Source organism: Arachis hypogaea, chromosome 12 (assembly GCF_003086295.3).
Source record: "Arachis hypogaea cultivar Tifrunner chromosome 12, arahy.Tifrunner.gnm2.J5K5, whole genome shotgun sequence".
Taxonomy (NCBI): domain Eukaryota; kingdom Viridiplantae; phylum Streptophyta; class Magnoliopsida; order Fabales; family Fabaceae; genus Arachis; species Arachis hypogaea.
This window is the reverse complement of record NC_092047.1, coordinates 115807417-115878710: the sequence shown is the minus strand read 5'-3', so window position 1 is coordinate 115878710 and position 71294 is coordinate 115807417. Positions and strand designations below refer to the sequence as shown.

At 32.6% G+C, this 71294-nt stretch overlaps 6 protein-coding genes and 1 long non-coding RNA gene across 33 annotated transcripts; 6 read left to right on the top strand and 1 right to left on the bottom strand.

Annotated features, from left to right (window-relative positions):
- Positions 1-4047: 4047 nt before the first annotated feature.
- On the top strand, positions 4048-11143 carry LOC112728539 (hydroxyisourate hydrolase). Its single transcript, XM_025778721.3, has 13 exons — positions 4048-4776; positions 4854-4917; positions 7355-7413; positions 7549-7624; positions 7747-7818; positions 7927-8014; positions 8356-8614; positions 8904-9019; positions 9408-9625; positions 9897-9925; positions 10029-10116; positions 10288-10378; positions 10707-11143. The coding sequence occupies exons 1-13, from the start codon at positions 4615-4617 to the stop codon at positions 10948-10950; spliced, it is 1566 nt and encodes a 521-aa protein (XP_025634506.1). The 5' UTR covers positions 4048-4614; the 3' UTR covers positions 10951-11143.
- A 2992-nt stretch (positions 11144-14135) lies between these two features.
- LOC112728538 (uncharacterized) lies at positions 14136-22081 on the top strand. Of its 12 annotated transcripts, none has more exons than XR_011869032.1 (12): positions 14136-14287; positions 16138-16189; positions 17598-17765; positions 17876-17920; positions 18204-18282; positions 18725-18807; positions 18889-18996; positions 19630-19756; positions 19867-20133; positions 20230-20331; positions 20845-21005; positions 21498-22081. XR_011869032.1 is itself a non-coding variant. In XM_072210224.1 (11 exons), the coding sequence occupies exons 6-11, from the start codon at positions 18776-18778 to the stop codon at positions 21885-21887; spliced, it is 1026 nt and encodes a 341-aa protein (XP_072066325.1). In that variant the 5' UTR covers positions 14136-14287; positions 16138-16189; positions 17598-17765; positions 17876-17920; positions 18204-18282; positions 18725-18775; the 3' UTR covers positions 21888-22081. The 12 variants fall into 12 exon arrangements, 9 of the variants coding, with proteins under 9 accessions (XP_072066325.1, XP_025634502.1, XP_072066327.1 ...); XR_011869031.1 differs by having other exon boundaries at positions 18610-18807; XR_011869030.1 differs by having other exon boundaries at positions 14178-14367; positions 18610-18807.
- A 17644-nt stretch (positions 22082-39725) lies between these two features.
- Positions 39726-44382, top strand: LOC140177211 (uncharacterized). Of its 4 annotated transcripts, none has more exons than XM_072210221.1 (6): positions 39726-40132; positions 40248-40376; positions 41418-41469; positions 42877-43044; positions 43480-43558; positions 44051-44382. In XM_072210221.1, exons 4-6 carry the CDS (start codon positions 43037-43039, stop codon positions 44198-44200), a joined length of 237 nt encoding a protein of 78 aa, XP_072066322.1. In that variant the 5' UTR covers positions 39726-40132; positions 40248-40376; positions 41418-41469; positions 42877-43036; the 3' UTR covers positions 44201-44382. The 4 variants fall into 4 exon arrangements, with proteins under 4 accessions (XP_072066322.1, XP_072066321.1, XP_072066324.1 ...); XM_072210222.1 differs by having other exon boundaries at positions 39746-40132; positions 40349-40376; XM_072210220.1 differs by lacking the exon at positions 40248-40376.
- Positions 44383-45685: 1303 nt separating this feature from the next.
- Positions 45686-46701, bottom strand: LOC140177210 (uncharacterized). The gene is made up of 2 exons (XR_011869029.1): positions 46187-46701; positions 45686-46100 (listed from the first exon to the last, which is right to left on the bottom strand). It is a non-coding gene; the product is annotated as an uncharacterized lncRNA (long non-coding RNA).
- On the top strand, positions 46663-54576 carry LOC112728536 (uncharacterized). Of its 6 annotated transcripts, none has more exons than XM_072210219.1 (13): positions 46663-47907; positions 48862-48996; positions 50384-50648; positions 50741-50813; positions 50895-50990; positions 51162-51212; positions 51832-51987; positions 52163-52708; positions 52798-52964; positions 53052-53097; positions 53471-53565; positions 53868-53919; positions 54022-54576. In XM_072210219.1, exons 10-13 carry the CDS (start codon positions 53077-53079, stop codon positions 54445-54447), a joined length of 594 nt encoding a protein of 197 aa, XP_072066320.1. In that variant the 5' UTR covers positions 46663-47907; positions 48862-48996; positions 50384-50648; positions 50741-50813; positions 50895-50990; positions 51162-51212; positions 51832-51987; positions 52163-52708; positions 52798-52964; positions 53052-53076; the 3' UTR covers positions 54448-54576. The 6 variants fall into 6 exon arrangements, with proteins under 6 accessions (XP_072066320.1, XP_072066317.1, XP_072066316.1 ...); XM_072210218.1 differs by having other exon boundaries at positions 47011-47693; positions 47768-47907; positions 50741-50990; positions 52163-52731; XM_072210217.1 differs by having other exon boundaries at positions 47042-47693; positions 47768-47907; positions 52163-52964.
- Positions 54577-57472: 2896 nt separating this feature from the next.
- On the top strand, positions 57473-63046 carry LOC112728535 (hydroxyisourate hydrolase). Of its 2 annotated transcripts, XM_025778708.3 has the most exons (13): positions 57473-57873; positions 57953-58016; positions 58564-58619; positions 58754-58829; positions 58925-58996; positions 59114-59201; positions 59444-59702; positions 60321-60436; positions 61166-61386; positions 61511-61539; positions 61631-61718; positions 62164-62254; positions 62602-63046. In XM_025778708.3, the coding sequence occupies exons 1-13, from the start codon at positions 57718-57720 to the stop codon at positions 62834-62836; spliced, it is 1551 nt and encodes a 516-aa protein (XP_025634493.1). In that variant the 5' UTR covers positions 57473-57717; the 3' UTR covers positions 62837-63046. The 2 variants fall into 2 exon arrangements, with proteins under 2 accessions (XP_025634493.1, XP_025634494.1); XM_025778709.3 differs by lacking the exon at positions 57953-58016 and having other exon boundaries at positions 57634-57873.
- A 591-nt stretch (positions 63047-63637) lies between these two features.
- Positions 63638-70755, top strand: LOC112728534 (putative disease resistance RPP13-like protein 1). Of its 7 annotated transcripts, none has more exons than XM_072210213.1 (6): positions 63673-64245; positions 65269-67304; positions 67520-67698; positions 67822-67915; positions 69934-70035; positions 70126-70755. In XM_072210213.1, the coding sequence occupies exons 1-2, from the start codon at positions 63945-63947 to the stop codon at positions 67281-67283; spliced, it is 2316 nt and encodes a 771-aa protein (XP_072066314.1). In that variant the 5' UTR covers positions 63673-63944; the 3' UTR covers positions 67284-67304; positions 67520-67698; positions 67822-67915; positions 69934-70035; positions 70126-70755. The 7 variants fall into 7 exon arrangements, with proteins under 7 accessions (XP_025634492.1, XP_072066314.1, XP_072066313.1 ...); XM_072210211.1 differs by having other exon boundaries at positions 63794-64245; positions 67819-67915; XM_025778707.3 differs by having other exon boundaries at positions 63638-67304; positions 67819-67915.
- Positions 70756-71294: the final 539 nt, after the last annotated feature.

Genomic DNA, 71294 nt, shown 5'->3' with positions numbered 1-71294 from the left:
AGATGAGAATTGTCTCAACTCTCAACCTTATAAAACTCTAATTTGATACTATAGACCAATAAAAAGATTGTATTCAGTACAATGTCATTTTCTTTCAACTATTTTCGTATACATAAAAAATAAATTTTTTATATAAAATATATATTAAAATAAATTAAACAACATGTATATTTTATTGAGGATATTAGTGTGCAAATAAATAATAATAAAAGGTAACTATGTTAGTATTTTTTTTTTGGTGACTAGGTAACTATGTTAGTATAAAATTATAAACAATACATCTGTTTATTTTCTAATATATATAAATATATAATAATTAATTGTTAAACGTGTATCACATTTTTTATTTGTTAAACATACGCATAAGTACAATTTTTTTTGTAGAGAAAAATGTGCACCGTAAATTGGAAAACTCATCATTTAATTTATTTCAACCATAGTTATATTATTATGAATTTCGCTATGTTACCAACGCTATTTTTGTTAACTTCTGCCAATTCTTGTTTATGACTGTATTTAATGGAAGTATTTTTGTGGATGTGTCTAATAAAAATATTTTTTTTATGATTGTGTCTAATAGAAATATCTTTATAGATATATTTTTTAGATGTGTCTCTTTATATATATTTTTAAAATATAATAATTAATTATTATTGACAATAAATTAACAGATAATATATTAGTACCCTATATTTTTTTATTGTTATATATATGATTGTTTTTTTCCCTTTGAAAACGAATATAATGTTGGACCTTAAAGATAGCAATCTTAATAAAATATAATTTACGTTGTTGTCAACACGTTTCCGTTTTGGAGCTTTTATATACTTTCCTTTATTTTTTTTTAGGATTTATTATTATTATTTGTTTGCATGGTCATGCACATGTTATTAAGAAAAAAAACATACAATTTTTTTTTCCACCAATACTCATTTAAATATAGTAAAATCAAATCCATATTTTGTTTACTCTAACTCTGCATTAAAAATTAAATTTATATTTATATTGAATAATACATGTGATAAAATGGATAAAATATTGATATTATAAATCTAATTGTACCTATATATATGTAACATATAAAATAAATCTCTCTACATATTTTGTTCAAATATAGAAAATTATGTTTAAATTAAATTTTAGATAATTAATAACTTATCATATATTTTTTATTCTCATGGAATTACATAACTTAGTAATTAAATACTTGTATAATTCTTGAGAATATTTGATGTGTGTTCCGAAAATTTATTTTTATACAAAATTTAGTTATGTATCAAATTAGTTAAATGTATGATAGTTCATTCTTACATTAAAAATATACGAAATAGATCAATTATATAATAAATAAATATGAGGGAGAGTAATTTATATCTTCTAATTTTCAAAAGATATAGAAGCAATTGCAATTTTTTCCCCTTTCTTCTCCTTGTTTTGTTTTTGAGAGGTACTTTGAAGTTTGTATGGTTGTATTTATTGGTAGGAAACAAAACAACAATGTCATAAACAACAACTTGTGTTTACAAAATTTTTGTAAGGATGTTGAATAATGGAACTTCGAATATTGATGAAGGTGGTCCATATTTATTTCATCTTGGTTGATTTTCTTGAAACTCTTCTTGCTTTGGACCATAAATTATATTCAGTAATGTGTGTATATGTGTGGTTGAATTATATTTTATAAAACGGTATAATGAAATATCATTTTATAAAATAAGTAATTTTATTAAAACAACATTTTTATTTTTAGGTAAAATATATATGATATTTTCTTAGATATTTATAAAGTGTTGAAAAAATAGTCGAATTAATTCATGGCTTAGCATAAAGGTATTTAATTATTTACAGATACATGTATTTTGATTATCCGTCCAAAACTGACTCGATTCGATTATATTGATTTTGAATTTGATGGGTAATCGGGTATAATCGGGTCAGATCGATCAAACTCGACCTTAACTAGTTCGAGTATTTGTTCTAGGATCGTGATATCCGAACAATTCGATTACTCGATTAGTTTAATATTAATTAAAAAATAAATAAAATAAAATAAAATTTATTTTTTAACCTTTAAATTATGATAATTATTTAAATCTGATCCGATAATGTATTATTTTTGTTATTATTATTACATATTTATAGTATTTAGATGTTTTTTTAAGTTTCTCCTAATTTTTTAAAGTTATTTTTTATTTTTTATTTTTTCAATTGGATACCACTTATCTGAACCTATCGTCCAACCCAAATTTAATCGGTTCATATTTACTCACTAAAAATTATAAATCCAAACCAATTAAAAATATTCTTATTTTTCTCCAAACTCAGACCAACCTAACTCATAAACACTCCTCTCTAGCAATTAAATATCTTGCACATTTTATTTGAACTTGAAATTTCATGTTTAACTCTTATCCTCTTTCATTTACTAAGCTTTATTTAAAAAAAAAAAGTGTTCTTAGAAAAATTTTTTCTAGACTAATTTCATTTTATGTATGCATTACCAATAATATCCACTGAATTAACATGCCCTTTAATAATTTAAAAGTAAATAAAATATTCAGATTCAGAAATACTCTCTCTGCATTAATACATTTACTCAATTTCTAAGAAAAATATCTATTAATTTTTAATATTTTGGTAATATATTTAATTTTTGAAAAGTATAAAAATCTTATTTAATTTCCTAATTAAAATAATATTAACAATAATATAACTGTTTACTTATTATAAAACTTTATATATCACTATTCCTCTAAGATCCATTTACTATATTATTTCTTAATCAGTGAACATGTATATTTTCCTTTTTAAATTTATGTTGAACAAATGACACATCATTGTCATGACAATGTGAACCAAATCGACCAATAAGGATTTATTAATTAATAACAACGTAACTCTACTTTCTCTTTTAAAAATATTATTTTAGCAGAAGAGGCGTGAGGATGTTGGAGAAATTAAAAATTCTAACAATTGCGTCAAACACATTATCCACGATTTTGAAAAGTAAGCAAACAAAACCTACTCTGTTGAAAAATAATCATAAAACTAAAACCAACAATTCTTTTTGTGTATATTATATATAACTATGTTAGATGGATTTGGATCCTCTAAAATTTGAATTTTATTTTAGAGAGTAAAATGTGATCTTTTATCCTTGAATAGTTTCTCTTTCATATTTATTTTTTGTTCCACCTATAAAATAAATGGTGAAAGATCACACTTTACTTTTTAAATTAAAATTCAAATTTTAGAGGATACAAATCCCTGCTAGATAACTAATATTCAACCAGCTAATTACCAATCAATTTATCATTAATTGATAATTTTGATTTTTTAAATTGTCATTAATGAATGATTATTTAAATTTTATTTTAAAAAAAATATAATTAATAATTATTAACTACAGTTATTTAAAGTTGATTGTTAAGAATTAAAAAAAAATGATAAATAGATCCTTGACATTTTCATCTGCAAACATTTAAGTTCGAGAATTTGAAAATACATTTAAGTCTTGATTTTTTCAAAATCTAGATATATTGATCCTTCATGTTCAATTGAGTTTGTCAAACTCAACGGAAAAATCAAACATAATTCTCGTTATACTGACCTGGTTGATAATACAGATGTACGCTTGAGAGAGATTTTAAAATTGAACAAATTAGACTCAATGATCCATATATTCTGATTTTGAAGAAGTCATAAACTTAAATGTATTTTTAAATCCCCAGAGACTTAAATGTCCGCAGACTAAAATGTCAATGATTAATTTGTCCTTTTCTCAAAAAATTATTTATCTAAATTTTTTCTATTATATATACACCACACAAAAACGTAAAAAAAAACCAACAACAATAATAATAATAATATTTTTATGAAGATCAAGATTTTGACTATTTTTTTTAAATGAATAAATATGATGTGTTTTCATTGGTGTGAATAAGTTGAGTATTTTTTTTTTAATGTGGAGATGAAAAATTAGAGGATCAGATTTTATAATGAAACTTAGATTTGTGATTAAAAAAAAATTCATAAACATCAGATTTGTAATTTTAAAAAAATAAAAAATTATAAATACAAATTTGAGGGTTAAATTTATAATTTTTTAAATTTGACTCTCTGATTTATAATTTTTTAAGTTTCACTCTCCAATGTTTTTTACTGTCTTCTACAATTTTGTGATACACCACTTGTCTCCATAATCCAATGTAACACACCTTTTTTTCCAATGCTAAAAAAAAAAAAAATCGCAAGATTTCATATCACATTTATCATAAAAGTAGTTGTTACTTGTTATACCAAATTTGGTATGCATAGCTGTATATTGTAATAATAAACTCCCCCCCCCCCCCCCAAAAAAAAAGACAAAACACTAGAGTCACCATGAACTTCATATATTATATACCCTTTTGATCTAGACACCAATAAAAAAAAAAATGATCTATCTTATGATAACATCAAGAGATAAATGTTGACTTTTTCATGCCCACTTTGGTACTTATATATGTATATGAATGCAGGGAATGAATGCCAATCTATGAGGCTCGGACACCAACTACATGATCAAAGAAAAAACTAGGAATCAAAGATTTGATAATTTAGTTGGTGAAGCTGATGGAGAACAATAAAGAGCCTTTGAGCCTTATTATTATTATTATTGGTTTTATGGTTCTTCTAAACTTGGTTTTGGAAGTTCATAGTGCTGAAAAGTTCACAATCACAAGACATGACTTCCCAAATGATTTTGTGTTTGGTTCTGGAACATCTGCTTACCAGGTTTGTGTGATCTATCCCCTTTCTTCTCTTCTAATAATTTCTTTTATTCTCAAATCTCGTTATATGAATATATATAGTGGGAAGGAGCTGCTGATGAAGATGGAAGAACTCCTAGTGTTTGGGATACTTATGCTCATGATGGTTTGTTTTCAATTTCTTCTGCAGTGTTAGATATATAATTATTCATGTATTTTAATTTAACCATTTAAATTTGAATAAAACTTTTTTTTTTCTGTTTATTGTGTTTTTACAAACTGTCCCCTAACGATAAAAAATGACAAATCAATCTCTAAATGCAAAATAGATAAAGAAGAATGCTAGAAGTCAATAACTTTTGTGATTTGTAGCCATCAAATAGCTATCAATGATGGTTTTAATGGTGTGAGATTGGTATGAGATTTCATTCAATGACTCACTTTTCTTTACTGATTACATGCTGGCCAGAATTTAACAAAGTTGCTGGCCCCTAAACTTTTTCATAAATAAATTACTCCTTCTATAAATCTTTCTTTCAAGAGTTAACGAAAATTGGTAATTATAATGGTAGTATTGTGAGTTGATCTACACTTACCTATTTATATAGGATTTTTAGCTTCTTCTTAATTAGTCATCAAAACTTTCTCAAATACATCTGGTTCTACATTAAAAAATAAGGACAAAAAATAGGTAATATTTGTTTTTGGAATAAGTAATTTTATAAGTTGTAATATTTGTTTTCAAATTCAAATTCAAATTCAATTAGAAGTACAAGCTAAGGATAAGGATATTTCTCTATGTAATAATATTATTAAGAACGGGGAGTAATACATTTTTGAAAATAGTCAAAACTTAAATCGTGGTTAAAATTACAGTTTATGTTATGAACACTTTTATACGAGGAGTGTTAGAGACCAACAAATTTTGTAATTTGTAGCTATCAATTAATTATTGTTAGTATTTTAAATGGTGTGAGATTTTATCTAATATGAAATTATTCAATTTTCTTTTGCTGATTAAGTGCTGACCAAATTTTAATAAAAGTGCTGTCCTTAAACTTTCTTCTCTTGTATATAATATGAACACTCTTGTTAATATGAACGCTCTTATTTCTCTGTATATAATATGAACACTCTTATATTAATAAAAATGTCCTTAGTTCCAAACTATATATGGGGAATAGAAAAAGTCACTTAAATCATGTGTTTATATTAGAACATGGATAACTTTGAACTAGTCTCAACTCTTTTAGAATGGTGCACTCTCTCAAGATGATGGTGTCCTAAATCTTATTTTCTTATTAAAATTTATAGAATATATTATATACAATAGATGCCATATATATAGAGTTGACATATCAATGTCATAGTAGTTGGAATTTAACAAATAATAACTATTTTAATTCAACTTGCATATGCTCACTCAAGTATGAGTAAAACTCTCTCTCTCTCTCTCTCTCTCTCTCTCTCTCTCTCTCTCTCTCTCTCTCTCTCTCTCTCTCTCTCTCTCTCTCTCTCAATACTTCACTTGAATAAGTTAAAGGAGGTAAAAGTATTTGAGTTACTTTCTACATTTATTTTTATGTTATTTTGGCTTTTGTTTTTAATAATATTTGTCGTTCTTTTTTTATATAAAAATTATTATTTAATTATCAATTATATTCTTAATCTACAAATATATTAAAAATTATTCTATTATTCTCCCTTTTTATTACTTAAATTTAATTTAATAATATTATCAATAAATTACCTTTTCCAATTTTTGTAATAATTGATACTTTTCAATATCAAATTATTCTAAAATAAAAAACTTGATAAAGTAAAAACATAAAAATATAATTACCCTTAAAATTAAGATATATAGTAATAAAATAAAATTATAAATTTAATAATAATAGGAAAGCTAAGAGCAGTGCCAGATTTGTACTGTGTCTGCATGTGAATGAAAACAAGTAATGTACTAGTACTAGGTTCAGTTGGTACCAAAACTATGGATAAATAACTTCTTTCCCTAAATAATATAGTACAATGGGCCCATCAACACCATCATCATGAAATTAATAGATACTGTTTCTGTTTAAGGTTCATACTTCATATTGTGGTTCCATTTTTTATGAAATAATTAAAATTTCATTATTGTTTTTCTTTTCAAAAACGAATTTAATTTTGTCAGTGTAAAACCATTTTATATTTGCATCCAATCACATAAACATTACATTAGTAAAAATAACTATCTTTTACATTAATCGCGTAAATGGTCATTCAAGAAAACCGTTGTGATTGTACCCAGAAAAATCAAACTCTTTAAAAAAATACAAAAGAAAAATACATAAAAGAAATAATTAAATTAACATAATGATCATGGTAGCTTTGGTCCTTCAACAAATAGTCTTGGATTTGAATTTTGAAAATAGAAAAAAAAAATCATTTTCCAAAGTTGTGTATTAATTAACAGTTCATAATTTACCTAATGGAATCCTTAACCTTTTTTTTAATAAAGAAAATATTTTTGAAGTGAAACTGAGAAAATAGTGATGAAAAAATTGGGAATTACAATTTCTGTTTTTAATTATGCACTCATGGTGTTATTTTTAAATTTTCAGGGTATGTGCATGGTGGACAAAATGGAGATGTAGCTTGTGATGGATACCACAAATATGAGGTCAATAGAAATGGCCCCTGGCTTCAATTTTCATTCTTTTTTCCTACAATGCATTTCTTGTAGTTCACCTGTTTGTTGAAAGTTCTGAATGGAGTTTTAACAATTCAATTGTTTCTTTGGAAATATGTAATGCAGGAAGATGTGAAGCTCATGGTGGAATCAGGCCTTGAAGCCTATAGATTCTCCATTTCTTGGTCAAGATTGATTCCAAGTATATAATTCTGAAACTTGTATATGTAATGAGATACACTGAAATATTGAGTATTTAATTAACTCTCTTTCTCCAATAACACTTTTCTTAATGCCTTTGTGAATAATGATCTTTCTCCTCAGATGGTAGAGGGCCTGTCAATCCCAAGGCACTAGAGTTCTACAACAATCTCATCAATGAGCTCATCAACAATGGTTTGATATGAATTTAAAATTTGAGAAACAAGGTTTTGTTTCGGAAAATTTACTTCCAATCTGTTTTGTTTCTTCAACTGATTTAGTCCATTGTTGTGCCATGATCAGGAATCCAACCACATGTGACTCTACACAACTTTGATTTTCCACAGGCTCTCGAAGATGAATATGGAGGATGGATTAGCCGTAAAATCATGTACTCTCTTGATCTCCTGCACCATAATGTTGTTGACATTAGTTTATGAAACTTATTTTGCATTAACAACTATTTTCACTCAGAATATTCATTCTGGAGAGCTACTAAGAACTAAATTCTAGTTATGTACCTTGGTATTGGTACTATCCTTTCAATGCTCTAGTCCTCTTAATTTCTTATTGCTATTTTCATATTGCTTAGATTCTTCATATGATCCTAGGCCTTTCACATTTGTATGCTGGTAAAAACTATGGCTGGTCTAACAATTGTGCTTTATAGCAACCATATGCATACTTTTACAAAATATTAATGGAAAAACTATTTGGTGTATTTGAATGCAGAAGAGACTTCACAAACTATGCAGATGTGTGTTTTAGAGAGTTTGGTGATAGGGTCTCTTACTGGATTACTATCAATGAGCCAAATGTGTTTTCCCTGGGTGGTTATGATCAGGGAAACGGTCCGCCACATCATTGTTCTCCTCCATTTTGTAATAACAAAAGCAAACGTGGCAACTCAACAACTGAACCCTACTTGGCACTTCACCATATTTTGTTAGCACATTCTTCAGCTGTAAGATTGTATAGGACAAAGTATAAGGTATCATGCCTAACCTTTTTTCATACTTTGCATTTTCAGTTCTGCATTTTGTTTTTTTTGTTTTTTTATATATATATATACACACACACACACACACAATTTCATATGGTCATTTCTATTTCTTTGTTTTTTAAGTATCAAGAGCTTCAACTTATTGAGACATCTGATCCTTATATTTGCTCTTGATCTGCTAATGTTTATATCGAATTTTAATCTTCTTGCTCAAAGGAAATTTTGTTGGCAAAAAATGTTTACATTATTTGATAGGCACTTCACTTATACCTTGCAGGAGAAACAAAATGGATTTGTTGGTATCTCTGTGTACTCATTTGGGTTCTTCCCCAATACAACTACTGAAAAAGACATACTAGCAGCACAAAGAGCCCGTGATTTTTTTGTTGGTTGGTAAGTTATACACCCTACAAACTAGTTCGTTTTACGCTCAAGGTTACCCTTATTCTCAGCTCCAAGTAGGCCCAAAATTTGATTTCCTTCACTAGACATATTTGTACTTTTGTTTGATATTAACTCTGATTCTGAACATGAATTTTTAGTTAGTAGAATTCAACATGGCAAGAAAAAAATGGTGGTATGATTCGGGTGCTCATACCAGAGTCTAACATATTATATGCCATAAGTATTCTAAATTCTGAGCAAAATTTTTGTCTTTCTAGCAATTTTGCACTTCAGAGTCTCCTTTTGCGACGAAGTTCTTCAAGGCTTCTCCCATGAAATTTGAGCTATGGCTATGATATAATGTGAAACATATTGCAAAATTTATGTGCTATTTCAGGGTGATGGAGCCCTTGCTGCATGGAGACTATCCCACTTCCATGAAGAAAATTGCAGGCACAAGAATTCCAACCTTCACAGATCGTGAATCAAAACTAGTTAAGGGTTCATATGACTTCATAGGTTTAATTCACTACACAAATCTTAATATCACAGACAATTCCTTGGTTCTGGAGAGTAATCTGAGAGATTTCAGTGCAGATATGGCTGTGCTTATGCGTAAGTAATTCTTTGTGTAGCTATGTTTAATTCTAGTGAATCTAGTAAGAGACTGGAGTTGAGAGACTGGAGTTGTTCTATAAGCTTGAAATACTGACTGCATCGCTTATGTTTTTCTCATCCTTATGTGCAATTTACAACTGGCTGAACTTTGGTATTATTTAGCATTTTTCTCCAACAATTATCATTGTTTCACACAGCCATTCATTTGATTCTTTTTTGAATGATTGGTGGATGAAGGTAAATAACTAGGATTTTACTGGTTTTGCAGATGGATCTGATTTGTTTGCAAATGCTGAGGTAATGATCTAAAAGAAAACAAGGTTTCACATAATTATTCATTTATTTGATTCAGTTCTTTTGGTTACTTCACTCTATGACTAACTTTCTTTGCTTGACTCAGTACCCTATTGAACCATGGGGTCTGATTGAAGAACTGAATCATTTCAAGCTCAATTATGGCAACCCCCCAATGTTCATTTATGAAAATGGTATATCTCTCTCTCTTTATCTGCAATCAATGTTTTTAAGGGAAAACATATCTTCTTGTGATAAGATAAAGCAACTTGATATTACAAGACATTGTGCATTTCGATCGTGTTTCTTGCTCATAACAGTGGCTTGTTGTTGATAAAGACTTTGCTTGCATTTTGTGTGGTTAGGTCAAAGGACAGCAAGCAATGCATCATTACAAGATGTGTCAAGAGTGAAATACTTGCAGGGATATATTGGTGCCACACTTCATTCCTTGAGGTATGGAGGTGCATTTAGATAAGCTTTACAAAGCATGCCTCTAATACTATGCTTAAATTAAATTCTTTGGAATTGGTTTCATCAAAAGCAAAAACTATTTTGAGCTTGGATGCATTATGATAATTATTTCTCCAAAAGCAAAATTGTTGTTCTGTTTTTAAGTTACATAAAAAACTTATTACTTTTGAATCCTTTTCTATCAATTGATTATGGTTAATCTAATTTTTGAAAAGCAACATTTTGATCACTTCCATTCTACTTGTCATCCAGAAAGTGTACATTGGTCATATGGTCTCTAATTTTCTGTTGTACCTTAAATTTTTTGCAGAAATGGGTCAAATTTAAAGGGGTATATTGCATGGTCTTTCATTGATTTATTTGAGTTACTGGATGGATATGAATCAAGCTTTGGTCTATACTATGTTGATCGAAACGATCCAGAGTTGAAGAGATACCCAAAACTCTCTGCAAAATGGTATAGTTGGTTCTTGAAAGGTAGAAGCTTTGCAGTTGAAGCTATTGAACTTGAGAAGGATCCATCACACATTTCTATTGACCACTTCTTTGATTAGATTTTACACTAGATCTTCATTGCATAAGGTTGTATCTAGCTATGCTTCAAATAAAATATTCAGAGGAAGTAGTTGTATATAGCAGTAGATGGAAGTTAACCAGCAGAATGTCACATGTATAAGAAAAAGTGTATCAAAGTTCCAATCTCTTGTTTAATTCTCATTAGGAAAAATTAAAAATAATTCACACCTAGTCTCTATTGCAAAGTCTTCTTTGACTATTGAGAGTGCTGCATAATTTTCCTTGTAGTGTTAGCTAAGGACTAAGATTTGTTAAATGTTAAGTATCAATATGTAACATAGCTAAACATAGTTGGTGGGCCTCTTAAAAATATTGTATTATTAAGATATTACCAATTAACCATGCATATCTGAACAGGCTTCCTCCATAAGTGACTATTTTTCTGGTTTGATTTAGGAATTTAATTTTCATGCATTGTAAAAGAATTTTATATAGATAACTAATCACATATTGTCATAGCAACAAAAATAACTAATTTTCAAATTCATTACTTAAAGGTCAGCTAAACGCATGAATTTAATTAATTAACTACTTAACTGTGTAAAACTTTTTATATTCTTCGTATAACAAAAGTAAACTCTTGACCTAGACCATCTTAGCTTTAGAGGAGTCCATAAAATGAATGAACGTTGGTAGTGAATGGTGAGAGAAACAAAGCTATGATATAGTTTTTTTTTACCTATGATAAGGAGACTCGAGCCTGCAATTTTTTAGATGAGTATGGGAAGACTATGCCATTTGAGCTATAACTCATTGGCAAAGTTATGACTTATGATATGGTTTGAGAGAGGAAAAAAGGCACATTAAAATAAATATGATAAATAATTCAAAATAAAATTCCACTAAAGTGACAAGTAGGTCTTGAAAATTTTGACTTTGGATTAATTAGTCTCTAAAAAAAAAGTATTAATTAGGTCCTCTAAAATAACAAACAATGGTGTTTATATATACTCTTAACTATAATGACATGTCTGTTATCGTCATAAAAATAACAACTTTTAAAGTCGACGCCACTTTCTTCGTTAAGATTTATGATAAATCTAGAGCAGTTGATAAGGGTTATATGAAAACTTAGAAGATACTAAATGCTTCATTATCCAAAATGGCATTGTTTTCATGCTCATGAGATAGTAACCGATGACGTTATTGCAGATAACAAAACAATGAAACATATGGACAGCTTTATTTTGTTTCACATTATTTATTGACGGAAAGGCATCACATGTCTACCGTTTACTATCATAGAGGATTTAATTGACATATTTTTTTTTCAAAGACTAATTAATTTAAAATCGAAATACTCCAGATATAATTGTTACTTTACTCATAAAATTAATAGTAGATTTATTCACTTTAAATTTTATTTGATTTATAAACTGTACTAAAAAATATTATAAATTTTTCTATTATCATTTTGTTTTTCTTTGCAAACATGTTAGTTTTGGACTTTTGGTATGATATTAACGACTATCAATCGAATTAAATATCTTTCTTTTTGGTACGTTAACAAGTCTACTCTTTTTTACTTCGCCAACTATGAATTAACTAGTTTTATTTTTTATTTATTTTTTATTATGGTAAATATTATTTAACTGGTTTAACAATCTATCTATTCTTAATATATAAAAATAAATAGCTAAGTTTACTCATATTACTTTTTAAAATATCTTTTTTCTCTTATTAATACCATGTTAACAACATTGTTTGACAAAATTTTAGAATCAACCACTCAATTTTTACCAAATTAAATATTATTTTTAAAATAAGCAAAATATATATATACAAGTAATAGAAATATATGCAAATTAGGTTACAAATTTACCAATGATAATAATTAGAAGTTAATAGTATCTAACTAAATTTGTAATCTACAAAAAGTCAAAAACATTGAATCCGTATCCCTATATTTATTATATGTTACCGTTATAAATAATATAATAAATTTATAACCCCAATAATTAATTTATTAATTTCTATAAATAACTCATTAAATATAATAAACATCCATATTACAAATGTCATAATGATATTATTAATCATAATAAATTTTATATTATAAATATTCAAATTTCATACTATTTTAACTACTTATATAAGTCTCTTATCATTATTCCTTCAAATAACATCAAATTTAGCCCAAGAAATTTATTTTCCAACTACACAACATTTCAAACTTACTCAATAGAGTATTATTCTTTGGACAATATTACCAAATAAATAGACAATTGGTTTATCAAAATTCGTGTGGTTCGTCTATAGAAAACATTAACACCCACAAATAAAGAGGAGTCCCCTTGCTTAGAAATAATTATATTAGATGAAAAGGTATAAAACAAACATATTTATTATATTTTTAAATTAAATTTATGAAAAAAATATTTTAATTATTTTTGTTTTTTATATTTTTTATATTATTTTCTAATACTTTATATATAATTGATTTTAATATTGCTAAAATTATACTTCTTTCAATATACTATTCATTATTCCTTTTTTAACAAGGTTCTGAAAACCGGTTCAGGCTGAACGGTCGAACCGGTTAAACCATGAACCGCTGAAGAAAACGACTCAAACAAATGTTAAAACCGTAAATTTTAAAAACCGGAATTGAACCGATGAACCAGACAAGAACCGGTCGGTCGAACCGAACCGTGATCCGGCCGGTTTTTTGAATGGGTAATGAAACGTCGCCGTTTCAGCTGCTACATCCTCGATGCCCAGATCCAAATTCCACTCCAGAACGCCTCTGCTTCTCTCACACTCAATCTCCATCCTCTGCACTTAGCCCTAGCTCCTGGCCGTTCCCTTACCTCCGTCCAGCCACCGCCTCGTGCCGCCGCCGTCGTTCCTTCCAACAGCCACCGTCTGCTCGCTCACCTTCCCTCCATCACGCAGCAGCCATCGATATCAACCTTCCATTCCATCGCGCAGAAATCGCAACCTTCCTCCGTCGCGCAGCCACGCCACCGGCGGCACTATCTCTGTTCTCCGCAACCACTGTCCCAGTTCGAAGCCCGTTCGAAGGTACTCCACCACTGTCTTGGTCACTCGGTGTCTCTATCTCCCATCGCGCAGCCATCGCAACCTTCCTCCGTCGTCGCGCAGCCACGCCGCCGCCGGCACTATCTCTGTTCTCCGCAATCACTGTTCCAGTTCGAAGCCCGTTCGAAGGTACTCCACCACTGTCTTGGTCACTCGGTGTCTCTATCTCCCATCGCGCAGCCATCGCAACCTTCCTCCGTCGCGCAGCCACGCCGCCGCCGGCACTATCTCTGTTCTCCGCAATCACTGTTCCAGTTCGAAGCCCGTTCGAAGGTACTCCACCACTGTCTTGGTCACTCGGTGTCTCTATCTCCCTTTTGCATGCTCTGTTGAAGGCTTCTTCTAGCTTCTAGGTAAATTTTTATTAACTATGATTGAACCATTGTTAATGTTTGATTCTGCGAAGCTCTGTGAACTGTGAAGTCACTGAAGTGTGAACTGAATTACTGATTTACTGAAGCTTCTAGCTCTGTGAAGTCTTTGATTTACTGATTTATTGAATAATTGTTTGATTCTTTTAGCTTCTAGTTCTAGGTAATTTTTTTTATTAACTATGTGATTTACTGATTGTTTATTGCTCTATGAAGTGTGAACTGTGAAGTGTGAATTGATTCAACTGAAGTTACTGAACTGAACTGTGAACTTTGTTGAATAATTGTGAATAATTATTGTTAGTTAAGCTGTGAAGTGTGAACTACTGAAGTCACTGAAGTGTGAACTGGTTTATGGATTTATTGAATAATTGTTTGATTCTTCTAGCTTCTAGTTCTGGGTAATTTTTTTGTTAACTATGTGATTTACTGATTTTTTATTGCTCTATGAAGTGTGAACTGATTCAATTGAAGTTACTGAACTTAACTGTGAACTTTGTTGAATAATTGTGAATAATTATTGTTAGTTAAGCTGTGAAGTATGAACTACTGAAGTGTGAACTGTTTTACTGATTTATTGAATAATTGTTTGATTCTTCTAGCTTCTAGTTCTAGGTAATTTTTTTATTAACTATGTGATTTACTGATTTTTTATTGCTCTGTGAAGTGTGAACTGATTCAACTGAAGTTACTGAACTGAAGTGTGAACTTTGTTGAATAATTGTGAATAATTATTGTTAGTTAAGTTGTGAAGTGTGAACTTCTGAAGTCATTGAACTGTGAACTGATTTACTGATTTACTGAAGCTTCTAGCTCTGTGAAGTCTCTGATTTACTGATTTATTTTTACTGATTTATTGAATAATTGTTTGATGCTTCTAGCTTTTAGCTCTAGGTAAATTTTTTTATTAACCATGTGATTTATTGATTTTTTATTGCTCTGTGAATTGTGAACTGTGAAGTGTGAACTGATTCAACTGAAGTTACTGAACTGAACTGTGAACTTTGTTGAATAATTGTGAATAATTATTGTTAGTTAAGCTGTGAAGTGTGAACTACTGAATTTTGTTGTTTGTTGATTAATTGTGAATAATTTTAAATAATTTTGGATGTTGTTTGTTATGATCTTGAGATTATTGGGTTGGAGTGGGTTGTTGTGATATTGTAATTGGCAAAAACGGAAAAACCATTATTGGATTGCTGGTAATGTTTAGGTATGGATGAGAGTATCAACCAAGAACCATTATTGTAATTGAATGAGATCATAACATCCTGGTTTATGTAGTATTTTTAATTTGGATTATATTTTAAGGTTTATATTAGACTATAATTATGTTTTAAAGTCAAAACTTACTTATTTATTTGATGTAATTCTTAGGATACATGTCATTATTGTTTCATGCTCACTGAGAACTTGTATGGATATCTTCCTTTTTAAAGTTGGTGGAAAGCAGATGCACAGGCTGAATTTGCCTTTTTAATTGCAAAGATAATTTATAACAATGAAATTAAAGGATTGGTTTTCATGGTTAAATTTATAGTTTACCTCTTAGGTCCTAGATATCTTAGTATGCTATGTCTTATGTTGCTCAAATTCATCTGTTGCATGAACCATTCATATATGTATCTTTCCATATATCTCATTATCTATTTTCTTAAAGGTGTGGTTTCTTTGATGATTCCATCAATATCATTGTTTATTTTGTTGTTAATCCAACACTTTGTTCATGTAAAATAAATTGAATGCTTCTAGGTTTGGGTAAAGTGGGGAGAGAGACGCCAGTTCATTGCCCAGAACAAGCTAGGTAACTTAATTGATAATTTTTTATAATAGATCAGTTGTTCATTCCTTCTTTGAATTGTCCAGTTATATTTAGGTCTTCCTAGATTGTGATTAGTTCAACAATTGTCAGTGATTTGACTTTTAGGTTGGATAATACTTGATTTTGTTACAAACTAGAAATTTGCTTCGATTCACACTTTCACTGTATCAACTGGTCTTTCACTCACTTACAGCTCATAACAAGCATGCCAGTAGCATTTGTCATAGTATACGGAAGATGTAGCTAATTGAAATGCAGATTTTGATTATTTGGGAAGTCTTTTGTTGAACAAATTTTACAAAAAATATATTCCTGTTGCCTCCATCTAGGCATGTTTATTATGCATGGTGAGCTCATTTAAATTGTTTAGGAAGTATTTTTCTTAAAATTTTACAAAAATATAATTATTTCTATACTTTTATTTGCATATATAATAAAACTTCTAATATCTGGTTTTAGTGCTTTTTGAGAAAAGGGATAGTTTCCTCAGTGCTTTTTTCAAACTTGTTATTATACCAGTTGCAATTTGGATTAGTATGACTTAGAGGATGTATCATTAGCTCATTACTTTAAACACAAACTATATTACGTTACTAACACAAGTTGAGGCTAAAATCATGTTTGGGCTTTGGGAGTTGGGACATAGCTCAGCTCAATTTTATTGAGCATATTTGAAATGAATTGAGACTTGGTTTGCATGCTTCAATTCATTAACTGGGCTACTTTTTCAATGCCAAGACAAACATGCACTATGATTCTAATTAGATCCAATGATAATTGCATAGTTAACGGAACTAGCTTTTCAAGGTTGAATTGGTGATTTTAATGAATAAGCTATAAACCTCAAAGTGTCCATATTGTTAAATATCCGATGTTCTGAATGCTGCATGACATCTACATCTTCAAAGAACTACCCTGAATTTAGTTTATAATTAATTTTCAGTTGAACCAGTGGGACGATCTTATTTTTCACTTCCTCCCGCCAGGCTCACCTTTCTTTCTGTTATATTTTTATGCTTACATATATTCTTTACAGGGATGACTTCCTGTCACAAGGTAGTTGGTGATATCAGTGCACTTATAATATGTACAAATTTTCTTATTTCACAAAAATAGTTTTGCACTTGGTTGACTCGGTTAAGTAACAATAGAAGAAGGAAGTATGTAATGCATGAATCATAATAAAATAATGGCCTAATTAAGCAACAAGATCCATTAGTTTACCTTAGGTTTCTTGAAATTTATTACCATGTTAATTTTCTGGGGTAAAAAGTAAGTGAAAGATTATTGTGCGATTTTATGTTCATCTGTCCTGTGTTAGTGGTTTTTTTCCTTGGTACTGTTCACTAATTTAGACAAGTGCCTTTCTCTAATATGCCCTCATTTTCAGGAATGTCACAATACACATATTTCATAACAATTTGATCACCGGTGAAAACTCATATAGCAAACTCTCTCTTGTTGATTTGAGGAGCTGTTTGATTTAGCTAATTCAGATTCAACTGCCACTTCTCAGTACCAATTTAGCATTACCGTTTTTTAGCTCTATAATGAACAGGTATCGTTCTCTTTTACTTACTATATACAACTTTTCTGGTATCCAATGTTTGCTTCCTGGTAATTGTTGGCATTAGATTATCAAGGCCTTTTTTTTAAATGTTCCTGCAGGCTAGAGATCTTGTCTTGATTTTGCAATGACTCCTTCTCATTGAGGTAAATATTAGTCATGGAATTTCGTAGTAGACAACATGTTAGTTTATTAGTTATGTATTTTTAGTTTTTACTGACTTCCTGAAGTTCCTTTCTAGCAGTAGCATCTATAGTTGTAAAGACGGTTGTCATGATGTTTTGAGAATCTCTAGTAAAACATCTCAAGATGGTTAATAATAATATTATCGTTCTTTGGCAATAAAGGTCATTTGAATTGGGAGTTTGGCACAGCCCAATATTTTTCATTGTATGGTAATTTGTTTTTCTTGTTCAATGTTCATCTCAGGTGCAAGATTTACACCTTATTATTCCTGACTATTTCTTTTGAGTGGAGCAGTGATACACTCCCGCTTTCTTATCAGCAGGTTAATATTGTGTACATTAAAATTGCACTTTCATGGATATTCTGATATTTTGGAAACTATGAGAGTAGACTATTAATTATTTCTTTATTATGCATATATATCAATTTTATAGATAAAGATAATGTTCCTAGTTATATAGATAAATATGAGTAGAAAAATGATACAAAACTCTATTGTAATTAGAACATACAAAGTAATATATTGTAATTATATTGTAATTAGGTCTTGTTAGACATCAACCTTCAATAATGTGATTTTTTTATTGTTGAAATATTTGTTTTGGACTGAGTGTTCAACTCATTATTCTTTTCCTTCACCAATCACCAGAACCTTTTTCGGCATACAATGCTACCGTGGAACTCTCTAACTAGAAGATGATACTGTATCAGTTCTTTCCTATATAATATAAGAACATGTTCCTTTAATTGCACAAACTCTGCAGATTCTAATAATTTTGCAGAGGGTATTAAGACTTCCGTCGTCTTCTTCAAAGATGTGGTGGGCCATTCGTTGTCTTCCTCTCAGGTAAGTTGTCTTCTTCCTCTTCCTTTCTTTCTATTTGTCTCAGCCTCTTAGGGGCTGATTGTTTAATCGTTCTTTCTATAGGAATCGAGTGCTGAGAGCTTATTGCTCCAAAGCTACTGGGGTGGTGGAAGATGAGTTCAATGTTGAGACAAGTCACGGGAAGATAAAATTGGACTTGGCAGGAGAAGGGTATGTTTATATGGAATATATGTACATAACAATTAAACTACTTATTAATAGAATAAGAAAATAGATACTTATTCAGATATAAATAATAAAGAATATAATGATTGAATAAGAAATTAATTATTATTTCTTAAAAAATAAATAGATCCTGAAAATCTTTATTAATTTGTTTTGAATGGGTCTTATTAGTTATTATTATATCTCAATATCAATGATATATATTTCTGATTAGTTATTAGTAGTTTTTAAGGGTATTATAGCATTTTTTGGTAATTACAAATGACTCTTGAGTTCCCCCTAGTTTTGTATTTTTTAATATATTTAACATTTAACCATGACAAACTGCTTTGTAATATACCATTGTTCATTAATTTATTGATGTCCACTATAAGAAGATTTCACTCTGGTGCTTGATCTGTTGTCATCAACAGATTTTGTTTTGTGTTTTGTGGGGATATAGTTACTTCCTTAACAATTTTTTTGGATTTAGGATAAATTTATTCTGTTTTTACTATTAGAACAGGGCCTTATTATTCTAAGTTTACTTCCTTAACACCATACAAGACTACAATAATTTTATTTTTTGAAGTTAACCTCTTATATTGTATTCCGATTGATATTAAGTAATATCTACAGATTTTTACCTTCACTTACCGCGGCTCATACAATTTCGGACATCATTAGAGGGCATTACTCTCAGCCGTGGCCTTCGTGGAAAAAGATTCCAGATGCTACTAGAAAATTTTGGTGGGAAAAGTTCAAAGTAGGTTTTAGAGAAACATGTAATCTTTGGTAGATTAAGAATTAGTTCAAAGTTTGAAAAATATAATATATATTAACTTATAACTATTCTTGTTTGTGTTGATTATCCAGAGCAAACATCAGTTTTTTCCTCCAGATCTTTATTGGGCTCGAAAAAATTTTGAGAGGCGAGGTGTGGCATTACTAAAAAGTTTGTTGGGAAAAGCTCGTACAAGTCGCGTCAAACCTCAGTGGATAGAAGATGATGTGTGGGATGTTCTTTGTGTTTATTGGAATGCTGACACTGGGTTTCTACAAAAGAGCGCGCAAGGCAAGTCAAATCGAGCGTCTCTTCATACTGCTGGCCCAATTACCATTACCCAACACAAAACTAATATGGTAATGTTATAGAAAAACTTAGATCTTTTATGTTATAATTTTATACATTTTAATTGGTAGTTGATACTTAGATTTTTTAATTTATATGTTTGGTAGAAAAAATCATTGAAGAGGACTCCAACACAGTTAGACTTGTTTGCGAAGACCCACAAACACAAGGATGAGACACGGGTGGATAAGAAATCAAAACATATTCATGTGAGTCTATTTTAATCAAAATATATATCTCTCCCTCCGTATATATTATTTTAATATTGCATTAGGGCTAGTGTTTCAGCTCATAGGGCTGTTCTTTTATTTTTTATCAACATATATGCCCCCTCTGTAGTTGTAATATTTATAGGGAATGCAAATATCATCATATTGTATTGGTGCTGATGTGCATTAGTTGTAACATCTTTTTGGAAATTCCAATAGAAAGAGGCCTTGCAAGTTGTAATTAAACTATAAATATAAGAGGGAATGAAAATATCATGTTAGTAACATAAAATCAGCCATATTCATAATTACTGTTATTTGTTATTAGTTGTAGGAAGAGAACATATTACATAGATAGTAATCTAAAATCACACAAACACAATTATATATTCTTCTTCGCAAAGAATATATGCATTTATTTACAAGTCCCACCCCATAACTTATTATAAAATCATATGGCATGCTAAAATAATATCATAGAAGATATAAACAATTAAATGAGATGAGTTTTAGTTGTTGTGATGTGGGAGGTCATCAGCAACAAGGAGGTAGAAAAGTCCCATAACACCACTATGCAGCTTAGTGTTGCTGTAGTCAACCTTCAAAGTCAAAACTTCACCATTAGAGATCTTGATAGAGCCAGGTTGAGGGTAGCAAGTTGTCATTCCCACCAGGTACCCTTTCTCATTTCCTGCTTCACTTCCATTTCCATATTTTGGTAGTGAATTGCATATGACTCTTCCATCCTGAAATTAGTTAAAGTAAAATTAGTTTGGCAAAAATATCTTGTTTAGGAGTTAAACATCAACCATCAAAGAACATTTATGATTCTATGCAATAACATGAGTATAGTGATGCTCATAGCTAATCCAGTGTTATGATTCTATGCAACTTGATTTTCTTTATCTTTATAGGTGGAGTATCTAACTAATTCCCATGACTGTTGACATTTATCATTAGCAACCGTGAACTTTGAACTGTTTATTTGACCGAATCCTCCAAGAACTTAATGAGTCTTTGAGCTTTGTAATTGTTACTTAACATGCTTTATTTTTAGTTTTCAAAGATGGCAGGATGAATTTAATTTTCATTGAGTCTTTGAGCTTTGTAGTTGAGCACTTAACATATACTTTAATTTTCTGCATGCATGACGGGATGAATTTAAGAATGCTATAGAAGAGGCTATACAAAAAGCATCTGAAAAAGGAAGTAATGCACCAAATGAGATGGATGTGTGGTATGAAATAGCCACATTTAAAAAGGGAAGAATTCATGGACTTGTAATAAAATTCACTGCAATTGGCTCCAGTGCTCAGTCATCTGATTGGTTGCGAAAGTTAGAACATGAAGAAGTAATGAAGAGAATGCAAGAGTGGTTGCGAATGTTAGAACATGAAGAAATAATGAAGAAAATGCAAGAAGAGAATGCTGACTTAAAAACTAGGTTGGAAAAGATAGAAAGAAGAGTTGAACTCCTTAACTATAAGCTTCTAAAAACGATAAAAAAGCTTGATGTTAAAATTCCGATTTCTCAACTAGAAGGTGGACAAATATAGGAGATGATGAAGATGGTGAACGTACGTCTGAAGAGTGATTAGTAGTTTGTGATGCTAGTTAGTTAATAGAGTTTAAATGATGTAATTAGTAATATGAGAGTGTTGCGTACTTATTATTGTTGTCTATGATATTGAATTGATGAGTTATTTTGGTTATTGTTCAAGTGTGTTATAATATTTTGGTTATTGTTTAAGTGTTATTTACTTTTATGTGTTAAAAGTGTAGGTTTTTAGTTGATGGGTTTTCAATATTTGATGGTATAAATGTAAAAATTTAGTAAAAATGATAATTTAAAAAAAAAGACTAAAATGCTTGATTGACAGGTCCACACTTAGCGACTGAATTAGAGACTGAAATGTTGGTCCCAAATTAGCGACCGAAACTACGGTTGCGAATTGGATACCGAAACACTGGTCACAAATTAGTGACCGATTTAGCGATTGAAAAGTTGGTCGCTATTTAGCGACCGATATTCTTTGGTGAGGGTTTGGTGACCCTGTACACAAATCGGTCGCTATTTTCTTATTAGAAACCACCCAAATTGGTGGCTAAATCTGTCGCTAATCCGGTAATTTCTTGTAGTGTTGTGTTATCAAAGCGTTTGTTCTATATTTAGTTTCATAAATTAAATTATAATTTAATTAATATAATATTTTAATTATTTTTTAAATTATATATTGTTTAAATGTAGTTGGTCTTTTTATATTATATAATTATTTATTATTTTTAACTCTAAAAAAATTCAAAATTTAATTCCTGTGTATTATACTTTATAACTTCTTAATGTTAAAAAATCTTGATAATAATTTTTTAGATGCTAATGAGTCGAATAATAATTTTTAATAACTTTTTAGAAATAATTTATTGTTTTATTTTAAATTCATAAATATAAAAAAATGTAAATTTCTTAAAATTTGAACTAAAATACCAAAATTAGATTTTTATTCTTATTATTTTGATCTTTTTAAAATTTTATTTAAATTTAAATAAAAAAATTTTTTTATTGGTATTTGTGTTTTAAAATTAATGAATAATACATAACCGATTAACTTAAAAGTAAGATTTACTACTTATATAGTTAGGGTTAGGATAAACATAATAAATCGAATTAAGTTGATTCGATTTATTACTGATGCAATATATACATGGTAAATTAAATCAATTTAATTCGATTTATATAAAAATACTTAGGATACGGCCTATAACTAATTCTAATTTAAAATATTTATGCAATTTTAAATTACTCTACTTTTTATAAGTAGAGATTTAAAATTACATTGAGTCACTCGATTTCAAAAATAATATATACTAGAGTCAATATTTCTTACGTATAGCTAGTAGAAAATGTGATTTATCATTCTAATCTTATACGTTTAATTTAAAAAGATATACCTTGATCAAATATCATTCATTGAAAAACGACATCTATATGTATACATTGAAAGCTAAGAGAATGCATAAACGATTCTAATATAATTTAAAAATTGTTTTAATTAAACAACAAATATTTTATATGAATTTCTAATTAGTAGAGTAATATAACACTTTCATGATGCCAATAGGCACTTACTCCGATTCTCATTCTAAAAGTTACATTTTGGAATAAAAAATTGTAAAGTTTGAAGAATTCGTTACATCGTGAATTCACGACGTAAACCAAAAAGGTTCTTTTTTGGACGATAACCAAAAAAGTTTAAATGGGAGAACTTGCATATAATATTGTTAGTGCATGCCATTTATAATATAATAAAATAAATAATCATCAAAGTATGTACCAAAAAAAAAAATTCTGATGTAGTAATTTAAATTTTATTTATATATTTTTTTTTGTTCAAACAATTTTTTGTACTAAAGCGTCTTTGTCTTATATTTTGTATTTGTATGTAGTATCAAACACACCTATAATAATCTTTTTTCTGTAGTTTTGAAAAATGTTAAGTAAATAACTAATTTTAAAAATAAGAAAAAATATATTATTAATTTAATATTTAAAACTTATATAATTTAATTTTTATACATTATTAGTATAAAATAATTTTGCATAAATAATCAATCATATATTGTTATACCAATAAAAAAATTAATTTTTAAATTTATTATGTCATCTTAATGTATGAATTAGATTGAATAATCATATTAAATTTTTTTATAATATTTTTTTATTTTTTTGTATTTATGTTATATATTTATTTATTGAAATTAACTATTAAAATTAAATATTTACTTACCAAAAATAAATATTTATATATAAATATATATTATTTAATTTATTTTTAATACATATTTTTATTAGAATTTAATTATTTTGTGTTATAATAATAGAAATTTTTATAATAATTTTGATGTATTTAATACATTAAAACGTAAAAAAAAGATAATTTTTATAAAACAATTTTTTTATAATATGCTTAACTTATATTTTAGAATACAAATTATCAAAACTCTTTTTATTAATAGCCGATGAATTTGGTGTTCACTATCATTGATTTGTTAAATGTAACAAGTTTAATCACCCGTGCCATGCACGTGATTAGATTGAAATTATAATTTTAAGTTGTTATGTTAAATTTTATTTTAAATTATGTTAATAAAAAAATAACTTGTATGCGTTATTTTTCTTTTCTTAATATAGTGTTAATTGTATTAACTATAAAATAGTTATTTAATCTACTTTTTTCAATAAATCAGGCATATATACTCAATATGACCATAAATAATCTAGTAATACTTAAATCTACTAACAAAGTTTTATATGTTGGTTTACTGTGAAGTAAAAAAAAATATCAAAATCAGCTCAAAATGAAGAACAAATTAATAGAGAATCCTAATGCAGAAAGTTTTGTAATATATAATAAATAATTTAAATCTACTGAATAACAATTCAATGCTATCCTTTGATACCTCAAAATATATACATGAAACAACACTGTATCAATGTTTGTATATAAAATTATATGATTACCGTAATTATAAAATTATTTGTCAAGAGAATAAAATGATACGACTTATATATATATATATATATATATATATATATATATATATATATATATACTAATTACAAACGATATAAAATTTTAATGGAGATACTGGATACTAACAGAAAAAAATTATATAAATAAAAATTATTTAATTTCAATTTCAGTTTCATATAACAAAACAGTGGTTTTCAAAAATTATAGAATCTTTTTTTGACATATGTATTATGCCATAAGTATAAATTATACGGGTTATTATATAAATTCATATATATGCATAACAAAACAGTTTAATATTATATATTTTCTACATTAATTATATACCAATATTTTGAAAAAAGAGATAAAAGAAGAGATATATAAATATGTATAATATTATTGCTATATATGAAGCAATTTTATATTACTTTAATTATAGAAACTTACTATAATTATATAAAATTTAATTTGAGGAAATAATTTTTATTGCCATAAATAATATACTAAAACTGTTAGTATATTATCTTCTTTATGGTTAATTGAATTTATCAATGATTTTTCCGTGTAAATCGTTATTACCCAGTTTTTAATAATGACTTAATATACAAAATTTGAAATTAAAAATTGTTATTACTAATTCAATTAACTGGTTAATTGAGTAATAATTGTCAAATTATTAAAGTGCAAAATCATTGATTTACTCAATAGATTTTCATATATTATTTATATTTTAAGTAATAATTTGAAATTATATTATTTACCCAGGTAATAATACTATTATTAAAAATTATTTTTTGCATTAATTTTTAAATCAATTATTAAGTAATTATTTTTGTTAAGGTAATTGTTTATAAATTATTTTAAATTATATTTTGTTAAGATATAATTATTTAGATTATTACTCATGACACCGGTATAATTTTATTTTATACCAATTAATCAATTATAATTATATGACACGGGTGTAATTTCAATTTTATCTACGGATTATTTTCCGTAATAATATACAACATATTAGTTACCGTCGTGATAATTTGATTTGATTTATTTCTATTTTATTTATGTACATAAATGATTAAAATATATAACATAAATATCGTAATTATTATAATTCTATGATATAATTATAATTAAGATATTTTATCATAATTAAATATTGATTTGATATAATTATAATGAAAATACTTTCCCAAAATGATATAATCTATTATTATTCATCCACTAATTATTTGGCAATAAACCTTAATATGATTTTTTACATATTCGCTATGGGAAATAACTACTTAGATATACCAAATAATATGTAACATATTACTACCTGTATAAGTTAAGGCACAAAGACAGGATTTAATTAAGGTGATTGAAACTTTCACCAAACAGAATATGACTTCAATCGAATAAAAAAGAGTACTCGATTTTGCATTAATTAGCTAGTCGAAAAAATAACATACTCATTCATTATTCATGTTTCATTATATTTTTTAAATAATATATAGAAAACATATATCATGTGTATAAAAATGTGACTATTAGTAATTTTATTAATAAACTTTTTTTAAACTATTACTAATTTCAATTTTAATAGAAAATCTGAGGAAATAATTTCGCTTGCCATAAATAATATACTAAAACTGTTAGTATATTATCTTCTATATGATTAATTGAATTTATCAATGATTTTTTTGTGTAAATTGTTATTACCCAATTTTTAATAACTACTTAATATACAAAATTTGAAATTAGAAATTTTTATTACTAATTCAATTAACTGGTTAATTGAATAATAATTGTCAAATTATTAAGGTGCAAAATTATTGATTTACTCAATAGATTTTCATATATTATTTATATATCAAGTAATAATTTGAAATTATATTATTTACCCAGTTAATAATACTATTATTAATAATTATTTTTTGCATTGATTTTTAAATCAATTATTAAATAATTATTTTTGTTAAGATAATTGTTTATAAATTATTTCAAATTATATTTTGTTAAGATATAATTATTTAGATTATTACTCATGGTACGGGTATAATTTCATTTTATACCAATTAATCAATTATAATTATATGACACGGGTGTAATTTCAATTTTATCCACCAATTATTGGCAAATAAATTTTATTCCAATTATAAATAAAATCTGTTTTTATTGGCAAATAAATTGTCTTTAGGTCAACGATTTAATATATGTGTAGGTTCATTTTTTGTCTAATATAATAAAAATACAAATAAAGAAATAAAGGATAAAAATAAACTTAATAATATCTGACACTACTTCATCTTATTAAATTATTTAAAAATAGCACATCCACAAAAAATAATCGTAATATATAAATTGAGGCAATAATTTAAAATTCTATAATTATAATTTAATCAAATACTAATAGTAAAACCAAATTACCTAAACAATATTGAACCTATTCTGGTCCTTAGTCACGTATAGTATAGAATCATTCTTGTAACGACAACCAACTGAAATAACATCGTAAGTTTCAATATTTAGAATTCGTGCAAAATCAGACCATCCTCTTGTTAGATAAGCTTCATCATCCGCTATCCATGCAATGCGGCAAGGTATAGAATTGCCACACCGAGAAACCAAACTAACTCTTATTCCCCTCAATGGCATTGCATGCATGCAAAAGAAAGCTGGTAATTTCTGAAAAAAATCAAAATATGTTAAAAAATTATTCTAATAATGAACAGCTTAAACTAAGAAAATTTAAATATATTACTGTTCATACTCTGGCCTAATAATAAAGGCCCAGGATCAAGCAAAGGACCTAATCCAAAGGGTTGGGTCTCACCAGTACCAATCTTCATCCTATGAAGTCGGTACTCACCACGATCTGTTCTAAAGAAGTCGGCCACGAGATTAGCTGGCGGATAAACACTCATTTAAATGAGTAACTACCCCTAGAATCTCTCTAACCACTTCCACGAGCCATATCTTAACCTCCCTAAGATAATGGGACGGTTAACACCCTAAAAATATGGCACTACTCCAACGGTGGTTATTGGTTCACCACTATAAATACACTGACACCCCTCAGGTATCTCTAAGCCCAATACTCTCTAGACCTGCTTACACCCTTGCTGACTTAGGCATCGGAGTGTCTTTGCAGGTACCACCCCCATCTCCTCACACAAACAAGTCGGACGGAGCCTCCCGAGTTGCAGATCCTTTCGGAATCCTCCTCCTTCACACATTTGGGCCAACCAACTCCATCCAGTCCATCAATCTCCGGTTACCCACCGTAACATTGGCGCCATTGCCGGGGACCCGAGAGATCAACCACTGATGGCGGACAGATCCCACGAAGAGGGCCATGTGGAGACAGATTCTGAGCAAGAGAATATGGACACAGGCAATAACGATGCGGACTTCACCCTCCACCAGGAAATTGATAATCAACACAGGGAAGGTACCTCCGGAGTAAAAAACCCGAAGGTAAACTCTTCAGAAGGGCGCGAATCAGAGAAAGAGGGACCATCCCTGTAACTAAACTCATGGGATTAGTCCACAGTCGCCTGGAACAATTAGAACAAGAACGGGAGCGACAAAAGGAAACTGAAAAGAACCTAAAAGAGGAGATAGAACGACGAAAAGAGTTAGAAAGAAAACTCTTAAAGTTAGAATCCTCCCTCAAAGGTCGCAACTCCCGTGACGAACAAGAAGAGCCGCCCTTAGGTGGGGAGGATCCTTTCAGCGAGGACATAATTAGGGCAAAAGTTCCGAGGAACTTCAAAAGCCCTGATATGGACCTCTATGACGGAACCACGGATCCAAAGCATCACCTGAGCAACTTCAAAAGTCGGATGTACCTAGCTGATGCTTCGGACGCTACGCGATGCAAAGCCTTCCCGACCACTCTGTCGAAAGCAGCGATGAAATGGTTCTATAGCCTCCCCCCGAGGTCGGTTACTAGCTTTGAAGACCTCTCAAGGAAGTTTTTGATGAGGTCTCTATCCAGAAAGACAAAGTGAAACATGCACCGAGCCTCCTGGGAATAAAACAGGAGGTCGGAGAATCCTTACGAGCCTATATGGAAAGGTTCAATAAAGCATGTTTAGAGATTCAAGACCTGCCCACAGAGGCAGTCATAATGGGGTTAGTCAATGGACTCAGAGAAGGTCCCTTCTCACAATCCATATCTAAAAGACACCCCGTTTCTCTAAGTGATGTACAGGAAAGAGCTGAAAAGTACATCAATATGGAGGAAAACGCTAAGTTGAGAGACCTGAGTTGGCGACCTGGGCCCCCTCCCTCAACAAAAGAGAGGGAAAGGGAAACCAAGAAAAAGGAAGAACTCGGTCTCGAGAGACCAAGAAAATATCACTCTTATACTCCCCTGAAAGTTTCTATAGTGGATGTATACAGAGAGATTTGTAACACTGAAAGACTGCCACCCCCTAGACCCATTAAAAATAAAAAAGGGGGGAGCCGCAGCGATTACTGTGAGTATCATAAAATATATGGTCACTCCACAAACGACTGTTACGACCTTAAAAATGTGATAGAAAAGCTGGCTAGAGAAGGTCGGCTTGATAGATATCTCACAGAAAGGTCGGACGGTCATGGAAAGAGAAAGCGAGACGATATGGATAGAAGAGATCCACCGCCGCAGACTCCAGAGAGACATATCCATATGATCTCAGGAGGGTTCGCGGGAGGGGGACTCACCAAATCCTCTCGCAAAAGACATCTCAAAAGAGTCTACCAGGTCGGAGAAGAGTCATCCGACCTCCCTACCATTTCATTCACAAAAGAAGATGGGCAAGGAATAATCCCTGGACACGATGATCCAGTAGTAATAACTATGATCCTGGCGAATGCCCATCTCCACAGAACCCTAGTAGACCAAGGAAGCTCGGCGGACATCCTTTTTAAGCCCGCTTTCGACAAACTAGGGTTGGATGAGAAAGAATTAAGAGCCTACCCCGACACCTTGTATGGATTAGGTGACACGCCAATAAAACCACTGGGATTTTTGCCCCTCCACACCACCTTTGGAAAAGGAGAAAAATCAAAGACTCTGAGAATAGACTTCATAGTCATTGATGTGGGGTCAGCATACAACACTTTAATCGGCAGAGCTACCCTTAATCGACTCGGAGCAGTGGTATCCACTCCCCACCTTTGCATGAAATTCCCGACTTCAGCGGGGATAGCAACGGTAAGGGGAGACCAAAAGTTGGCAAGGAAATGCTACAATGAAAGCCTAAATCTGAGAGGAAAGGGCAGAGAAGTTCACACAATAGAGCTCGGCGGTGCAAGGGCCAGAGAAGAGCTGCGACCACAACCGGGAGAAAAAACCGAGGAGATACAGGTCGGAAAAGAGGAAGGGAAAAATACTCATATAGGAGCCAACCTAGGGAAAACTCTAAAACAAGGATTGACTAAGCTCCTAAGAGATAACTCCGACCTCTTCGCCTGGAAGGGCTCTGACATGTCTGGGATAAACCCCGAGCTCATGTCCCACAAGCTCTCGGTTTATCCGGGATCCCGACCTATACAACAAAGAAGACGCAAGCTTGGCCCAGAACGAGCCCTAATAGTAGAAGAACAAGTGCAGGTGCTCCTGGAAGCTGGCTTCATCAGAGAAGTCAAGTACCCAACATGGCTAGCCAATGTAGTACTAGTCAAAAAACAGAATGGCAAATGGAGAATGTGTGTCGACTATACCGACTTAAATAAGGCATGTCCCAAGGACCCTTATCCACTGCCAAGTATTGATACCCTAGTGGATTCCAGCTCGGGGTATCAATACTTATCATTTATGGACGCCTACTCGGGATATAATCAAATTCCAATCTATGAGCCAGACCAGGAGAAGACATCATTCATCACACCCAGAGCTAATTTCTGCTACGTGGTCATGCCATTCGGATTAAAGAATGCAGGAGCCACATATCAAAGGTTGATGAATAAAGTGTTTTCCTCTCACCTTGGGAGTCTAATTGTAGTATACATCGACGACATGCTGGTAAAGACCAAGAAAGAAGTCGACCTCTTGTCAGACCTCTCACAAGTCTTTGACACCATAAGGCTGCACGGGGTGAGGCTAAATCCCGCAAAGTGCGCCTTCGCGGTGGAGGCAGGGAAATTTCTAGGATTTATGCTAACACAAAGAGGGACCGAAGCCAATCCCGATAAGTGTAGAGCCATCCTAGAAATGAAAAGCCCGACTTGTTTGAGAGAAGTCCAGCAGCTGAATGGCCGACTTGCAGCCCTCTCCAGATTTTTGGCAGGATCGACACTAAAATCCCTTCCACTGTTCTCCTTATTAAGAAAGGGATGCCAGTTCGAATAGACTCCTGAATGCGAGGAGGCGTTCCAGGAGTTCAAAAAGTTTTTAAGCCAACCTCCTATTCTGACCCGACTAGTACTTGGGAAAGACCTCGTACTGTACTTATCCGTAGCAGACAAGGCTGTCTCATCAGCCCTGATAAGAGAAGATGAGGTCGGATAACATCCAGTTTATTTCATCAGTAAAGTTCTACAAGGCCCTGAGCTAAGATACCACAAACTAGAGAAGTTTGCCTACTCCTTAGTAATAGCCTCACGAAGGCTACGACATTACTTTCAGGCTCACACAATAAGAGTCCGTACGAACCAACCCATGAAGCAAATCCTCCAAAAGACGGATGTTGCAGGGAGAATGGTTCAATGGGCAATAGAGCTCTCCGAGTTCGACTTAAGATATGAAACTCGGACGGCGATCAAAGCCCAATGCCTCGCCGACTTCGTTGCAGAATACGCAGGGGATCAGGAGGAAAAACCAACTACATGGGGACTCTATGTAGACGGATCCTCCAACAAAACAGGAAGCGACGCAGGCATAATATTGAGATCCTATTTCCGTACAGACTCAAGATATGCTTATTGGGCTTTATATATTAACGAGCGGGAATCGTCGAGGTATTAGTGCAAACAGGTATAGTCCGTGTAATCGCAGAAATTCGAAAACTGAAAGAATTTACAATAATAACAATTGGTAGATGAAAGAGGAACCCAGATAGAGGTTTTCCTAAAATTTGAATTTCCAGCTTCAAACAACCAGGCAGAATATGAAGCCTTGATTGTTGGATTAAAGCTGGCAGAAGAAGTCGGTGCTACAAAGGTGATGATATACAACGACTCACAAGTAGTAACCTCCCAGATAAGCGGAGAGTATCTGGCAAAGGACCCAAATATGAAGAGGTACTTGGAGAAAACTCTGGAGCACCTTGGGCGCTTTGCAGAAACCGAGGTTAAACATATAACTCGGGATCTGAACAGCAGAGCGGACGCCCTATCCAAGTTAGCAAGTACCAAGCCAGGAGGGAACAACAGAAGCCTGATCCAAGAAACCCTCCAGGAACCCTCGGTAGTAAAAATAGAAGACAAATAAGAAGTACTTGAGGTAATCGGTTTAAACCTCGGATGGATGAACCCCTTGGTCGAATACATGAAATTCGACATCCTCCCTAAAGAAGAGAAAGAGGCTAAAAAGATCCGAAGGGAAGCACAACACTACACCTTGGTAAGAAATATTCTCTACAGAAGGGGGATATCAACACCATTATTAAAGTGTGTACCGACCTCAAGAACTGCCGAGGTATTGGAGGAAGTGCATAGTGGGATCTGCGGAAACCATCTCGGAGCAAGGTCACTAGCCAGGAAAGTAATCCGAGCTGGATTCTACTGGCCGACCTTGCAGAAAGATGCCACAGAATTTGTGAAGAAGTGTCAACCATGTCAGATGCATGCAAATTTCCATGTGGCTCCACCAGAAGAGCTCATTAGTATCACTTCTCCATGGCCCTTTGCACAATGGGGAATGGATTTGTTAGGTCCTTTTCCCCAAGCGCCAGGACAAGTCAAATACCTGATCGTGGGAATAGATTACTTCACAAAGTGGATAGAAGCAGAACCATTGGCCACCATCACCGCTCAAAGAAGTCGGAAGTTCCTCTACAAAAATATCATCACAAGATATGGGATACCCTATTCCATTACTACAGATAATGGAACCCAATTCACCGATTCTACCTTCAGAAGCTTAGTAGCCAGTATGAAAATCAAACACCAGTTCACCTCGGTGGAGCACCCGCAAGCCAATGGGCAAGCCGAGGCAGCCAACAAAGTCATACTGGCAGGGCTAAAGAAAAGATTACAAGAAGCAAAAGGAGCTTGGGCTGAAGAGCTCCCCCAAGTGCTATGGGCTTACAGGACAACGCCCCAATCCGCCACTGGAGAAACGCCCTTCCGACTAGTCTGTGGCGTAGAAGCAATGATACCAATAGAAATCAATGAACAAAGCCCAAGGGTAATTCTCCATGACGAGATCGGAAACATACAGGGGCACAAAGAGGAGCTCGACTTGCTCCCCGAAGTCCGAGAATATGCCCAGATAAGAGAAGCAGTATTGAAGCAAAGGATGACTACAAGGTACAACAAAAAGTCATTCGAAGAACATTTGCCCCGAATGACTTGGTCTTAATCAGAAACGACATTGGAGTCAACAAATCAAGGGAAGAAAAATTTGCTGCTAATTGGAAAGGACCATACAAAGTTAATGAAGTTTTAGGAAAAAGGTTATTATAAAGTAACCGACCTGAACGACACTGAATTCCCAAGGTCGTGGCATGCTTGTAATATGAAAAGGTACTACAGTTAAAAGCGAACTCTACTCCCTGGTGTACTCTTTTCCCAACTTCATGATTTTTTCCCAAAATCAAAGGGTTTTTTCTGGAGAAGGGTTTTTAACGAGGCATCATGGTAGAGGCTAAGGGAAAAAAGGCTATTAAAAACCCTTAGTAGCAAGAAGGTACCTCCCTAATCAATAAATATCTTTTTTTCATATCTCTTATAAACTCCTTTCTATTTTAAGTCTTCCTACGAAACGCGCCGACTTAAGCTCGACAAAACGTGAAAATCCCATGAACCAACCTAGATGGTCGTCAGGATAAAACGACGAGGTACAAGTCGATGTAATGAGGTTATAGAAGTTGATCGTAAAAACTCGGAAACATCCCGACTCATAAGTCGAAAGGAAAAAATCGAGTACAAAAGAAAACGAATCGCAAAAAAAACCTAAGTCATAAGAACTCAATAAAACAAAGTTGAGTATAAGGGATAACAGAAAAAGAGATTAAAGGCTGTCAAAAAAGTCCTTAAACAAAAAGGCTCAGAAAAACAGACAAGCCAAAGGGAAAGGTTTTCAGAAAAAAGATCAAGGAGACTTCGAAAAATCAAAATCAGAAAAGCATACACGCATAAGGTAACTTAAACCCTTATCCAAAAAAGGGTATTTATTTTGTTAAGTTAAAACCCTTATTAAAAAGGGTACTTATAAAATATTTTGTTTACGGCCTTAAAAGGCCAAAAGAAATTGTCCAAACACCACCAACAAGCAAAGAGTTTAAAAAAGGGGAGACTCACAGGCCGAGCCCCCATATAGCCATAAAAAAGTTATTTCTGCAGAGGAGTAGACGGATCACCACCACCAGAGTCAGGAAGAGCGCCACCAGGATCAGGAAGAGAGGCAACCACGGGAGATGAAGAGGAAATCGGAGGAACAACAGAAGAACTCGAAGCGTCCTTGGAACGAGGAGGGGACTCAATAATCCTCTGCCCCCGAGTCTTAAATTCTGACTCGGAAACGATCACGGGGGCAGGAGGATCCACAATAGCACCGTCAATGACGACCTTGTCTGGATCTAAAGGAGAAAGATCCAAGTCAGGAACAATAACTCCGACCTGCTCCTTGAAAATCCTCCAAGCCTCCTCGGCACCATCAGCGACAGAGTCCTCCAACTCGGCATACGCATTTCGAGAGTTCAGCAAATCCTTCTTCACAGACACAAGATCTTGAAATAAACTCTGATAACTCTCCTGTGCTGTCTTCCTCAAACTCGCCTCCATGTTGCATTGGGCTCGCAACTTACTCTCCTTCTCCCGAAGGCTATCTCTCTCCGCCCTCAGCTTGGCGACCTCCTCCTTCAACTCCCTCTCATGCTCCTGATAAGAAAGAAGCCTCCCCTCCAGCTCCTCAACCTTCGAGGTTAACCCCAAAGAGCTGAGAGAAGTCTTCTCAAAAATATCCAAAAGCTTGCCACAAACACCTGCCGCCCTAAAACTCTCCTCAGCCAGAGTGGTGAGGTGGTTTTGAACAGAAACATCATTCATACTTATATGAGGATAGATGTTCTTTCGGACGAATGCAAGAGCATCCGCCTTAACCCCACCATCAAAAGAAGAGCCAGACTCTAAAGTCTTGCGCTTCTTCGTCTTTGGCTCAGAAAGAAGTCGGGCGGAGGGGAGCGGCCGAGATAAGGCTGAAGAAGAAATCACAATGGGCTGAGAGGGAGTCCCCACGTTCTGAGGAGGAGGAGGAGGAGGAGGAGGAGGAGAGATGATTGCCCTGGCACCACCAGCCCTGGCCCGGGACTTTGCTTTAGCCTCCTGAACTCTCTGGTAAGATTCTTGAGCATTCTTCCTTGCCATATCTGCAAAAGAAACAATTAGCAAAAATTACAAGTCGGCAAACCTCAAAGTTAGCAGATACAAGTTGAAAATAAGAAATGTATATACATATATAAAAACTACCTAGCTGCGACCGAACAAAGTTCGGCGATCCCTGGAGGAATTTCCTGGTATCCAAGTATGGGGCCCTCCCCCACACTTCTCGGAAAAACCCCACAATGGCCGCCTCCACCTCATCCAGGTCATCCAGACCGTACTTCTCACAGGGGGAGGCCTCCAACCAATAGAGGGGAAAACGAGGGGAAAAATTCTCATCCAAGAAAAAGGGGTGGTGACCCTCTACAGCTTGCACTTTGAAAAAATAATTTTTGAAGTCGTGGAAGGATTCGTCAAAAAGGGTGAAAATTCTCCGACCTTGTATGGCTCGGAAAGACACCCATTGCTGCTTGTTATTTAGCCCACTAAAGGGCTTAGTCATGTGGAAAAGATAGAAGAAAATCCTCAAAGAGGTCGGAAAGTCCAAAGCGTGACTAATAAATTGGTAAATTTTCAGAAAACCCCAAGAATTGGGGTGAAGTTGGGTAGGGGCAACTCGACAGTGGTGCAAAACAGACATCTCAAAATGCGAAAAAGGAAGAAAAACACCCAGACGGGTGATCATACATTCATACATAAAGAAAAAATGAAGGGCCGCCTCATTGGCCCTCCCAAGACAAACCCGGTCTTCTGGACCCGGGACTACCAACTCATACTTTGGCTCGTCCTCCTCAGAAGTACAAATCCTGTGGTGAGTACGAAGATGAGTAATAAACTCAGCATCGACCAAGGGTTCCTCCCCTAGGACCGTGACATCAACCCATTGAGAAAGAACATCTACGGAAGCCATTTCTTTTTCTTATAAAGGGTGACAAAAACCTACAAAAGAAAAAGAAAAGGAAAATAAAAAACACGGTCTCTAAAGGGAGGAGATACGGAACCAAAATCTACAAACCAAACTATCTACCTATAAAATAAAAGCTTGCAAAACACAAAGCATGTCATGAAAGAAGAAAAGCTAACCTTTAGCCAAAAAGTGAAGGTTGGAAGAAGCAGAAGTCTCCAAACACAAGAACGCAGCACGAACGAAGAAAGAAGAAATTTGAAAAATTGCAGAAACGAAAAAATGAAAGAGAGGGAAAGTATTTATAAACATGCTAAGGGGTATAATGGTAAAAGCGGGGCAGTCATTAATGAGAATGCACCGTTACCAAGACCTACGCACATCCCTAACGGACACGACGCTTGATTAGACGTAACTGTCAGAACCAAAAGGACACGGAAAGTCACATCGGTTTCAGAAAATCACGTCGGTCCTCCAACAAGTCGGCTACGACCCCGAGCAGAATACTCGAACCCAAATCTTGAAAAAATTGGGCACGAGTAGGGGCACTGTTCATACCCTGGCCCAATAATAAAGGCCCAGGATCAAGCAAAGGACCTAATCCAAAGGGTTGGGTCTCACCAGTACCAATCTTCATCCTATGAAGTCGGTACTCACCACGACCTGTTCTAAAGAAGTTGGGCACGAGATTAGCTGGCGGATAAACACTCATTTAAATGAGTAACTACCCCTAGAATCTCTCTAACCACTTCCACGAGCCATATCTTAACCTCCCTAAGATAATGGGACGGTTAACACCTTAAAAATATGGCACTACTCCAACGGTGGTTATTGGTTCACCACTATAAATACATTGACACCCCTCAGGTATCTCTAAGCCCAATACTCTCTAGACCTGCTTACACCCTTGCTGACTTAGGCATCGGAGTGTCTTTGCAGGTACCACCCCCATCTCCTCACACAAACAAGTCGGACGGAGCCTCCCGAGTTGCAGATCCTTTCGGAATCCTCCTCCTTCACACATTTGGGCCAACCAACTCCATCCAGCCCATCAATCTCCGGTTACCCACCGTAACAATTACCAATCGTTGAAACTGCATATCTGAATTTGTCACGAATTTAGCAAAACTGAACTGAAACTAAGGGAATTCAATTTCATTATGTGCTCCACTTCGAAGATTTTCAGGCAAACATAAAAAGCATGGAGGGAATGGAACTTGAACTTGCCCTATAAAGTTCCGTAGATGCTATTCCTCAATCAAAAATCGAGCTCCTCCTAAGAAATCTAACTTTAATCACATTCCATTAGGTTGGTCATAATAGGTGAGTAGATCCAACCATCATTCGATAAAGTAGAGACTATTGCCTCTTCTTTGAACGCTTACATCCATGTAGTTGGAACCCGAATCAGTGAAGACAACTCGATGAGGTATTTCATGGATGTGATGCATTGTAAATGATTGTGGCAAAAGACAATCGAACTGGAACATTAGACGATAAGAATAACTTAGAGTAACAACAAATTAAAAATTATCAAAAGAATAATATAATAGAATGAGTATATGAAAAATATTATAAAAAATTATAAATTGTACCTTAAAAGGATCAACTTCAATAAAAAACGAAGAATACATTCTTATTCTATGAAGTAGTAAAAAAAATACTAAATATAAAATTATGAATTCACTCACAAATTTAGATTCATGTACCACAGGAAAACACTATATATAAATTTTAGTAAAACAAAAATAAATATGTAAATTACCTATTATTAAGATAATTTTTTAACAATGCATTAAATATTGATTTGATACAATTATAATGAATATATATTCTTAAATTAGTATAATTATATATTAATTTCATCATATCACGGGTAACAAAGATCTTTTATTATTAGTATTACTATTATTGATATTATTATTATCATTAAAATGAATAAAAATATTTTTAATTGATAATTGATAAGTAGTTTAATAGTACATTAAATTTTGATTTGATACAATTATAATGAAAATATGTTTCTAAATTAATATAATTATATATTATTTATTAAATATTAAATACAAAATAATTATATTAAGGATATTTTTTATAAAATAATTTAAAAAAATTATTTGATATACGTGAATTGGATAACAAAGATTTATTATTATTATTATTACTATTATTAATATTATTATTATCATTAAAATTATTAAAAGTATTTTTAATTGATAATTGATAAGTAGTTTTATAGTGCATTAAATATTGATTTGATATAATTATAATAAAGATATGTTGCTAAATTAGTATAATTATATATTATTCATTTAGTATTAATTATAATATAATTACAATAAAATAATTTAGAATAGAAAAAAAAATTTATTCGTTTTGGAGGGAAAACGGAGGCATGAGAGATCGACACGTCACCTTTAGTAGTTGGGGGAAAACCCAATTTTAGTATATTAAGTAGATAGATTTTTAAAACCGAGTTATTAGCCTTTGCTCAAAAATTATTTTTAATATGAGGATAAAGATGATGTTTTGATTTAAGATTGATATTTAAAGTGTATTATAATATTATAGATATGTAAAAAATGTGTCCAACACCTATTTTACTTATTGTCAGAAAATGTTTGTTTTAATATTTTTTTGGTGACTGAAATAAATTAAACAAAGAAAAACAAAACAAAAAAAAACAAGGAACTGCTTAAATAGAGGGGCAGTCCTGTTTAAGACTACTCTTAAATTCCTCCCAAGGTGAAAGAAGCTCCACATGCGAAAGTTGTAACTTCATCGCCGTCTTTGCCATAGTATCTGCCACCGTGTTTGCATCTCTCATAATCAAACGAAAGTCAACACGCCAATTCCAATGCATGATATATCTTATTTTGAGCACCAATGGATCAATAAACCCAAAACCATCTTGAGTAACAAGATTAAATGCTTCCACACAATCCGTCTCACAAATAACATCTCGTTGACCCACATCCCAAGCCAAACAATTCTCCTTAAAGAATACTATTACTCTCAATCATTCCCAAACACCCCCTTTGCCAGCTCCCATTACAATCTCTAATAACACAAGCAAAACCAACACTATCACCCAAACCAAAATAACTAGCATCACAATTAATCTTAAAAATACCAATAGATGGGGGATTCCAAAAACTATTTAGAGTAGAGGGAAGGAACATACGTTGTAATTCAAAAATATTCCTAAGCTGTTTTAATATGATAATAAATTTATACGTACCGATACGTTTAAAATATAAACAAATAATAATTAGAAATATAAAATTTATTTTCTACATCAACATTTAATTTTTTGTTTAAAAATATATATTATATTATCATTTTTACTATAATATCTTTTTAATTAAATACAAATAAAAAACATTTTTTTATTTAATTCTATAAAAAGACATAAATATCTTTTTGTAATGTTGGATAAAATGTATCTCTTTAAATTAATCAAATATTAAAATTAAACTAACTTATATTTATAAATTTAAATAATTTAAAAATAAAATAACATCTGATTGATTATTCATGTACAGTCAATGATGCTTGTACTCTTCCATAAACTCTAATTTCTGATGTTCATTCATACACAAAAAAAAAAAAATCTAAAGAACAAAAAAAATTCTGAAGTATTGTTTAGTGTTCTTCATCTTCCCTGGATTTTCTTACATCTCTCTCAAAGAACGTCTGTCTCTCAATTCTGAAACTCTCTCTTCTCTCTCACACTAGCCCACCACAGTCTCTTTCAGTCTCACTCGAATCTCGTCTCAGTCACGCTCGCCGGCGTCTCCACGTGTCGCGGCCTTCCCTGGGATCCTCGTCGCCGGCCACAGAAGCAACTCGTCGGGTCGCCGTCGCTCGTCGTCTTCTGGTTTCGGGACCTCGCCGTCGCCGAGTCGTCGTAGACCGTAGTCCGTTGGTGAGTCCCTGCATCGTCGCTTCCCCTGTTCTGTCTTTTCCAAATTTTCCTTCTCCTTGTATTTTGAGATGATCTTATGTGTGTGGACATGCACGTGGCTGGGTTGGGATTGAAGAAATCCCAGTCATTCGGATCTTTGTTTTTCTTGTTCAATGTTCATCTCAGGTGCAAGATTTACACCTTATTATTCCTGACTATTTCTTTTGAGTGGAGCAGTGATACACGCCCGCTTTCTTATCAGCAGGTTAATATTGTGTACATTAAAATTGCACTTTCATGGATATTCTGATATTTTGGAAACTATGAGAGTAGACTATTAATTATTTCTTTATTATGCATATATATCAATTTTATAGATAAAGATAATGTTCCTAGTTATATAGATAAATATGAGTAGAAAAATGATACAAAACTCTTTCGTAATTATTGTCTATGTTCTTATTTTAGCATTTATCAGTTGTTAATTATTGTCTATGTTCTTATTTTAGCAATTCTATTGAAAAGTATTCCAAAGTGCATATTTTTTTGAACTACACTGTAAGTGCATCTGTTCAAGCAGGTCCTGTTTTTTTTTTTTTTTAATACTTTGATATCTGATTTCTTGACTGTCATTGGAATATGACCCGGTCATTTTATAAACACAGGTTTTGCTTGTTGTCAGCTCAATAAATTCTTATATGAATCAGATAAGATATTAACTGATTGATGAAACTGTCCTGTATGAACCACAATGAAAGAAATAAAAATTTCCTTGGAGATGAAATATACTGTTTTAAATTAAGGTTTCTTTTATAATGCATTATTTCTCTTTTTTTTTTGCCAAAAATTTAATTTATTCAGTCAGAAATCAAGGTAACAAAGTAATTCCGTTAAAGTCAAAACTTACTTATTTATTTGATGTAATTCCTAGGATACATGTCATTATTGTTTCATGCTCACTGAGAACTTGTATGGATATCTCCCTTTTTAAAGTTGGTGGAAAGCAGATGCACAGGCTGAATTTGCCTTTTTAATTGCAAAGATAATTTATAACAATGAAATTAAAGGATTGGTTTTCATGGTTAAATTTATAGTTTACCTCTTAGGTCCTAGATATCTTAGTATGCTATGTCTTATGTTGCTCAAATTCATCTGTTGCATGAACCATTCATATATGTATCTTTCCATATATCTCATTATCTATTTTCTTAAAGGTGTGGTTTCTTTGATGATTCCATCAATATCATTGTTTATTTAGTTGTTAATCCAACACTTTGTTCATGTAAAATAAATTGAATGCTTCTAGGTTTGGGTAAAGTGGGGAGAGAGATGCCAGTTCATTGCCCAGAACAAGCTAGGTAACTTAATTGATAATTTTTTATAATAGATCAGTTGTTCATTCCTTCTTTGAATTGTCCAGTTATATTTAGGTCTTCCTAGTTTGTGATTAGTTCAACAATTGTCAGTGATTTGACTTTTAGGTTGGATAGTACTTGATTTTGTTACAAACTAGAAATTTGCTTCGATTCACACTTTCACTGTATCAACTGGTCTTTCACTCACTTACAGCTCATAACAAGCATGCCAGTAGCATTTGTCATAGTATACGGAAGATGTAGCTAATTGAAATGCAGATTTTGATTATTTGGGAAGTCTTTTGTGAACAAATTTTACAAAAATATATTCCTGTTGCCTCCATCTAGGCATGTTTATTATGCATGGCGATGCTCATTTAAATTGTTTAGGAAGTATTTTTCTTAAAATTTTACAAAAATATAATTATTTCTATACTTTTATTTGCATATATAATAAAACTTCTAATATCTGGTTTTAGTGCTTTTTGAGAAAAGGGATAGTTTCCTCGGTGCTTTTTTCAAACTTGTTATTATACCAGTTGCAATTTGGATTAGTATGACTTAGAGGATGTATCATTAGCTCATTACTTTAAACACAAACTATATTACGTTACTAACACAAGTTGAGGCTAAAATCATGTTTGGGCTTTGGGAGTTGGGACATAGCTCAGCTCAATTTTATTGAGCATATTTGAAATGAATTGAGACTTGGTTTGCATGCTTCAATTCATTAACTGGGCTACTTTTTCAATGCCAAGACAAACATGCACTATGATTCTAATTAGATCCAATGATAATTGCATAGTTAACGGAACTAGCTTTTCAAGGTTGAATTGGTGATTTTAATGAATAAGCTATAAACCTCAAAGTGTCCATATTGTTAAATATCCGATGTTCTGAATGCTGCATGACATCTACATCTTCAAAGAACTACCCTGAATTTAGTTTATAATTAATTTTCAGTTGAACCAGTGGGACGATCTTATTTTTCACTTCCTCCCGCCAGGCTCACCTTTCTTTCTGTTATATTTTTATGCTTACATATATTCTTTACAGGGATGACTTCCTGTCACAAGGTAGTTGGTGATATCAGTGCACTTATAATATGTACAAATTTTCTTATTTCACAAAAATAGTTTTGCACTTGGTTGACTCGGTTAAGTAACAATAGAAGAAGGAAGTATGTAATGCATGAATCATAATAAAATAATGGCCTAATTAAGCAACAAGATCCATTAGTTTACCTTAGGTTTCTTGAAATTTATTACCATGTTAATATTCTGGGGTAAAAAGTAAGTGAAAGATTATTGTGCGATTTTATGTTCATCTGTCCTGTGTTAGTGGTTTTTTTCCTTGGTACTGTTCACTAATTTAGACAAGTGCCTTTCTCTAATATGCCCTCATTTTCAGGAATGTCACAATACACATATTTCATAACAATTTGATCACCGGTGAAAACTCATATAGCAAACTCTCTCTTGTTGATTTGAGGAGCTGTTTGATTTAGCCAATTCAGATTCAACTGCCACTTCTCAGTACCAATTTAACATTACCGTTTGTTAGCTCTATAATGAACAGGTATTGTTCTCTTTTACTTACTATATACAACTTTTCTGGTATCCAATGTTTGCTTCCTGGTAACTGTTGGCATTAGATTATCAAGGCCTTTTTTTTAAATGTTCCTGCAGGCTAGAGATCTTGTCTTGATTTTGCAATGACTCCTTCTCATTGAAGTAAATATTTGTCATGGAATTTCGTAGCAGACATGTTAGTTTATTAGTTATGTATTTTTAGTTTTTACTGACTTCCTGAAGTTCCTTTCTAGCAGTAGCATCTATAGTTGTAAAGACAGTTGTCATGATGTTTTGAGAATATCTAGTAAAACATCTCAAGATGGTTAATAATAATATTATCGTTCTTTGGCAATAAAGGTCATTTGAATTGGGAGTTTGGCACAGCCCAATATTTTTCATTGTATGGTAATTTGTTTTTCTTGTTCAATGTTCATCTCAGGTGCAAGATTTACACCTTATTATTCCTGGCTATTTCTTTTGAGTGGAGCAGTGATACACTCCCGCTTTCTTATCAGCAGGTTAATATTGTGTACATTAAAATTGCACTTTCATGGATATTCTGATATTTTGGAAACTGAGAGTAGACTATTAATTATTTCTTTATTATGCATATATATCAATTTTATAGATAAAGATAATGTTCCTAGCTATATAGATAAATATGAGTAGAAAAATGATACAAACTCTATTGTAATTAGAACATACAAAGTAAGTATAATCCAATCAAGCAGTTTCCAGAACTCTTTCAAAATGCAGCTGTGAGTATATGCTGAGCAGGAAAAGAGGGGAATTTGTGTGATATTCAGTACAGTTTGAATAATATGTATCAGCTTTGCGTAGGGTCTTACATTTTGTAAAGGTCTAAAGGGAAGTTAGGGTGTTTAATGCGACCATTCAAATGGTTATTGTAATTGATATTAGTTCAGAACAATTGGAATTTTTAATTTATGCATGTTAAAATTGCTGATTCTATCTCCCTTTCTCTAATAATTCTTCATGCATGTGTACAGGATCTGCCACAGACTTTTCCTGGCCATCCATGGTTGGACACTCTCGAGGGACATGCTGCTCTTAGACGTGTTCTTGTTGTTTATTCTTTATGCGATTCTAATGTTGGATATTGTCAGGTGGATTTGATCTGCTCTTCCTTCTTATTCTGAATTATTTTCCCCTCTTAAGTTCTTGTTGGATGATCTAGCCTCCTTGTTTTCAGGATGCTTGTATTGTAGATCAGAATTGTAAAATTTAATACCTTAATAACTTAACTGTTACTGTTATAATGTGAATAAATGTCAATTTAGGACATTGTGCTATTTCATTGCCCTAGATTTACATTATTAAAGAGGCATTTGCACCTGTTCAGTTTAACTTTTGTTAGCTCGACATTTTATTAATAGTGTAATAGAGAGGAATTGGTTGTATAATAAAGTGGTGGTTTGTAATTTTGAAGTGTAAAGGTTTTGGAAAATCTTTACTCACTCTTGATCTCAACATCTGAGGGCAACAAGCAAAAATACGGATGTATTTAGGAAATATAAATTCTCTTATTAATTATTATACATATATCATGTCACTTTAGAGGATTCATTTGTGAATTATTTATCAACAAAAAATTATGAGATGTAGATTTATCTTTTTGGGGTGAGATGTCGCCAGTTTCAGCGATAATGGCAATGAAGAACGATCGATACTTATTTGATAGCTAATAACTACCTGAGTATTTAATTTCTGTTGACATTTATGTAAGCAATCCATTTAATTTTTTAAATAATTTTGGATAAAATATAATATTTAAAAAGGAGCATGTTACTTCCATGGGTGAATTATACTACAAGATCCACGGTTATATCTTACAAAACTTGATCTTCAATTATAATGGCAAAAAAGCTGTCAATTGGAGAATAAAACGATGCCTCCCTCCCATCTTGTTATTGGGAAAAATTGCATGAAAGAATGTAGCCAAGTACTAAAAAGGTCTAAACGAGAAAATTTACAGGATGACATTTCCCTTGGTTCTATAAACAAAAATGAATTTATCTTCTTTGCTCATTCTATAGAGTATGTTTTACTTCAATCTTTTAAAGGGCTGCGTCTTGGAATAAGGACAGGTTCAATGATGTATCATCTATTACATGCCCACACTGACCTATGCTTCATGAAATACCAAGAGAAGACTGCAGATGCAGATCATCCATCTCTGCAAGTTCTTTAGTAATTCATCTTGAGAAGCTATCAACCTTCTTCAGCATCTGTAGAGCAGCCCTACCACCCTCGACACAAGTAACTGTTGCCCTATATTTCTGTAAAACACCTTCTGCAACTTTTCTGTTCACTGCATTAGCATCAACCACCAAAATTCTTTTTTGTAATGATAGATTCCCAAGTTTGGATACTTTCTTTCTAGTTGTTTGCCTTTTTTCAATTCCAAGGGATTCTCTATAGGAGCAAACCAAAACACTCAGCCAAAAAGGCTTCATTAATATATCATCAATGACACCTAAACTAGAAGAGACTGTATAATCAAACTATGGAGTAAAGTAACTTTGGTTATTACGTTTGAATAAACATACAATCGAGTAAAGTAACAGAAAAAAAGATTTATCAACCGTAAATACTCATTCAGCCTTAATTATTTACAAAAGAACTTCTACTTTCAAAGTCCACTTGCATGGGGAATTAAATACTAAGAAAAAGCCAGCAAATATGGCATGGCTTATGGTTAATAATTCAAACTGTTACATAGAGATATTTAGGGAATAGCCAATTATAAAAAATTGTATTGAGTGGTTAAAGAAATGCAACGAATAAGGATGAAACAAGAGTTTGGCTACAGCCATAGACAACAATATCTAGGATACATGAAACCTGTTGGCTCTGCTTCCTCTAGAAATTTTTTTAACATCTTTGGATGGTACTCTAGAATCTCACAATATATAAGTTCTTCTACATCTTCCTTTGTTATCCTGCGTCTCTCAAACTCAAATTCCATCTTTGTAACTGGCTGGCAGAAGGTTTTCTCTCAACCTTGGCCAAGCCTTTAAAATATGGAGCCGCTAACGCCTAACAATATCATACACAAGATACCAAGTTAATAAAAGATTACCAAAGAAACTGAACCAAAGACGGATGAAAATTCAGAATTCAACCTCTTCAGCAGAAGGCCAATCTTTAGGCTCAAGGGCCAACATTCTATCTAACAAACGAAGAGCAAGGGGGTTTGCATTAGGAAACTTCTGGGAGAAAGGAACTGGCTTCTTCTTGGGTATGCTGCTCAAGTATCTCCGAGCTTTCTCATTCCTTACCTATTAATATGCAACCAAGGTTGCATTGAGTAAAAACTAAAACACACAAGACTGCAAAGAGGAAGGGAAACTGAAGAACAGATCCTAGCACACTACAAGATTTCTGCTTGTTTATGGAGATTTTTTTGTGGAAGTTTTGAAAAACCTCCATAACATATTTTATTTATGGCAAAATATAAAACCTCCATTAATTAAAACTAGTTTAAATTTCTAAGCCCAATTTTCTAAACCAATAGCCAGTGCCTAACCTACTCTGATTAAACCCAAACAAATTTAACTCCAAAAAAAAACTTAGACCAAAAAAATTAGAAGAGGAAGAAGAGGGAGAACACTACAAAAAAAAATATCCATTTAACCACATTTTTTTTAGGCTACATTTGAAAAGCGTAATATAGGAATAGGTTACGCTTTCTTCCGTGTTTCTTTTTCGTAGGAGAATAGAAAATACATTTGTGGCATCACTTGAAAATTGTAGCCTTAGATATTATAAATGTCACTTATAAAGTATAGCCTTATCTTAAAAGCTATGGGTTCACTTTTTACACTAAAAAGTACACTTTTAAAAAATAACCTATTTGTCAGATTTCAGGTACACTTTAAAAGTGCTATCTAATGTATCTCAGATCAAATGTCCAACACTTAATATTTTTTTTTTTTCAATTTTCGGCAAATAATACACATACAAACACTTAGCCAAATAAAATGAAAACATAAAAGTGTAAAACCCCAGCTTAGCTTTTCCCTTCTTCACGCCACCCCCAACCCAGAGAAGACTCTGCGCCATCACCACTCACTATAACATCCCTAATTTCTAACCCAAAATCCCCAAACTAACTCAGAAAATCCTAATTTCCCCGATTCCTAACCCTAACAGCCGCAACCTCACCCTCCTTCAACGTAACAAACAAAAGCAGCCACTGTAGAGAGAAGAAGGACCGGGAGAAGAAGAGAAGAGAGGAAAGGCCTGCCCAGCCGTCACCACCGCAGCGCCGCTGCAGCTATTGCCACCTTCAGAGCTGCGGAAAGTCGTCCTCCCTGCCGTCGAATGCCGCCGTCGTGTCGCACATGAGAGAGAGAGAGAGAGAGACAGATTCGAGAGGAGCTAACCACGATCGCTGCCGTCGAAACCAGGCTCGTCGCCGTCACCACCCACGAAGCTGCGAGGAGCCGCTGTCGTGCTCGTGTCGCTGGGCGCCGTCGAGCTTCCCTCACCCTGAGCCGTCGATCTGTCGCCACCGCTACAAGGGCTTGTCGCTGGAGCCACGACTGTCACTGAGCTTCCGTCGCCGCTGCCGTTCAAGCCGCTGCTGCCGTCGATTTGTAGTTGCTGCGATTGGAGCCACTAGCGGGGGTGAGTTGCTACTGCCTTGTTGCCGTCCTAATCATATTCAACGTCCACTGCCCTGAGCTGTTTCTGCCCTTCAGTTTGTTGAGTTCGGATTCTTTGTGCTACTGTAACTGTCATTACTGAGGTGGGAACCAACGTTTCTGTTTGGCTGCTGCTGAAGGTCTTCCACCATCACTGGAGCTGCCCAGAATCATCGTGGAAGCTGCCAAGATATATGGTTGATTTCTAATTATGCCAAGACATCATTACTAATTAAGTTTTATGTTGATTTTTTTTATTTTATTTTATGTCCTGACTGCATTATAACTTGTAAATTCCATTTCCTTTTTGATATTCAATGTTTTGACAAACTGCCATGGTTTATAATCTATTGATACTTGCCATTTTCATGCTTAATCAGTCTGATTTAGAGATATTTTGGAGCTGACTAAGGCTTTTAACATGAAAGAGACTGAGGCAAAGGCATATATATATTTAAAATCCTGATTACTTTCCTTTAATGCATCACAGCCTTTAATGCATCAGCTTGCTCTTTTTATTTTGTTATGCTTCTGTTTTGTGTTGCCTCCTTAATAGTAAAAAAGATTAAGGAGGCTCTATTTTGTGTTTTAGTTAATAGTTTAAGGATTAAGACATGATATTGACTAATGAATATGAATGAATAGTATTATCCTATTGTGCATTTCACCAAAACTCCTTATTTAACAGCTAATATTATATATAGTTCTACGTTCCTAGTAATCTTAGTGGAAAGTAATTAGCTGAAGTTGCTGGTTTTTTGTTGCAAAGTGGTATTTAATTACTACACTCACCTAACTATATCAGCTTATAACTCTCGAGAGGTAGAATATCTACATAAAGGTAGTGATGCTTTATTTGAATGTATTGATTTTTGTTATCTATATAAAGACTTGTTTGAGAAGTGCATGGAGATTGCTCAGAAGTCTCTTGATGATGTACATGATGTTGTCCTTGATAGTTATTCAGATGATTGTTACTAAGAAAGTTATAGATTGTCCTTGATAGTTATTCAGTGTTGTCCTTGATTGTCTTATGGATTTTGTGCTGGAGTTGTAGATTTTCTGTTCTTGGTATTAGATTTCTTTGTTTTCTCTTTTCAAATAGGATATTGTGAAAAGCTTATTTTTGGTTTTATAATGTAACTGTTTAGGATGCTGGTTTCAATCGTAATCATTCCAGTGAAGTTTCTTCTCCGGTTGCTGGGCACTTTCCAGGTTATATGGACTATCAAGTAGGAATGAGACCACAGATCCCTGTTGAGAGAAAATGGGCCCTCGGGATTCAGGTGCAGTGTTTTACTTGGCTAAATATATAGTTATTAGACTTGCAATGCTGTTATGCTTAAATATATAGTTATTAGACTTGACTTTCTTTTACTGCTGGCTACTCTGGATATCTAGTCTATCTTTAAAGTTTTGCAGGTATTTAATTTCCTGATTATTTTGGTTTCTTCTCTAAATAAACTCTGTATATTTCTTAATATTAGACAAGTTGTGTTACTTGCAATAATAATACTCCTTTTTATACACTTCCAACTTTTCAATATAAAAAAAACTATAATTGAAAAAATAAAAAATAATTGTATACTATTTTCTAAATAAAAAAGTCAATAGGTTAAGATATAACAAAAAATAGTGTAAGTATTACTTCTCAATGTTAGAGTTGCTTATAGCTATCAAACAAGTTGGTATGGTCCATTTAGGCCTACTTGACTAATTATATATCAAGTATGTGCGTCTCTAAAATGAAAGCTTAGTCCATTTAAAAGAAATTCACTGAGCTAGATAAACTAGTCCATTTATTTTTATTTTTTATTTTTTATTTAAATAGGCAGTTTTTTATTAAAAAATTAAAAAAATGGGCTAAAATAACTTGAGATTGTTCTAAAATCTGGGTAAGGGAATTTAGCAGCCTTGATTTCAAAGTTAACAACAAAGTTATTTTATTGAGATTAAGTAGAGGTAGAATCTTGCAGGTGAGTTCTTTTATTTCAGATATCAGAGTTGTGTATTGTGGTGTACTAAGAAATTGTCTTGCTTCTTTGAAGAACAAGTGATATGCTTGTGTCTTATTTTATTTTCTGGATATAGTTAATCAAAGTGTGTGTTATCTGTTTCTTGGATATAGTTAATCATGTGTTATCTGTTTCCATTTATTTTTCATAGAGAGAATAGATGCAAATGGGGTAGAAATTGGTAACTCATGCAATGTTTTTCAACTTCATATGTTTAGTTTGAGTGAAGATTTGAATGGAACTAAAGTATTTATAACAGATTTGTGTTGAATGGTAGTATACTTAACAGATTTTTATAATCAAGTGTGTGCTAGAACTAGTTGCATGAAATGTTAGTCAGTGTCTATTTGGATTAGAAAGAATTCAAGAATGGAATACATGTATTCAGATTAGATTTGAGTTAGAGTTCATTGTGCACTACCACATACTGGTTGTGACTTGTGGCAAAACATGTTCTTTGGATTAAATCATGACTTAAAATCTGTTTATATGGATTGTGGAGTATCACTGCTTCTAGTAAGGGTCTAATGTTGTTTGCTGTAGGCTTATAAAGCATTGAATGAGTGGGTTATCAGGTGATTTATTACATTGTTGTTTCCTTCAATTAGTATTGAAATCAAGAATTAATTGGAAACTTTGGTCTATGAATAATTTGTAGGTAGAGGAGCGTGGTGTTCCAGTGGAAGAATTGTTAGAAGCTGATGAAGTTTTCTGCACCGGAACTGCTGTGGTTATCAACCCTGTTTTCTCTGTAACCTATTGGGATTGTGATACTGATTTCTGGTGGCATGTATCAATGAATTTTCGAATAATGATTTATTTTTCTGTGTGACATGTTTGTATTAATTCATCAACACTAATTCATCACTAAGTTATGGAGTTCTAATTAATACGAGCTCTTTGTTATTCACTGCTCTAATCAGGTTACTACTCTATCTTAAGAACCATCAATTGCTTGTTGGTTGTTACTTCTTTTACAATCTTTACCTTATTGTATTTATGAATCATCAAACAGCTGGAGCAGAGGTGCAAGCATTGGGCGTCATAGTGATGATAACAGACCCTACCTCAAACAGCGGCACTTTGCAGTCAGGATTCCACTTTCCATTACTCCTCTCTTTTATTGAATTTTATTTAATACTGTTGTTGACAATTTTGGTTCATCAAAGGTGGTGTGCTATTTAAATAATTATGGCAAGGATTTCAATGGTGGACTCTTTCGTTTCCGGGATGGCCAGCCAATGTCAATTATGCCAATGGCTGGAGTGAGTTTATACTCTTTCACTACTACCACTTGTGTTTTTCTTTTCTGGTCAAATGGTTTCTACTGCTAAATAAGGAGAGTGATTTCTCAAAATTTCATTATTGAAATGATTCAATGTAAGAGGAAATGTTTCGCTTTTTAATTTATTTTATCCTTTTTTATCTTTTAACAGGATGTTCTGATGTATACTGCTGACCAGCGAAACATTCATTCTGTTGATGAGGTATATTCAATTGTGCTCCTTTCTTGCATGCCCTTACTTACTTGGCCTTGTACATAATCTCTGTTTTATTTCAATTTAAATCTCCTTCTCCCGGACTCCGTGTCCTTAGAAGAAAAGGGATAGAAGAGAAAACAGGAAATCATAATTTTCATCTTTGATAATTACCTCATGGGAAACCATATTAATTCTTGAAAAGAGTACTTACTTTAGGGTACCATTCTAAAGATTCCAGAATGCTGAAATGAAATAGTCAAGGATGTATCTGGTGCTTTCACTGATTTATGTCAAAATATTATTTTGGTGAATTGGTCATATGAACTCATTTGATCTTCTTTACAATTTGTGTAACTGAATTATTAGTTTCTGAGGAAGGTGTGAATTTGATTGAGGGTAGCAACTAGCAACTAGCAAGTAGCAACAATAAGAGAAGAATCCTAGGTTTACTTTTGTGGCTTCATGTTTGGTTTCTATCCTTTTTAACTCTCATTTTTCTTTTTTTTTTTTCTTGCAAAACAGTTCTAGCTCTCTGAACTTCAAAGAAAGTTGTCTATATTGATGACTATAACACAAGAAATCATTGCCACCGAGCTTAAATTATTAATTTTTTTTATATAAACAGGTCTAGCTAAAGGTGTTGCTGTTGGAATATCTATAGCTTGAACAAGTGGGGTTCTGCCATTATTAATTTGTGCTTGTGTTAGATATTTCCAGAAGAAGGAAAAAGAAAAAATTAAATTGCCAACAGAAGATTTTATATCAAGTTCAACCCAAGATGGTAACTGTATTTTATTGAAATTCTAGGCTTCTTAATCTACTATTTGTTTCTTTCTATTTGATTAAGTTATATTAACTATGACACAATGTTAAAATGTTCAATGAATTAATTATGTTGTGATCATGAATTCATAATAATAACACTTTTTGTTTCTTTTTTCCTTATCCTTGTAAAGCATCTAGCAGTGGTGAATATGAAACTTTAGGATCCACAGCTGCTAGTGCTTCTGGCCTTCCAGCAATTATGGCGGCAAAATCGATGGAATTCTCTTATCAAGAACTAGCCGAGGCTACAAATAACTTCAGCTCTGATAACAAAATTGGTCAGGGTAGATTTGCAGCAGTCTATTTTGCAGAATTGAGAGGCCAAGTAAAAGCAAGCCAATTATATCTTTAATAATGTTATATAATCTTCCAGAATTAAAAGGAAAAATAAATTATCTTTGACCATTAGTAGCTTATCTGCATAATTTTATTGATAGTTAAAGATAGTAAAAATGGTAGTTAGGCATTTGGCAAACGAATAAAATTGATGAGACGTGGCAAGGGACCACATACATATACATAATAAATATAATAATAATAATACTAATAATGCTACAAGATTAGTGGTCCTATCTATATATGATTTTGCAAACCCTTTGATGAAAATTTCAATGCTAGTTGGTGAAGATCAACACAAAAAGTCCACAAAACAACAAAGAGGTGGTGGAGCCATGAAGGTATTAATATGTCAGCATGAAAGGTAGCTCTAAATTATAAAATGTTCTTCTATTGTTGTGTTCTGTTCTAACCAAAATTCACATAGCAGAAACCCGTGAGCATCACAGTGTAACTCTCACAAGTTTTCATAACAGTGAGTTCCATATAGGAATAATAACAAGCAAAGATTTTTGTATATAAATCCAAGGCTATAATCTGCAGCTTTTGGAGTGTTTAGCAAAGTTGAAATTAAAGATATCATATATCTCTTGATGAGTAAGCTTCTATAATATGATTTTTTTAAGAATGTTATGTACCAAACTTAATCATCAGCCTTTAATTCTGGATGGTTTCATTTTGCAGGATATTAGGAAGAGTTAATTATCTTATGGAGATTTCATCTGAATTGGTAATAACATATTCATATCTATAGTTTAGCACATGTATGTTATCAAAATCAATTATGAAATTTTTTGCATTATTGTATATTATGTATATGCAAGGTATAATGGAGGATCCTAATAGCTTTCTCTGGCACTTCAGCTCTATTGATACTTGTGCCTAACTACCATTTTAACCATTTAGTTCTTTATCTCACACTGTTCCTGTTTATATCCACCGTGATGTGAAACCTGCTAACATATTAATATATAAGTACTTCCGTGAAAAGGTTAGTTTATTGTAATATTCTTGGTAATAATCATTATTTTCCAATTTTTGTTTTCTTTTTTCTGATGAGACTAATATTAAAACTGTCTAATAAGGTTTTGGAAATTCACCAGGTTGCAAATTTTGGGCTAACTAAACTTAGGGAAGTTGGAAGCTTTTTATCACTTCATACTCGTCTTGTGGGAACATTTGGATACATGCCTCCAGTGTAAGAACTTAGTTGTTAATTGTCTTGGAACATAACAGTAAATATTAGAAAATATAAAATAAGTCAACGAAAGTTGTGGTTGATACAATTTATAGATTCTGAATGTCTAAGAACTTGGTTTGACATGACTGAATTTATAGATTCTTGGGTTGGGCATAATGTCAGATGTGAGTGTTATCTCTACTTTAGTGACATCTTTTTTCCATTCTTGATTCAAAATGATATCTTCCTTTGATTTTGGTCATCTCTGCTTTGTATATTATTGATATTTTGCACCCAATTTAATGTTATCTCTACTTTAGCGGATCAAAATGCTTCAACCAGCTAAAGGTTGTTATGGGCGCAGCACCAACAGTAAGTTTTACTCTCATCATTATGATCTTGTGTTATCAGAATGTGAACTTCATATTATGTTTCTATGTAGATTGAATTTTAACAAATTGCTAAATTATGCAGATACTTCTGGCAATCAAATCAGAAGAAAACAAGCTACAAGAAGTCATGGTTGGATTAGCAGCAAATGTTTTCACATTCATGTCCTCTCAGGAATCAAGCTATGTATTTCAAGAAGCCGGAATCATTGAAGTTGAACTGGCAAGTATACTAGTACATATTCTCAAGAAGCACAAGTATCCGGCAACAAAGGTGCTGAGGATAAGGAGGTTTGCCATAGAGTTTGCGATTTGGATGATGAAAGACAAAGCAGAAAACATAGATACCTTCAAGCATATGGGAATGGAGAAGGTGCTGGAAGGTGTATTAGAAATCACATCAGAGCTTGAAAGCTTCAATGTTTTCTCTGGTACTGTTGGATTGAACAGGCACAATCTAACAATTCACTCACTGGTTGAGACAGCCTTCAAGTTGCTGGAAAATAGGTGAAGTAATACATCACTTTTGAACCATATTGTAAAATCAGTAATCCATGTGTTGAGCAAAAATTGTAAATTTGTAACACTGTACACTGTTGTTTGTTTTGTGTAAATGTGTATTATCCCACATTAATTTTGATTTTGGTTTTGGTTTTTGGTTCTGATGGTTATTTATTTATTTTTCCCTCTAGATTTGATTCTTCAGTCGAAGAATCAAGGCTTTATTGATTTATATCAATAAGGACCAATTATTAATGAAAATTCAGGAGGAACACTTTTCAATGCTATACTCCATGGCATTTATATTTATTAAATTTTGATATTAAAAAATAAATTTTTAATTTCAGAGTATGTAAATGAAATGAGATTAAGAATGTTTTTAAATTAAAAAGAAATAAATAATTATAGGATTTGTGGAGGTTTGAAAATCTCACAAAATAGTTCATTTTTATTAAATTAAAAAATCAATTTGTGGGGGTTTTCAACTGCTACAAAAGTGATTTAAAACCCCCCACAAAAGTTTAATATAAAACCTCTACTAAACATACATAAAATTCTCCACTAAATAGATTGCGGAGGTTTTTAAAAACCTCCGCAAAAGCACCTTAAATTTTTTGGGGTTTTAGAAATTTCTACAAACTATTTGGAGGGGGTTATAAACCTCGACAAATAAAAAAAATTGCCACAAATAAACAAAAACCTTATAGTGGCAATGGCTTCAAGAGATGGTGTTTCAAGAAGATCAGTCATGAGATCCAATTGATGGACAACATTCTTCCTAGGGAAAAGAGGCTTTCCAGTCAAAAGTTCTGCGAAAATGCATACAATGCTCCATATGTCTATAGCTGGTGTATACCGGAAAGAAAATGGTTTCAGGTAATAGTGATTTACTGAGTGAAATATAATAGATAAGTGAAAGACACACAAGTAGATTCATAAACCAACTAAAGTATTTAGCATATGACAAGGAAGCATAAACATTTGCAAGACCAATTATTATTTATTAACCACGCGCAAGCCCCATATCCAGCACACAACTAAAACAGTAACAGAACAAAATTTCAATCACCAAAAGAGTATAAATTCATACATAGGTAATAGATACATTCACAAGTCACCACACATATCATCTCCTACCTTTCAACATCCACTAAATTTCTCCCCAAAAAATACAAAACACCAATCCAAAACATATTAAGATACATACATGTAAATCTAAATATACATATGAGCTGAGTAACTTTACCTTTTTTCTTTGATCAGGCAGCATCTTCAAATTTTTTACAATATATTATATACTATATTTTGATTATCCATTTTTTTTTAAATTGATTAAGAAACAAATTTGTATATTTTCGGTTTAAAAAATGAATTTATATTTTAAATTATTTTTTTCATGTTTTTTGATCAATTATGTTTATTCATATAAATATTTTTTACTTAAAAAAAGTAAAGAATAATTCCAACCCAATTTCATCCCAAACAAATTTAATAACATCCATTTTTATTGCATAAAGCCATAATGAAAACTATTCCTAGAAATTTGTCAAGTTCACTCTAAGTTAGCCAATTAGCCATAATCACTCTTGTAAAGCTGCTCTCTAATTAAAAATAAAAGCTAAAAACTGCTGTACCTACAATACATTGTCATTATAGCAAAGTTTTGAAATCAAACTGGTTATCAAACCGTTCTAACTACTGATTTACTAGTTTAATTGGTTTGACTGTAGTTCAACCAAAAAAACTGTTTTTTAATAAAATAATACATAAAATATAAATACACAGAGTAAAACATAATTATAATCTAATATAAACTTTAAAATATCATCAAAAGTAAAAATATTACTTAAACCACAATATTATGATCTTTTTCATAATACAAACTCAAAAGTCAAATTAAAAAAAAAAACCATAAAATGCCATATGATAAACTATTTAAGATTATTCACAATCCTACACCACACAATTATGAAAAATCACAGTTTACAGATTAACTAACAACAATTATTCAAGATTATTCACAATCCTAACCAACACAATAATGAAAAATCACACTTCACATATTAACTAACAACAACTATTCAAGATTATTCATAATCCTAAACCACAAAGTAATGAAAAATCACAGTTCATAGATTAATGGATAACAATTATTTAAGATTATTCACAATCCTAAACCACACAGTAATGAAAAATTAGAGTTTACAAATTAACTAACAACAATAACAGTTAAAAAAAATCTAAAAGAGAGCAAATTGAGTAGTGAGCACAGGAAGACAGGGAGCACGACTGGAGGGGCTGACCCGGCTGAAGGGGTGGAGCGCGGTAGAACAGAGATAATATATATTAACTATAATCACAAATTAAACTATTTTAAATAAAGTAATTTATATAACGATAATCTCATTTATTGTTATAAATACTGAATTAAATAAGTTATTATTATTTTTTATTTGAAATTATTTTTTATTAAACTAACCTCAATATTACATATCAAATAATGCAAAATATAATTTCATACCCACTTTAATAACTTTACCATATATACAATAATGTTTCTCATAAAACTTAAGCAAAATAAATTATTTCAAAACTATTTACCATCCAAATATAAAGTAATAATTCTGATATAAATTAGCTTATATATAAACATTAAAGTAATTACATATATATAATTATTAAAACGACGCCATTAAAAAAAAACCAATTTTAAACCAAAAAAAATCCAAACCAAATTATATTTATTTTATAATTTAGTTTTAATCTACATATATAGTTATTAATAAAATATTAATAATTTTAGGAATATCGTGTTGAAAGTCACGTTCTAGAATTTAACATCCAAATTTTTTGTACTACAAATTATTTTAAACAAAACACCTTTTAAATTTAACTTTAATTTGAACATATTTAATTTAATTTACAAAAATAACAATTTTTAATATTTATTATATACTATCATTAATTTACTTAATTTACTGCCCGGTTCTCATTCCAGTGGATATATAATATAGCAAGGATGCCGGCCAGCATTTGATCCTAAACTGCTACATCCTTTTGCATAATAAGTGTCATCATCACTTGATTATTTTAGTGTAATTCATAAATCAATATATTTAAATACAAATTATTTATATTTAGACACATTTAGTCCACACAAATATATTTGGTGACTGATGAACTTATCTTGTTACTGAAACCACATTTGAGTGCTTTCATGAAATGAATGAAGAAATAGTATAACAGGTTCTAACATAGCAGACAAACACAAGCATAGTTGATGGAATCCAAATCCAAAGCATCCTTCAACCTTGCTTTGAATCTCATTCTCTTACTTCTGAATTTGCCACTGAGAGTAGTTCTTAGTGTTGATGAATACAGCATAAATGACTTCCCACTTGATTTTGTCTTTGGTTCTGGGACAACTGCATATCAGGTTCATCTTTAATTTCTTCATATATACATAAATAATGTAATATATGATTGTTTTTATAAGAATATATATATGTATATAGTGGGAAGGAGCTGTTAATGAAGATGGAAGAACACCTAGTGTTTGGGATACCTTTGCCCATGATGGTTGGTATTGCTATTCCATTTTGTCTTTTTCATGAGTTTGTTTTCTTAATTTTTTTTTTGTGTTAAGTTAAAAAAAAGTGTTATTTTCTAGTTTCAATGTATTTCCACAGGTTTATTTTCAGTTTTCTAGAGTTTTGTTTGAAAAGTTAAAGAAATTAAACTTTTTTCAATATTAATTAAGGATATAGAAAAGCACAGGTTCAAAAGCATGCAGAAGCAGAACATATTAGCATAAAAGGTATTAGTTAGCATAAAAGTATTAACATACTATATAGAGTATTAACATACTTTTATGGATTCACCTAACCTTTCTCTTTGCATAATACAAGCTAGGTTGAGCTTTGGTCAAATTGATTCTGGTTATCAAATATTATATAAGTGCGAATAATCATTTTATACCCTTTTTAGTAATTTTATCATATAAAAACAGTTTAATCATTAGTCCTTATGATTTTTACATTTTAGGTTCTTAGTACTAAAAAATGGTTTAGTTATATCTATTGTTTAATTATGCACACATGCATTCCTCTCAAATTGAAATTCACAGGTGACATGCATGAAGAAAATGGAGATGTAGCCTGTGATGGATACCACAAATATAAGGTGAATAGACATGGCCCTAGCTTCAATTTATATTCCTTTGCCCAATAATGCATTGCTTGCAGTTCGCCTGTTTGTTGAAAGTCCTGAAAAAAGTTTTAACATTTTAATTGTTTCTTTGGGAATATATAATGCAGGAAGATGTGAAGCTGATGGTGGAAACAGGCCTTGAAGCCTATAGATTCTCCATTTCTTGGTCAAGATTGATTCCAAGTATATAATACTCAAACTTGTGTACATTTTTATTTCTTTCTTCATTAAAGGCTTTTCTGAATGCATTTGAAAGTTGTGATTTTCTTTGTTCTCAGATGGTAGAGGACCTATCAATCCCAAGGCATTAGAGTTCTACAACAATCTTATCAATGAATTGATCAGCAATGGTTTCATATGAATTTCTTAATTTGTAGAACCATACTTTGAAAATTACTTCCAGAACAGAACAAAGTTGCAGTCAGTTCTGATTCTTAAACTGATTTATCCATTTGTGCCTTGAGCAGGAATCCAACCACATGTGACACTAAACAACTTTGATTTTCCACAGGCACTTGAAGATGAATATGGAGGATGGATTAGTCCTCAAATGATGTATTTCTTGATCTCTTGCACTGTAATGTTGTTAGCATTAGTTCATGAAACTTATACTGAATTAATTACTTTATGCACAAGGATGTAAATCCTCCAGTTCACTTTATTTTCCTTATTGTTATTATCATCTTGCTTAGCTTCTTCATATGATAATAGGCCTTTCACATTCATATGTGATTTAGCAAACCCTATGCATTTAAAAAAAAACTAACGGATAAATTACTTGGTGTGTGTGAATGCAGAAGCGACTTCACAAATTATGCAGATGTGTGTTTTAGAGAGTTTGGTGATAGAGTATTGTATTGGATCACTGTGAATGAGCCAAATATGATTGCTCTAGGTGGTTATGATCAAGCAATCGTACCACCTCAGCATTGTTCTCCTCCATTTTGTGTTAACAAAAGCATCAGGGGAAACTCAACAACTGAGCCTTACTTGGTAGTTCATCACATTTTGTTAGCACATTCTTCAGCTGTAAGATTGTATAGGACAAAATATAAGGTATAATACTATAATACCAGACCTTTAATTTTTCCACAGAAAAAGAGTGTATATTTTACTTCAAATCTTACTTTGTATTTTTTTTCTAAAATTACTTTGGAAGTCTCTATAATTTCACTTAATTTTCAATTTGTTAGTATAGTTTAAAAGTTTGTAATAAAGTTCTGTTATATATATATTTTAAATTCGATCAAATCATTATAATTTAGACAGTTCTAATTAAGTCTAGTTACTATACTAACATTTTTCAATTAGGTTCTTCTAGTTCAAAAGTTTGTAGCAAGTCCTTATATTGTACATTAACTTTCAGAAGAAAACAAGCATTTATAATCCAATACAATATAGGAACTTAAATACAAACTTTCAAACTAAGGAAACCAAGTGAAAATCAAGTGAAACTCTAAGATCTCCAAAATAACATATATAATCTTTATTATATTCATGTGCTATTCCTTAATAATTTCTGTATGTGGTTAAATGGCAAGAAGTTCAACTCATATACAAGAAAAGATTATTCTGACCCTCAATCTATTTATATTGGATTTAGTCTCCTTGCTGAAAATTGTTGACCTGGTTGCAAAAGAATGTGATTCCGGAGATACATGTCTGAAATTGCAGGACAAACAACATGGATTTGTTGGTATCACTATCTACATATTTGGGCTTTTCCCTCATACAAATACAGAAAAAGACAGAACAGCAACTGAAAGATATCGAGATTTTACTGTTGGTTGGTTAGATACAAACACTACACTAGTTCAATTCACTTCTCTTTTGCTTTTATTTTCATAGTTTTTCTTCTTAAGACAAGTTAACATATATACATAATATGAGTGTATCAATGAAGTTACAATTCATGTTTAACCTTTTTATTCTCAATAGTGTCGTTGGGCAGAAATACAGAAACATAAAATACAATTTGTTTGAAGGATATAGATACAAAAATAAATAAGTAACTTATGTAGAAAAAAATTGACTAATTTTTGTCCATCCGAAAAAGGAGAGTCTTGGAGATGAGTTGTCTCTGTGTGAGCTAAAGGTCACAAATTCAAGCTGTAGAATCAGTTACTAATGCTTGTATTAGGTTATGACAGCCTACATTACACTCTTTGGGTATGACCCTTTTCCGGACCTTGTGTAACGCAAGATACTTTGCACAAGCTATCTTTTTCTTGTCCATCCGGAAATTGGGGACAATGGAGACGGAGACATAACTATTTTGTCTACTCTCTATCTCAGTATTTGTTCTGAGAGACTTACCAAATACAGCTTATCGACCACTAGGCCTAAAATGTGCTTTATTCCATTGAACATGATACTATTTTTATTTGATCTCAAGTTATTAACACATTTGAGAGCTTCCTTTTGGGTGAAATATTCTCAAGGAACTTTTATGTCAAGTTTCTGTGCTGGTTATTATATAAGTTAAGATATTGTACTCTTATTTCCCTGCTCTATTGCAGGATTATGGAGCCATTGTTGCATGGAGACTATCCCATTTCCATGAGAGAAACTGCTGGTGCAAGAATTCCATCCTTCACGAATCGCGAATCTGAACAGGTTAAGGGTTCATGTGATTTCATAGGTTTAATTCACTACACCAATGCTAATATCACAGATAATAGTGAAGCACTGAAGAACAATCTGAGAGATTACACAGCAGATATAGCTGCAAAACTAATCTGTAATGAAATTTCCAACTAAATGAACTTTCAATTCTCTTAACATTATTTGATAGTTTTCATTCATGTCCACAACTATATGTACTGTTCATTTATGAATAATGAGTACTTTCTTGGTTTTGGCAGCTGGACTGAATCCATTTTCAAATGAAGAGGTGATTCTTTTCTTTCCTTTTTCATTTTTTTTACCAGTTACATCACTTTACTGTACAACTAATGTGGCTTTGAATGCTTTGACTGAATCAGTACCCCGTCGCACCGTGGGGTTTACAGGAAGAATTGAATAAATTCAAGCTCCGCTATGGCAATCTTCCTATATTCATATATGAAAATGGTAAATCCCTTTCACTTTGGCATTTCTGATAGTTCTGTATTTTTGAATAAGAAATCATAGATGACCATTAGATTCACATAGAAGATTATTCACATACCTACTCCGATAAAAAAAAATGTTATGTCTCATCATCCTGATAAGTGAGCATCTTAAGTTCTATGGAAATTATGACTGAATTACTGAATCCTTGGAGGATTTGTTGAAGATGGGTTTGGTGAACTAACGAAATGAATTACTAATTGCACTAAATTTAACTGCTTGGTGTATGATATAGATCAAGATACTTTAGTGGTATAGATTTAGTAGAAATTTATGTTAAGATTTAAATTACTTAACAATTTTAGTGCATGATATGCTAAGTTTAGGTTGAAATGCATGCATTTTATAATACTGTATAGTTACTGATAAAGATTTGGTTTGCAACTTTGCATTATCATGTGGATAGGTCAAAGAACACCAAGCAATGCATCATTACAAGATGAGTCAAGGGTCAAATACTTGCATGGATATATTGGTGCCACACTTGATGCCTTGAGGTATGGAAAGTGCATCTAGATTCTTTCATTTTTGTGCTTTTGAAGAAATACTAGAGTTGATATTTTCTTTTTTTCAGAACTGATTTATGGAAATTTTAAAAAATATTCTTTTTGAACATAAGTAAAAGCTATTTTGCATTTGGATGGATTTATAAAATAAGTCTCTAGCCGCCCTCCCCCCCCCCCTCTTCTCTCTCTAGATGTTTTATTAACTCAACATATATCAAATAAAATTAGTTCCAAAAATTTTACCCTCCAATTAGGGAATCTATTAATAAAACCCATGTATACATTTCTTATGTTTCCTAATTTTCCATTTCATCACCTTTTTTTTTTTTAACTTGCAGAAATGGATCAAATATAAGGGGATATTTTGCATGGTCCTTTTTAGATTTATTTGAGTTATTGGATGGTTACAAAGTAAGCTATGGCCTATATTACGTCGATAGAAATGATCCGGAATTGAAGAGATATCCAAAACTCTCTGCAAAATGGTTTAATTGGTTCTTGAGAGGTAGAAGAAGCACTTCTATAGTTGGAGCTATGAAGCTTGTAAAGGATCCTTCTCATATTTCTATTTGACACTTCTTTGATGAGTAGGTTGTTTAATTTTTTAGCACTAGAGCTTAATGTGGGAATGTATTGTAGAAGTAGAAACCTTTAGCATAATAATTTTTCATTTCTACATTGTATCACAAATGTTGTTGTCAAATACTGATTAAAGCTGTCACCAAAATAATATAATGATAAAAGTGGAAGAATAATATTTAAAGTTGTTATTGGTCCCATAAATGTATCGTTATATTTATGTTCTTTATCTTATAAATACGAAATGGAATCTTAAACATACCAGGTTCTTTTGTACCTTCACTAGTGCTCTAAATCCAAAGTTGAAAATTCATATACCAGACCATTTAATAAAACATATTAAACTCTCTACTAAAGGGTAAGATAACATCAAAATGTGCCTGTAATAACTTGATAAAGATGAAAATGTTGGAGACCAAAATTAATCGAAATCATTGAACCAGATGCCCCACTTCTAGTGCTGGTGCAGTGTGATTTGGCCAAGGCTATGTTCACTTTTTGTCTTTTTTCTTTTCTTATGTTGCTGTTTAGCAAAGATAAATTGGTTAATTGAGTTAACAGTAATAATATATATAAGCAGTTTTATGTTGAAGTTATCTTTTGAAAAGTTAGAAGATGCATGCATTGTAGTATGTGACAAAATACTAGTGGATTCACACTATATTTTATCTGCTAATAAAAAGAGAGGTGAACAATTTTTTATGGTATAGAGAAGCGCTAATGGTAGGTGGGTTGGTAAATAAATGTACAAGTGGATATTGTTAAACATTTTCCACCTAATGATCCTTTGTACAGGGCATTTAAAAAATGGAAAGTTGAAGACCAAAGGCACCGAAAGCATCTCACAGACTTTGGAGAAAGACAACAAGAAGCTTCACATGAACCTTGTCATGAAGACCAAAGGCCAAAAAAGCATATGAAGACAACATAAATTATTATTGGTTAATTATAATAATCTCAGCCTGCAACACATTACAATAATACTTCACTTAACTGCTACCACTTCCATACTCTGTGTCTTTGTAAGAGAATTCTGAGTTTGGAGTGCAAACAGAAACTGCTTCCCTTTCCTTACCTTTCTTACTTTCTTGCTCTTGTGAGCATGGCTGCTGAACTTGTTGGAGGAGCTTTTCTCTCTTCTTTTCTCAGTGTTCTTTTTGACAGGCTGTCTGATCCTGAGATCATCAACATGATGCGAGGAAAGAAGGTTGACCAGAAGCTGCTTCAAAGGCTGGAGAACATTCTGAATGTGGTTGAAGCTGTGCTGAATGATGCTGAGAAGAAACAGATCACTGACCCTGCTGTCAAGAGGTGGCTTGAAAATCTCCAAGATGCTGTCTATGATGCTGATGACTTGCTGGATGAAGTCACCACCAAAGCTGCCACCCAGAAGGATCCACCAGGTAACTTCCTATCTCGCTTTCTGAATTTGCAAGATAGGGAGATGGTTACTAGGATTGAAGAAATCATTGCTAGACTAGAAGATATTGCAAAACACAAAGATATCCTTCGTCTAGAAAAGATTGCACCCAAGAACATGTCCGGGAGGATTCCATCAACCTCTTTGGTTAAAAAATCTGATATATTTGTTGGCAGGGAAAAAGAGAGGGATACCATAGTGAAATTGTTGTTAGATGATAGTAACAATGGTGAACTGTCTGTGATTCCCATCGTGGGCATGGGTGGGATAGGAAAAACTACCTTGGCTAAATTGGTTTATAATGATGAAAAAGTGCAGCAAAAATTTCATGTCAAGGCTTGGGTTTGTGTTGGGGAGGAATTTGATGTTCTTATGGTGACAAAGGCCGTGATAGAGAAAACTTGTAGTCCTTGTAACTCAAATGATTTAGATACAGTTCAAAATCATTTGAAGAATGCGCTAGTGGGGAAGAACTTCTTGGTTGTTCTGGATGATGTATGGAGTAGTAATCGTGAGGGTTGGGAAAGTTTTCTAATTCCTTTTGAATGTGGAAGTGAAGGTGGGAAGATTCTTGTGACAAGCCGTCTTGATACAGTTGCTTCTATGGTGAAAACTAAACATAATGAAGCTCACAATTTGAGTCTGTTGGATGAAGAAGAATGCTGGTTAGTGTTTGCAAATCGTGCATGGGATCCTGCTGAGTCCCAAGGCTGTTCAGCTTTAGTAGAAATTGGTAGAAAAATTGTAGAAAAATGTAAAGGATTACCTTTGGCAGCTCAAACCCTTGGAGGGTTATTGCGAGGGGAAGATAGTGAAAAGGTTTGGAATGATGTTTTAAATAGTGAAATTTGGGAATTTTCTGAGGAGAAATGCGGGGTTCTTCCAGCATTGTGGATTAGTTATTACCACCTTCCTTCATATTTAAAACGTTGTTTTGTTTATTGTTCTTTGTATCCGAAGGACTTTGAATTTGATAGACATAATTTGATGCTATTGTGGATGGCAGAGGGTCTTTTGCAGCTACCAAAAAGTGGAAGCACTTTAGAAGAAGTTGGTTATGGATATTTTGATGATTTGGTTTTGAGATCCTTTTTTCAACATGCTAACTCTAATGAGAATTCATTTGTGATGCATGATCTCATGCATGATTTAGCAACATTCTATGGTGGAAAGTTCTTTTCTAGAGCCTTCGGACTCAAGAATGCGGCCAAACATGATGCCAAAACTCGTCATTTGTCATATGATCTCATCGACGAGGATTCAATCCCAAAGATATGGGAAGCATGTTGTAGTTTAAAACATGCAAGGACATTGTTGAAAACCAGTTTGAGTGCATATGAAACATTCCCAGATGAAAGAATTGATTCTAGTCACTTACTAGAGCAATTAAAGTGCTTGCGAGTTTTGTCATTTAAATTCTTTTGTTATGAGGGAGACTTGTTGCATGATTCAATTGGTGAATTGATCCATTTGCGTTATTTGGATCTCTCTGGCCAACCTGTCATGATGTTGCCTGAATCATTGAGTAATTTGTACAATTTACAAACGTTGAAGTTGAGAGATTGCAGTAACCTTAAAAAACTTCCCATCAACGTGCAAGATCTTGTAAATTTGCGCCATCTTGATGTTCATGGCACTGATTTGGAAGATATGCCAAAGGGGATGAACAAGTTAAAAGATTTGCAGTTTTTAAGTGACTATGTTGTGGGGAAGAATGAAGAGAATGGGATTGGAGAATTGGGAGAGCTAGCAAATCTTCATGGGACATTTTATATCCAGAAATTAGAGAATGTAATCAGTAGTGTTGCAGCCTCGGATGCAAGGATGGATGAGAAGATTCACCTCAATGATTTATCTTTGAAGTGGTCATCAGGTGAAGATAGTGATATTGATGATTCCCAAGTTGAAAAGGATGTACTTGACAAATTAAGGCCTCACAAAGGCCTAAAAAAGCTAAAGATCGAGGGGTTCAGGGGTACGATGCTTCCGGATTGGGTAGCGCACTCTTTCTACAACAACATGACTTTCTTGGAGCTGAGGGGATGCAAGAATTGTTGGATGGTTCCTTCTCTTGGACAGTTACCCTCTCTAATGGAATTGAGGCTTGATGGATTTGATATGGTGAAGATCATTGGTGCTGAGTTTTATAAGAGTGACAGAACTCATCATCATCATCATCAGCAGACACCCTTTAGATCCCTTAAATATCTGTTTATTTCTCATATGCGTTGGTGGGAGGCATGGGAGTCATTAGAATGTGATGATGCACCATTTCCTCAACTTAAGCAACTTAGCATATGGGAGTGTCCTAAGTTAAGAGGTGATTTGCCTGCTTTCCTTCCGTCTTTGAAATCACTATACATTGAAGATTGTGAGCAGCTTGGTTGTTATCTGCCAAGAGCTTCCATCATAAGGGAACTAAGAATATATGGCAAACAGGAAGCAAGAATGCAGGACCTACCACTTTCACTGCAACAACTATCAATTGAAGGAAACCAGCTTGTGGAGTCTGTTTTTGAGGCCATGACCCGCACCCAACCAACCTCTATCACAGGGTTATGGATCTCAAACTGCTCATCAGCCATATCATTTCCAGGGAATTCTTTGCCTTCTTCATTGAAAGAGCTGGGGATCATGAATTGCAAGAATATGGAGTTCCCAATGCAACAACAGCATCATCATGAGTCACTAGTTAAATTAACAATAGAAAACAGTTGTGTTTCACTTACATCCATGGTGTTGGAAGCTTTCCCGAATCTGACATCTATCACAATCAAAAGATGTGAAAATTTGAGATCTCTTGAGGTGGTGCCACAGTCACAGTCCCTCGAAATATTATCAATTGAAGGCTGCCCTAAGATGGAGAACATAGCAGGGGAAAGGCTTCCTGCCTCTTTAAGGTTTCTCTTCATCCGTGAATGTCCACTGTTGGGTGAAAGCATAAAGAGGAAGGACCTCTGCATTTGGCCTACTATTTCCCACCTCAACCACATTTGCGTTGATGGGAGACAGATTTCATGATGACTCAACATCTTAAAACAGGTACAGAATCAACTTTTATCATCTATATTTCATTCTTAACCTTAGGAATCATCATTCTTTATCTTATTTACCACTTGGTCAAGCCACAATATAAGAATGCTGCACTGACAAGTTGCATGAATTAAGTATCTTGGTTTTTCACACAACTTTGTTTCTTCAGCTTGCTTTCTTCAAGTTTCATTACTTAAAACAAATTTCATCTGATGTTATTGCAGATTATGTCATTTGGTGGGAAAAAAAGAGAGACGATTTTCACAATGACAAGCCTCAACACATTCATTGGGTTCTCTATTATGGTACTGCAAAGCAAACATCAAGATAAAACTCTTTCAGCATGTTGGTTCTACAAGGCAAAACAATATCAATGGACTAAGCATGCTTTAAGAAAGATCTTGTAAATACAAAACCGAATCTTCTCTTTTGACACTGTTAATCACCACTCTACTCAATGAGCATGCTTAAAGAAAGATCTTGTAGAATAATTGAGTTATTTGTTTCAATTTTCTTAATGCAGAAGATCTTTCAAGTTTTGGATGTAGTAATTCTTTGCTGGTTGAGTACATCGACAAGGAGCTATACATATATAGTTGAAAGCTGGACCACTCTTAGAGGTATAATCCTACACTGCATTACTCTTTTGACTCATAACATTTCTTGTAGAATATACCTTCTCATACACCTTTTTAACCGTTGTGAATAAAGATATTGCTTTTGCTACGTTGAAATGTGTACAACCATCACGTGCGCATGGTCTGGCCTATTTTAATAAGATCATAAACAAATAAGCACAGGCATTAAATTTATCTTGTGTCCTTTACCAATTTCCCACAAAACTCTTAGATTATTGTTGTTATTGGGTGTTTTTTATTTTTACTTTTATGATAGCTGGGTAAAACATGGTTATTTAGAGCAAGTAATGCTGAAAGCTAGGGCTGAATGGCTGATACAGTGGCCAATATAATGAAAGAAATGAATTCTGAGCCATGTCTGAGTAAGTTTTTAGTTTTGAGTACTGCTATATGGTTGTTTCTGTTATTTTATCAGAAGTTGTTGTTTAGCCCATAAGTATGTGTGAGAAGTATTGAGCAAGTGGCATGTCTTATAAGCAGAAACAAATGGCCATAATTTTTTTTCTTTTTCTTTTTTTTTTTTATGTCAGAGTGAGAGTTTAGGGATTTTGGCCATAATGTTATATATAAACTACATACAGCATAGACTTGCTTTATTCTAATTCTAAGTGCAAATGCAATGTTTAGAAGTGATGGTTCTAGTTGAACTTGAGAAGGGGGGGTTGAATCAAGTTGGCTTAAAACTTAAGGTTTCAAACTCTGTTTTTGCTGTTGCTTGAGTTGCAGGAGATTATTTGAAATTATCTCATACGCAGAACATTAAAAGTGCATAGAAGAGGAGAAAGAGGCCAGCATGTATCCTAGTTCGGATTCTCAGTGCCATGAATCCTACATCCAGTCTTTACCACAAACCATGGTGGAATTTTCACTATAATACTCAGGTTACATACACCAATACTATTGAATTACTTCCTAATTCAACTAGTATCTACCCCTAAGCTTTCTTCACCAAAGCTTAGCAACCCCAAAATGCTATCCCAACTTGGAAGGGAAATCTACACAGATTCAATTCTCACCAAGTGCTAACCCAACTTGGCAAGGGGAACTAATCCTAGTTCATAAACCCAAATTACATCAGAAAAACATTGGCTATTTTGCATCACTCTTGCCTTTTCTCTCTTGACTTTTGATCCTCACATAATTGCCTTTTTCAAAACAGAAAATAACGCAAGACAGCCATAACAAAAAATCAGAATTAAGCTTGAGTAGAAGAAAGAGATTTCAGCTCTGTGTTAGAGATGGTGCTCTGAATGTGTGTGCTCTCTTTCTTGCTTTCAAGTGTTGAAGTGAGGCTTCCTTTATAGAATCAACTTGCTCTACCACTTTGTTCTTCCTTGCCTCTTTCAATTTCTCGTACCATCCACCCGTTGGAGCTGTCTCCTATGGCATGCAGTCCTTTTTCCATCCTGCTCCACTAACGCTGCTTGTTGGAGGGTCTGATCCACCAACCTCTGTTGTCCTTGGAGTTGTTGTCTTCCTTGGCATGCAAAGTGTTTCCATATTTGAGCCATTTCAACTGCTGTCCATAGCTCTGAGTTTTTGTTTTGCTCTTCCAAATTTTACTTGTGATCTTCTGCATTTTTGATTTGCTGATGTCCTTATGTTTTGTTGCTTTACTAGAGCCCCAGCTGTCCTTGATGTTGACAGATGTCCTTGTCTTTCTTTTCCTTTTGCCAAATGCATAACCTTTTATTCTTTGCTGAACGGTGCAATGAGCTTGGCTCTTTTACAATGCTGAAGCACTGGCTGGTCTTAGACTGAAGTAGTGTGGACTTGGTCATATGGGCCTGCCACAATAAAGCACACATTAAATAATATTGGGCTTTCAACCCAATTGAATGTTTGTCATCATTTATTAACCCAAAATCAAACTAGGCTCAACAAGAAGGTTATAATTTTGTAAATTCAAAGATCATCCCTTGAGAATGATGAAATTTGTACCTTCCATTCTTTGCCTTTGTCGTTAATGGTTTTTCTTCTTTTATTCTTATTTCTTTCAGTTACTTTTGCACCATGCCTTGTCTCACACCCAAATCTAAGGCCTTTCATTACCTTTCTTGGTGTTTCTCTTGCTTGCTTGCTCATGGCCCTCGTTGGTTTCGGTATGCCATAGTTTCTGTTGAATTGAGAAACTAACTTTGTGATGGTAAACATTTATGGTCTAGTTTCTAATGTTTGTTTTGGTGCAACAGGAAAAATATTGAAGCAAGTTGGAGTAAGCACAATTTGGAGAGCAAAGGAACCTTGGCAAGAATGATTTCACAAGGCGCGGTCTCTGTATCAATGCGAAAGCAGAATGCATGGAAGACATTATCCTTGTACAAAATCAAAAAAAGAAATGGATGATGTAGAACAGAATTTGTAAGGACAGATAAACCAATCAAAATGCAAAAGAAACACTATCAATGATAAGGATACAGTTGGAGCAGCCTGTCAAAATAGGCAGAAAGTGTACAAACTTTGCAACGTTCAAAGAAAAAGGGGAAGGGAAAACCTTAGTTTTATAATTGATTGATATTGTGCAATCATATTTTTTTTCTCAAGTGTTTTCATGTCTTCATCATTTCATTTTATTAAGGATAGCTGATATGAGTTATTCTATTCATCACAAATAGAGAGCTTAGAAAGTGAGAATCAATTTCTGTTATGAAAAAAAGCTAGAGAGCTAGGATGTGAGAAATTTGTTTTTGTATTTGGCTTGAATTGGTATTTGTAACTTGAATTTGTTTATAGTGAAAAATTCTACCAATTGTTGTGGTGGAAACTGAATGTAGATTCTACTTTGGGATTGAACCAAAATACATCGTAATGTTCATCTTCTCTATTACAGCTTTCATAAAATCCTGAGATAACTTCATAAAATCAGTCTCCTCCTTTTTATTTTACTTTTATTTTTTTTTTGTGTGAACAAATGAAGATGCATTGAGAATCTATCTATCTATTCTTAATATATAAAAGTAGGTACATAGGTTTACCCACATTGCTTCTAAGTTATTTTTCTTCTTCTACTAACACAATGTCAGCACCAACGCTTACTTGGCAAAATTTTAGAATCCACCACTGAAATCTTGCCAAATCAACTTTTATTTTCACATAAAAAAAATACAAAAAACAAATAAAAATTTTGCCAAGTAATTGTTGGGATTATAAATTTATTGTATTGTTTATAACGGTAAGATATAATAAATATAGGAATTGTGAATTCAATGTATTTGTAGGTTACAAATTTATTGTATTGTATTTTTTAGTTTTTCATTTGTATATTTTATTTTTTTGTTGATTTGAAATAATAGTTGATTTGGCAAGGATTGAGTGGTTGATTCTAAAATTTTGCCAAGTAAGCGATATTGCTGACATGGTA

Bases quoted from the DNA above. Each gene is read 5' to 3' on its own strand.
- LOC112728536 (XM_072210214.1), top strand. From the start codon at position 52,631: ATGAAAATTTCAATGCTAGTTGGTGAAGATCAACACAAAAAGTCCACA. The intron at 53,566-53,867 runs GTAAGAACTTAG...TCTCTACTTTAG, and splicing joins TTTGGATACATGCCTCCAGT to CGGATCAAAATGCTTCAACC. The intron at 53,920-54,021 runs GTAAGTTTTACT...TAAATTATGCAG, and splicing joins TTATGGGCGCAGCACCAACA to ATACTTCTGGCAATCAAATC.
- LOC112728534 (XM_025778707.3), top strand. From the start codon at position 63,945: ATGGCTGCTGAACTTGTTGGAGGAGCTTTTCTCTCTTCTTTTCTCAGT.
- LOC112728535 (XM_025778708.3), top strand. From the start codon at position 57,718: ATGGAATCCAAATCCAAAGCATCCTTCAACCTTGCTTTGAATCTCATT. The intron at 57,874-57,952 runs GTTCATCTTTAA...ATATGTATATAG, and splicing joins CTGGGACAACTGCATATCAG to TGGGAAGGAGCTGTTAATGA. The intron at 58,997-59,113 runs GTTTCATATGAA...TGCCTTGAGCAG, and splicing joins CAATGAATTGATCAGCAATG to GAATCCAACCACATGTGACA.
- LOC112728539 (XM_025778721.3), top strand. From the start codon at position 4,615: ATGGAGAACAATAAAGAGCCTTTGAGCCTTATTATTATTATTATTGGT. The intron at 9,020-9,407 runs GTAAGTTATACA...GTGCTATTTCAG, and splicing joins CGTGATTTTTTTGTTGGTTG to GGTGATGGAGCCCTTGCTGC. The intron at 10,379-10,706 runs GTATGGAGGTGC...AATTTTTTGCAG, and splicing joins GCCACACTTCATTCCTTGAG to AAATGGGTCAAATTTAAAGG.
- LOC112728538 (XM_072210226.1), top strand. From the start codon at position 18,776: ATGTGGTGGGCCATTCGTTGTCTTCCTCTCAG. The intron at 18,808-18,888 runs GTAAGTTGTCTT...TTCTTTCTATAG, and splicing joins ATTCGTTGTCTTCCTCTCAG to GAATCGAGTGCTGAGAGCTT. The intron at 19,757-19,866 runs GTAGGTTTTAGA...TTGATTATCCAG, and splicing joins TTTGGTGGGAAAAGTTCAAA to AGCAAACATCAGTTTTTTCC.
- LOC140177211 (XM_072210220.1), top strand. The intron at 43,559-44,050 runs GTTAATATTGTG...GCATGTGTACAG, and splicing joins TCCCGCTTTCTTATCAGCAG to GATCTGCCACAGACTTTTCC.